Source organism: Marmota monax, unplaced genomic scaffold (genome assembly GCF_021218885.2).
Source record: "Marmota monax isolate L192 unplaced genomic scaffold, Marmota_monax_Labrador192_F-V1.1 WCK01_AAM20220418_F8-fsc00073, whole genome shotgun sequence".
NCBI classification, from domain to species: domain Eukaryota; kingdom Metazoa; phylum Chordata; class Mammalia; order Rodentia; family Sciuridae; genus Marmota; species Marmota monax.
The window spans coordinates 8353015-8425103 of record NW_026692846.1 but is presented as its reverse complement, the minus strand read 5'-3'; the positions used below and the strand labels follow the sequence as shown (position 1 = coordinate 8425103).

The 72089-nt window shown below is 44.9% G+C and overlaps 1 long non-coding RNA gene across 1 annotated transcript; it reads left to right on the top strand.

Annotated features, from left to right (window-relative positions):
* The first annotated feature begins 13831 nt into the window (after positions 1-13831).
* Positions 13832-16202, top strand: LOC124095708 (uncharacterized). The gene is made up of 4 exons (XR_006852583.2): positions 13832-14012; positions 14826-14947; positions 15296-15392; positions 15495-16202. It is a non-coding gene; the product is annotated as an uncharacterized LOC124095708 (long non-coding RNA).
* The last annotated feature ends 55887 nt before the right edge of the window (positions 16203-72089 follow it).

Below are 72089 nucleotides of genomic sequence, written 5' to 3'. Positions count from 1 at the left end.
GGTTGCTGGAAGGGTAATAAAGTCAACTGGGGATCTCGGGCAGAAAATGCCAACAATGTTATTTGACTGTGTGAACCTGGGTATGCCACGAGCCGGGGTCTACTGTAAAACAGATGGAATTGAACTGCAGGGCTTTGGAACTCTACATCATGTTCAACCTCAAGAATGGGACCCTAATTAGAATAAGTTACACTCCATATGTGTATAATATGTTAAAGTATATTCTACTGTCATGTGTATTTAAAAAGAACAAATTTTTTTAAAAAATTGTGTCTTTCACTTGAAGGAGTTCCCCAAGTTGCATCAGCTGTAGGCCTTACCAGGGACGATCAGCTCTTGTATATCACATTAACTTCGTAAAATTTAAATTCCAAAGCACATCTCACCTTGGTGGTTATGGATTTGTGCAATTCAGCAAAGAAGAGGAAGGTAGCAAGACGTGGAAGGGAAGACAAGAAGGAGAGAGGTTAATCGGGTAGATAAATCACACTGATAGAAAACACTGTCATGAACGGACTTTCAAATCCAGGGGCTGAAAACACAACCCTGAGGAGCTTAGATTTCGCTCAGTCACCTGCCCAAGGTGAAGGGTCAAGTCGGGGCTGCTCTGCTCCACTAGGTCATGGAGGGCCTCAGTCTGCAGCTGTTAGCCTGTGGCCTCAGGGGTGCTCCCCCAGCACCCTTCCAGGCACGGGAAAGAGGAAAGGCAAGAGGTGTGATGGCCGAGCAGTGTCTTTTCTGTGTGTGTCTGTGTTTTAATTTTCCCCAAGGGTCAGTTTACAAGGGCTGCCATCCATTGTCACCATGTTCCCCTGGCTGCTCTAACTCAATGTCATGCTCGCCTTCTGTGAGGGACGGGGAGCGCGGCTCTGCCTTGGGGAGAAGAGACCTTGTGGAACAGTCTGTGTCACATCAATCCCTTCTCTAACTGGAGCATCATAGATAATGCGTGACCTACTGCTTCCCACAGGGTGACAACCCAAGCAAGCACTTGGCTTTCTCTCATCCTAGGCCCCCGTTCATCAGCCCAAATCACCAGATCACATAAAAACAGAACTAGACGACAAGAATTCGAATATGTCACGCTCAGAATGTCCTTTGAGTCTGTGCTGGCCTGTGAGGATGGTTTCTTTCCTTATTCAATCCCTTCCCAATCTTAAATCTTTAATTAAATAAATGAGTGGATGAAATAGATGAGGCCCGCCTCTCCTACTAGCCCAGGTGTGCAGCATGGGAGAAGGTGGAGTCTGAGTCCAGCCACGACACAACAGGAACACAGTATCACACCTTTGAGGGACCCGTCAGTTGAGCAGCGCAGCGTGAGGTCATCTTGGGTAGGCACATAATCCACTTGGTAGATGAAGAACCAGGGGCTCACAAGGGTGGCATGGCCAGCCTGGAATTATGCAGTAAGTACCCAGAGTACTTCCCAGGCCTTCTGACTCCACGGACGGCATCCTTGGTGTATCATCACATGCCCGTGTTTGGGGCCCAACCAAAAAAGAAAAACAACGACAACAAAAAAAACCATAGCATCAAGATTCAGGAGCCCTTCACACTGTTGTTGGTTCACCAGGGACAGAACCCACACACCTAGAAGGAAAAGAACATTCAGGTAGGCTTGAGCCCAGAATTGAGCCAAATCCACCTTTTGGACGTGTGTGAGGCTGAGTTCCATACCAGGTGAATGGAAGAGAGCAGATGTTGGAATCTGTGGCCCTCAGTCCAAGTCTGCCTGTGTGTATAGATAAAGCCACAGCGGTTCCTTTACCTGTTTCCTCTAACTGCTTTTGATGAGCAGCTGCAGCAGGGTCTGCATGGCCCACGAAGCCATCATGTCCAGCACACACACAAAAACTTGCTGACCCCCAGGATAGAACATGGACTAGCACAGGAGACCGAGGACCAGGAAGCAACAACTCAGGAAAGAGCCTCATGATAGAAACATGGCCGGCACAGAATGGAGCACAGGAGGGAAAGCCGGTCAGCGTCATTTGTCTCCGTAGAAGAAGGGGCGACATCCGCCCACCTAACGGGGAGAAAGGACTTCTGAGTTGTAGAGCGAAGGGTGCCTTACAGCTGGAAAAGTGGCGGGCAGACGTTCTGGGCACATGGAGCAGCTCACAACAGAAGTGCCCAGCAGGACCCACGTTCTTCCCCTGGGAAGAGGGAAGAGGGGAGAATCAGGGAGATTGAGGTCTGTTGGGCGCTGGGAGACAGCACTGGGTGGTACAGGGTCAGTCCTGGAGAGAAGCCTGCCAGGCAAGCCTGGTTTCCATTTTACAGATGAGGAGACTAAAACTGAAAGGGGGTATGATCACCTTGATTTTCAGAATTAGAGGTGGGCTAGGTTCCATCCCAAGCTCCTGAAGTTTCTGTCTGCCCCCCCACACACACACACTCTGCCAGGAAGAGCACCTCCGTCCTGGACTCGCCTTGTCTAGGCCCTGAAGATTTGCCACCATGCCTGCTCCCCTATGTGGCTGGGGGCATGTGACAGAGGGGATGTGGCAGCAGGTGGTGGGTCTGCAGGCGGTGAGTGCCAGCCTCTGCAGCGGCTGCTGTGGACAGATACGACCCCCAGCATGCTGCTGCTGCTCTCTTCTAGGTGGGAAGAAGCCCAGATTGCTCCCAGCGTGCACCATGGTGAAGCAGCAGGAGTCATGAGTTCAAGGTGAGCTCTCCTTCAGCTCCTGGGCTCCCCTCTCACCCTCTCTCAGCTAGTGGTGCTGCATTGGAAGGCGGCAGCCAGCCCAGGCCTTGGGCAGCAGTGGTGGGAACCGAGCATCAGGCCTGATTACATCCACTTCACCTTCCCTGTCTGGAAGCAGCCGTGAGAGCCAGTGTGGGCTCCAAGCCTCGTTTTCATACTGATGCCCATTTAGAGGGCCAGAGAGGGAGACAGCATCTGAAGCACTGGACAAAGTCCAGGAAACTATTTTTGAAAACCTTAACTCATTGAAGCTTTGAAGGGAGATACACTGATGGTCTGGTTGACACAGCAAGTCATCGCTTCTTTTCCTAGAAAAAGAAAAAGAAAAAAAGGATTCACTAGGCAATCCCTGCGCTCCTCTCTGTTTTCATGAATTTGACTGACATAGGCAACTCGGATGAATGGGATTTGTCTTTTTGTGTCTGGTTTATTTCATGTCCCCAGGGTTCACCCATGTTGGAGCAGATGTTAGAATCTCCTTCCTTTTTAAAACCACATAATATTCCATGGTATGCATACATCAGTGTCTTCATCCACTCATCTGTTGACAGATGCTTGGTTTGCTTCCAATTTTTGGTCATTGCAAATAATGTGACTGTGCAACCACCAGCAGCTCCGTCCCCTGCTTCAGTTCATTGGAGTCCACACCGGAAGTGGAGATGCTGGAGCCTGTGTGATCTCCATTCTGATTCTGTGCGGAGCCACTCACCTGTTCCAGATGGGCTGCCCCAGTTTACTCTCCCCCTGGCACTAGGTGAGGCTCTGATTCCTCCACATTCTCCCAGAACTTGTTATTTTCTGTTTTTGTTTTGTTTTGTTTTTGGTCAATAACCACATTAATGGGTATGAAGTGGATTTTCATTTTTCTAAAGACTGATCATGCTGAATACAATTTCGTTTGATTTTTCACCATTTGTACATCTTATTCAGAGAAATGTCCAAGTCTTTGCCTATTTTTAAATAAGAGTGTGTGTCAGTGTGTGTGTGTGTGTGTGTGTGAGAGAGAGAGAGAGAGAGAGAGAGGGAGAGAGAGAGAGAGATTCTGGGTTTTCTGAAGATAAGATCATGCCTTCTGCAAGTAAAAATATTAGTATGTCTTCCTTTCTACTTAGGAGCCCTTTATGTCATTTTCTTACCTGATTTTGCTGTGTTAAGGCTTCCAGTGCTCTTTTGAATACATGGTAAGAGAGGGCATCCTTGTCTTGCTCCTGATCTTACAGGAAAAGTGTTTTGCATTGTGTGGCTTTTGCTATGTTGGGGTAGTTTCCTTCAGTCCTGTACTGTCGGCTATTTTTATTGTGACAGGGTGTTGACTGTTGAGAAATGCTTCCACATCCATTGAAATGATCTTTCCTTCTCCTTCATTCTGTTAAAGTAGGACATATTATATTGACAGACTTATACATGTTAAACGGGTTCTTTTTCACCAATGCAAATTTCTTTAGGTAAACCACAGGCTACTGCCACAATTGTCTTTTAACAACATTAGATGCAATTTTTGACAACCCAATATGGCCTTTAAGATTTGAAATAAGTGATTGCTGAAGTGATTTTGCAAAATGACTGTTACAGTGGTTTATGTGATAGAGAATGAAGTAATGAAATCAAAATCCAATACAGAAGCAAGACATGTCCAAACTAGAGCATTACAGAATGCAAATAATGTATAGGATTCTTAATGCATCATCTCCATTTTAGAATACAGCCTCAAGAACCATAATACCGTTCAGGTTTCCTATGAATAATTATACAATATCTTGAACATCAGTAGTTATAACTAACAGGAAGATAATATGAAATGACTAGAATATTGCTTTGGAGTCACCCTGGATGGGGGACTAAGCCCTGTAGGAGACTCACCTCTTCTCTCAGGACTTGGTGGTAGGAAAATGCAGGGTTTGGACAAGAATGACAAGGAAACCCCTTTATGGCAGAGTTTCCTTGGTGTTCCTGGAAGATGTGGCAGTTCAGGGAAAGCCTTCGGTTGGCTGAAATCTTGGGAGGACTGAATGGTGTCTCCTCACCCCAAAACTCAAATGTTGAAGCTCTAACCTCCATGTGACTGCATTTGGAGACAGGGCCATTTGGAAGGGAAGAATAAGTATCACAGGTCCTAAGAGGCGGAGATGTGAGACTCTCTCCCTCTCTCCTCCCCCACAAAGAGAAGGCAGCTCTCTGAGCCAGGAAGAAAGTCCTCACCAGAAACCAACCCTGATGGCATTCAGGTCGATCTTCCAGCTTCCAGAACTATAAGAAACTTACCCTCTGATGTTTTCATGGCCCTATGCTATTTGTTAGGGCAGCCCAAGCACACTAACATAGAGGCCCCATGTGAGCTTCCTGGAAAGAGAGAGAACAGGGGGCACAAGGGGTCCTCTCCTGGGAACCTCTGACTTCCCCCGAGGCTGGAGGAATAACTCCAGGGCCAGGTGCATCCCTTTCAAGTGGGCGACACACACTTGAGGAGTCAGGAGACCTAGAATAGCAGAGGTGTCCAAAATATCATTTTCGAGGCTTTTGGGATATTTTTTTTCCATTAAGAGAAGGCTCCCTGAAGCCCACGCATCCTGCTCTGGAGGGAGAATGAAACTTGGGAACAGGTCAAGGAATCCCACTTTTCCCTGGGGGAGGAGGAGCTAGTGCAGGGTGTGGTGGCCATGTGGGAGGTCTCCATCTGGGGTCTGAGCTCTCTAGAAGTGTCATCCGGTCCCAGGACACTTTGGTACACCCTACTGAGATCTCTCAGCCATCCCAGCACAACCTGCTTCCAGCCCCAGAGGGTTCCCCTGTTTTATGAAGCCCTTGCCAGATTCTGGCTTTGAATGACTAAGGTCTTGAAGATATTTTATTAAAGCTCAAATTTAATACCTGCCTCAGGGAATTTGGGTCTGCTGTGTGTAAAGGACCAAGGGATCTTTCCCCTTCTTCTCTTAGAGCGCTGGCTTGTTTTTTTTTTACAGTCGTCTAGCTCTTCAGGGGCAAGACTCATGCTTTCATTGGCTTGGGCTATTTTTCTGCTGTCTCTAAGCCGTCTCACCACTAGAATTAATTTCCTGTGAGAGTCCTTCATTTTCTTGAGAGTTCATTCATTCGTTTAAGTTTCTGATGAAACATTTAAGCCTCACTTTTAATCTTGCATTGGGTGATTTCCAAAGATATATTTTTTCTCTGAAATATTTTTCTATAATACTTTATGATACTGACCTTAAGCACCTTAAAAATTTTATATTGAGTGGCTAACTTAATATTTGTTTAGCAGCTTTCTTCTTAGAGACTTTGTAAAGAAGCATTTATAATAATCTTGTTGTGTTACATTAAATAAATTATTATAAATTGCATTACTTAATTTAAAGCTGGATTTTATCAATAAAAAGTCAACTATAGTGGTCTATACTGACAGATTCCCGCAAAGCCCCAGAGACCTAGGCTTGAATGTCACATAGTGCCACCTCATAGTCTTGTGTGGCAGGCATTTCAAGACTGTCTCAAAGCCAGTGGTAAGCCATCACAGGCTCTCCTTGAGCCTGCTACTTGCCCCCAACTAGAGCTTCCTTAAGATGAGGGATTTTCAGTTAAGACAAGTGAGGAAAAATGGGTTACTCTCCCTAAAATCTAAACCATCCCCTGGCCATTAGGATGGATCAGCAGGGAGGGGTCCAGTGGGGTCGGGGATGACAAAGCACAGCCTTCACACAGTTTTCTAGAAACTGGTAATATCTTGATGCTCTGTGGGCAACACGTTACCAAGGGATGTGTAAGGCTCAGGGGACAGGAACATGGCCTTCACATGAACCTCCCGGGGCACCAGCTCTTCACTTGCTCACCATAGGATGTTCAGAGAGATGCTGTTCTTCTGGATGCACTTGATACCCCCCATCCAGAGGACAAACTCTTTGAGGCAGAGCAGGGATGGTGGAGGGCCCCGCGGTGCCATTGTGAGCCTGCCATCACTCCACCCATTGCCCTTCTCTTCCCATGAGCCCATATCCCTCTGCCCCCACACAGACAGCTTATGGGGTTTGGAATCCCAAACAAACCCCAAAGAGGGGATTTCATGGATGAAAAAATTAAAAATCAACAGCAACAAACAGGGCGAGAGTCTTCAAGATTGTGCCCACTGCTGAATAAATGCAGAGAAACTCACTAAATAACATAATGTGCGCATTTTACTTAAACTTTCATAAAAACGAACGTTGAATAACATATTTCCATTTACTATCCCTTGATCATTTGTTTCAATAAACTGCTTATGAATAATTTGTGGATTTTTAAAAATATGCATATAAAGCACCATTTTAGACCATATTCTTGATCGTCAGCATTTGTGATTACTGGCAACAAGAGTTGTGTTGAAGAACAATTAGGCAGAAGTAACTCAATGTGTTTGCAGCCAAATGTCCCTGCATCATTTATAACTTGTGGTATTCCTTAAATACTCCCCAAGTAGTGTGAGCGTCCTTTATATTTCTTGAAATTGAAAGACCTGAGGGTGTGTATGTGGGGTTTCTGTAGAAAGAGAGACAGCTATAGTCAATAGAAACATGTATACATGTATGTACATTCATGTGTATATACATGTTTTAGGGTATGCATGCATGTGTTTGCATGTGTGTATATAGAGAGAAAATTACATATACCCATGCACCTGTATTTATGTATGTGTGTGCATGTTTCCTGTTTGTCTGTGTGCATTATACATATGGGAGTATGTTTCTGTGCGTGGAAGAGGCTCACCATCTCCCAAGTCAGTGTGAGCTTCCACTCTTGCTTCTTGCTGTCACTAAGATTTCCATTTGCTTTGTTCCTGGTCAGTTTCTAAACTAATGTTCTTATTTCTTCCTTTGTATCCTTGAAGAACCTACCCCCAAAAGAGTTGTAGTTTGTAGCATACTTTCACTAAAGCTTATAATAATGGGTGATATATTATTTAAAACTGGATTGCATTCAGTCACAAGTAAGAGAAAAATCTGTCTTGAAGTAGTTTATTTAGACAGGTTTCTTTTTTTATACAGCAAGTACTCAGAGGTTCCAAGGAACAGAAAGTTCATGTTCTAGGACAACTTGCACCACTGAAGCCTGATTCTGTCTAGCTCACCTCGAATGGCTAAATGAGCTCAGTAAGCTGTTTCCCTCAGCAAAGGAGCAACCATTTCACAAATTACAAATGATGTTCAATCAGTTCAAACTTCAGTCACCTTTTATCTTCCAATTATACACATTTACCAGAATTCATTGCTGGAGTGGCAGGGCTGTACCAAGGATAACCATGATCCATAGCAACGCGTTACCAAGGAGATCCACGCTGCTGGCTGACTCCTCTCAGCTGGTTCTGACTGGAGAAAGCCCCTAGCTGTGGGCTGTGAACACTTTGAGTGAGGGGAGGAAGGAGGGGAAGAACAGGGAGGGGTGGAGGGAGAAAGGAAGGAAGGGAGGGAAAGAGGGAGAAGGGAGAATGGCAGAGGGGAGAGAGGAGGGAGGCCAACTATTAGCAGCTGTTGTCCTGCACACGCATATTCACACATCAAAAGAGTAACATTTGGCCATTGTACTGACTCTTTAATTTCTGAAGCTAAAACATTTGTAATTTTAATGAATTTATAATGTGTGTGTGTTTAGCAGCTTATAGCTTGATAAAATTGTTCTAGCTTGACTTAGATATTGGTTCAAGTTCAGCCACAGGCAAAAAGACACTCCTTGGTAAGTGACCAAAACTCACTGTGAATCTAGTACAAAACAAAACAAAACAAAAAAGGAACTTTCACTGCATTCAAAATCAAAGAGGTTTTTGATTGGGATTGCACTGAGTCTGTACAGTGCTCTTGGTAGTATGGTCATTTTGACAATATTAATTCTGTTCTATCCAAAAACAAGGTAGATCTTTCCATCATCTAAGGTCTTCTTTAATTTCTTTCTTTAGCATGCTGTAGTTTTCATTGTAGAGGTCTTTCACTTCTTTTGTTAGGCTTATTCCCAAGTTTTTTTTTTTGAAGCTATTGTAAATGGGGTGGTTTTCCTAGTTTCTCTTTCAGAGAACTTATCACTGATGTACAGAAATGTCTTTAATTTATGGGTGTTGATTTTATATCCACCTACTTCGTTGAATTCATTTATTAGTTCTAGGAAATTTCTGGTGGGAGGCTTTGGGTCTTATAGATATAGAATCATATTGTCTGCAAATAGTGATAATTTGAGTTTTTCTTTTCCTATCCCTATCCCGTTTTCTTTCCTCTGTATGATTGCTCTGGCTAAAGTTTTAAGAACTCTGTTAAATAGAAGTGGCGAAAGAGAGCATCCCTCATATTCCTCATAAAATTAGAAAAAGAAATCATGAAATTAATCTGGAAAAATAAGAGACCCAGAATAGCCAAAGCAATACTTAGCAAGAAGAGTGAAGCAGGTGGCATCACTATTCCAGACCTTAAACTATACTACAGAGCAATAATAACAAAAGCAGCATGGTATTGGTACCAAAGTAGACTTGTAGACCAATGGTACAGAATAGAGGACACAGAGACTAACCCACATAACTACAAGTATATTAGACAAAGGTGTCAAAAATGTACACTGGAGAAAAGATAGCCTCTTCAACAAATGGTGCTGGGAAAACTGGAAATCCACATGTAACAAATGTAATTAAACCTCTATCTCTCACCATGCACAAATTCAACTCAAAGCGAATCAAGGAGCTAGGAATTAAACCAGAGACTTTGCTCTTAATGAAAGAAAAAATAGGCCCAAATCTCCATCATGTGGCATTAGGCCCCAACTTCCTTAATAAGATTCCTATAGCACAAGAATTAAAACCAAGAATCAATAAATGGGATGAATTCAAACTAAAATCTTCTTCTCAGCAAAAGAAACAATCTGTGAGGTGAATAGAGAGCCTACAGAAAGGGAGCAAATTTTTACCACACACACATCAAATAGAGCACTAATCTCTAGGATATATAAAGCACTCAAAAACCTTAACACTAAGAAAACAAATAACCCAATCAATAAATGGGCCAAGGAACTGAACAGAAACTTCTCAGAAGAGGATATACAATCAATTAACAAACATACAAAAAAATGTTCAATATCTCTAGCAATTAGAGAAATGCAAATCAAAACTACTCTAATATTTCAACTTACTCCAGTCAGAATGGCAACTATTAAGAATACAAACAGCAATAAGTGTTGGCGAGGACGTGGGGAAAGGCACATTCATACATTGCTGGGGAGGCTATAAAATGGTGCGGCTAATATGAAAAAAAGTATGGAGATTTCTTGGAAAACTGGGAATGGAGCCACCATTTTACCTGTCTATCCCACTCCTTGATCTATACTCAAATGACTTAAAAACAGCTTACTACAGGGACACAGCCATATCAATGTTTATAGCAGCTCAATTCACAATAGCTAAATTGTAGAACCAACATAGATGCCCTTCAGTAGATGAATGGATAGGGAAACTTTTGTATATATACACAATGGAAAATTACTCAGCATTAAAAGAGAATAAAACATGATATTTTCAGGTAAATAGATGGAGTTGGAGAATATAATGCTAAGTAAAGTAAGCCAATCCCCCAAAAAATCAAAGGCCAAATACTTTCTTTGATATGAGGATGATGACTCATAATGGAGATGAGGGGTGACAGGGGGCATGGGAGGAATGGAGGAACTTTAGATAGGGCAAAGGGGAGGGAGGAGAAGGGAGGGGGCAAAGGGGTAGGAAAGATGGTGGAATGGGGTAGACATCATTACCCCAAGTACATGTATGAAGACACAAATGGTGTGAAAATACTTTGTGACTTGAAAAATTGTTCTCTGTTTGTGTAATATGAAATGAATTGCATTCTGCCATCATGTATAATAAATTAGAATAAATAAATAATTTAGAAAAACAGACAAAATCAATGAGGTTAATGTAAGTCATAATGATTTTTTCTTTTGATTTCATGGAGTCTCTTTTACCTCCCATACTGAACAGCTATATTAGAGTTCTCCAGAGAAATATCATCAACAAGATTCGGAAATATACAGATAAATGAGATTTAGTGTGGGTATTGGTCCATGTGATTATCAAAGGCCAAAACCCTTTATATGCCATCTGCAAACTGTTGAACCAAGAGAACCAGTGGTGTCCTTCAGTCCAGGGCCAAAGTTTAAGTCCCAGAGCATGGAGTCCAGAGCCCCAGGAGCCCCAGGGCCAAGAGCAAGAGAAGATGATAACCCAGCTCAGGAAAAGAAGAAGCAAATCAGCCTTTTCTTCACCATTTCTTTCCTGGGACCCCCAAAATGTTGGACATTGCCACAACATTGGTGAGGCAATCTTTACTCCCTGACTCAAATGCAAATATCTTCCAGAAACACTCTCACAGACTCACCCACAAATAATGTATTATCAACTAGTGACCTCCTAGTCCACTGAAGTTGATGCATAAAATTAAATTAACAACTCTGCTGGCCCTGGTACCTGGCTTCTCTTCTCTCTGCCTCCTTCTCTGTCTCTACCTGTATGTCTTTTTCTCTGTGTATCAGTTTCTCTCTGTATGTTTATTTTCAGGGCAATTTTAGGTTCACTGAAACATGGAGCAGAAAGTATGGAAGTTTTCCTCATGATCCACCTCCTCTTCTACTGACAGTGTCCCCTGTCCTGTAACATTGTGCATTAGGGTGGCAGGCACATTTGTTACAACTGATGAGCCAGGATTGATCATAACCTTATTAACAAAGAAAAAATTTTCTAAGAGCTCACTCTTTCTGTTGTGCCATTTTATGGGTCTTGACATTATATATTAATGACTTATTAATAATGTCATGTATTCCCCATTACAATATAATACATGCCCTAAACATCCCCTGTGGTCCATCCCATTTCCCCTCACACCCTCCTCCCCTCATGCCTGGCAACTGAGGATCTCCCTCCTGACTCTGCCATCTTGACTTTCCTGGAACATGGTGCAGCTGAACCACGTGGTCTGTGGGCTCATCAGATCGGCTCCTTTCACTTAGTGCCATGCCTTCAAGGTTCCTCGTGTCTTTTTGTGGCTTAATAAGTTCATTTTCTCTTAATCACTGAATAGTAGTCTGCTGTCTGGCTATCCGTCTGTTTGTCTAACTTTTCATCTATTGAAGGGCATTGGTTGCTTCCCATTTGGGACAATTATGAATAGGCTCAAATTCCCCAGTTGATGATTCTGAAATCCCTGCTACGTCTCAGTCTGATTCTGGCACCGGATCTCTCTTCAGACTGAGTTTGTGCCTTCCAGTGTGCCTTGTGATTTTGCTGTGGAAAGTGGTGTGAGATGCACCAGGTGGAAGGATCTGGGGTGGGGAACCTGTGGTGGAAGGTTGTGGAATTGTGAGGCCGGGGGTCAGGCTACCTTCTTGACCACAGCTCGGGTGCCAAGGCTAAAGTTTCCTCCACTGTATCCACTGGTTTAGTCCCCACTATTGTCATTGGATTTCCTTACAGAATTCTCCTAAAACTAGGTGTGAGGCTCGCAGGTCTTTTAGCTATAATATCTGCAGCCACACAGGTCCCTGCTGGTGTGTAAGGGCCACCAAGGTGCCCTTCAATAGGCTCTGTAGTCCTATGATTGGGTCCTGTGTCCTTGCACTGTGACCTCTGCAAGTGCTTCTCAGCTTCCCTCTAGTCCCTGCCCAGGTGAGCGGGGAAGGCTAGCAGGAGTAGCCTATTACCCTTTTCCCAGGGCAGTCAGCTCTGTAAAGGAGATTCCCTTGAGGACAGGTTTTAATGAGGAGAACAGAGAGCTCTGGGCATATTTCTAAATGTCTGCTTTTCTCCTTCTCTTATTGGAAGCATGAAAGGATTTTTTCCCCAAAATCCACCCTGAGAAGCTGAGTGCCTAAAAATAAAGCTCATGATCTACGGCCCCTCACAGCCTGCCCCCATCCCAGAGTATTCAGCTCTCACAGTAGTCCATGCTGAGCGTCCACCAGTCCATCAGATATCATCCAAGTCATCCCTTCGGATGCTGGTCCTACCTGTGGACTTCTGCACACAGTGAGCTGGGGGTCCCTGCATCCACCTGCATTTCTTCAGTGTGGGGACAGCAGTTTGCCCTGTGGCCTTGATTGTCTGACAGATCTAAGAAGACTTGCTGGTTTCAGGGACTTGGGGGGGGGATTTTATTTGGCTACGAAGACAGCAGCAATGACTTCCAAACTCTTCACATGTTGGGGAAGAAGCTGAAGGGCAGTGAGTTTCAACTTCCTGGGTTACAAAAAGGAGGCTTGCTTAGGAGGTGATAAAACTGGGTCTGTCAAGGACATGATGTTTCAATAAATGAATCAAAGTTTCCTTTCCCTTTTTTTTTCTTTCTTTCTTCAGTGCAGGGGATCACGCCAGCCCTCACCCATGCCCACGAGGAGCCCAGCCAGCTTTCTCTCTGCACCTGAAGTGTGAAGTGGAGCTTACTGACAGGTGGGTCATCTCCACACACCTGGAGTCGCTCAGGCCTTCTGGATGCTAGTAACAGCAGGGAGGAAAGGAGACTCCGAGCTGGGGAGCATGGAGTTCAAGTTGTAGCTCTGTCACTTTTCTTAAAGTGACGACTCGACCTCCATCCAGGAGCCTCACTTTTTAACTTTGTGAAATAGAGAGAAAAGGGTCAGTGGTTTGAAGAAGAACTAACACATCACCATATCCTTTCTCCATCGTAGATTTTTAACCAGTAGAGAAAACACGAGTCTCGTGGTAAAGTCTGGTGGCTCCCTTCCCACTAGTTGAGCAGCAGCGTGGGCCAGGATTCCTGCAGGCTCATAAGAATATGTCTCAATGTGCTTTGGAAATGGGCAACAGGAATAGAATTGTTCTTCCAGAAGTACTCAGCAGAAAATCCCTTCCCTCAACTTCCACAGAAAAGTATCTAATGAAGAAGGGGCTCCCTATCCTCAAAACCTGCATGTAAACATGTGTGAACATGCATAGAACAAAACAGTGTGGCGCTGCTGCAGGTGCTGGAGCTTGGCTAAGCACTGACACTTGGCTAAGCACTGATGTTTGGCTAAGCACTGATGTTTGGCTAAGCACTTCAGAGGCCATGATCTAACAACCCTGTTAAAATTGCGTCCTCGCTATTTCCATTTCATAGAGAACAGAAGCCAGGAAGGATCAAGCCCTTTAGGCAGGTCACTTGGCCATCATGCTGTCTAGCTTGAGGGTCAGTGTGCAGGTGCTGTCTGGGCAAGAGGAATCTTCAGAGTCCTGAGCAGAAGCTGGACACCCTCAGGGAGGACAGGAGGCCGGCAGACCCAAGAAAGACCCCCATCGATGCTGGTGGAAGTTCAGGTATGCATTCAGAAACCGCCAGCTCTTTCGCTCATGATGTTTAATGTGTGCTGTTGTAATGAGATCCGTTGATTAAATTCCTTCAAACACCTCGTAATCAAAGGCTCCGAAGAGGTGCAAAGGATGAAATTAATCAAGTCAAGTGTGTAATAGCCAAGACAGGGACTTAGCCCAAGTGCCCACTGGTGGCTGAATGGATAAGAAAATGTAGAATAGCATTCAGCTTTAAAGAGAAGGAAGTCCTGCCCTTGCCACAGACTGGACCTAAGATGATCCTAGAAGTCATTGTGCTAAGTGACATAAGTCCGAAGCAGAAAGCCAGGTGGCCCAGGGTTTCTCTCACATTGGAATCTTAAAAAAAAAAGCTAAACGCACGAATAGAGTAGAAAGGGAGGTGCTAGGGGCTAGGTGAGGGTGGACAGAAATCGAGACTTTTGTTAAGTGGTGTAAACTTTCAGTTATGAGATGTTTGAGATAAACGTACAGCATGGATACTTAAAAATACTGCATTGTATACTTGAAATTTCCTGTAAGTAGATTTGGTGTTCTCACCCTTCCTTCCCAAAAATGTGAGGTGAGGGGTATGTTAATTAGCTCAGTTGTGGTCAGCACTTCACAGTGCATGTGTAAATCAAAGAATTGCAATGTAGCACTCGAATGTGGAGTTTATTTGCTGTGGGGGAGCAGTGTGTGCACACAGGTACTCTCCTTATGGAGTCAGGATGGACGAATGGGAGAAGGAGATGGGAAGAAATCAGCATTCATTAGGAAACTTCCAGGTGCTGCATGCGTTTTTCTCACGTGGCCTTTTAGGGAGTGACAAATGAGACAATGACTAGATGCTGTTTGTCGCCAGCGATCCACAAGAACCAACTGAGCACTTTCTACGTGATGGGAACTGTGCTGTGAAAGCCAGTGCGGACACGCTAAGGAAGGTGCGTTCCCACAGGACACCTGCAGATTAAGTCTGTGGGACACAGTGCTGTGTCACTATGAGGGAAGCCCAGTGGGCTTTGGTGGCACAGAGGAGGGTGTGGCTTAGGGACTAACAGGAAATATCCCAGAAAGGGAGCGGTCAAGTGAGGGGAGGAGGTGAGGGGAGGAGGTGAGGGGAGGAGGGGAGGGGAGGAGGGGAGGGGAGGAGGGGAGGGTCCGCATCCAGGTGGGGGCAGCAGACTGCTCCGCGGCCAAGCCCCAGGTGTTAATTATTAGTGCCACTATTAGGCTTTCACTTGCTGTGGTTTGTAGGATCCACGTTCCAGTCCTCTTTTTGTCACCTGCAGATGTGTGGCTGGGGTTAAGTGACCCGATCTTCCTCAGTCTTGTTCTCCACTTCAGAGGGACACTCATACTCACCTTGGAGAAATGACAGGGCAAGAGGTGAGTTGAGAGGTGCAGGGACCCAGCACTGACGTTCTCTGACACAGTTCTCTTTGTGGTCTCTTCAGAGAGTCTGGCATGTGTCATTTTTCTGGATTCCAGGTCTTCTTGGACAACCGATAGCTTCTATCAACTAACATTTGCACTGGGCTATGAGAAGTGGGTGGGTATTCCAGACAATCCCTCAAGAACAGCTAAGCAGCAGGCCACACGGGGAAGTCCCCCGAGCCACTAGAGGAGGAGCACACTGTGCGTTCCAGGAGGATCCTGTGAAGCAAACATCAATGTGCAGAGCCCTGCCCTGGATTCCCAGGCTTTTAACTCAAATCTGCACCATACTTTCACCTCAGCTGACTTCTGGACTTTTGTTTAAAATTCATACTCTGTACTTGAAACAGAAAAAAGATGTGATTTTTTTTTTTGGCTTAATACTTCTGAAGGTGGTTGGGGGTAGCTGGACTCCATCTGACTCAAGTTTGAGTCTAGACTTCCCCTCCAACTCCCTTTAGGTTGCTGAGTAAATTGTAGTATGTTTGACACAAAATCAGTATCTGTCATGCACTCTTAGGCAAATGATAATTTTCTACTGAAAACTATTTCCTTAGTGAAGGTAAATCTTCAACCCCTGTTGACAGATCCAATTTTTGCAAAACGCCAGAAAAGTCTGTAACATGTGGGGAAGCATAATTCAGCTTAGCAGATATTATTGAGCAGTTACTACCTGTCATTTGCTCCTTTGCTCTGAGAGTTGCCTGCTCCCTCCCTCCGCTTCCCTCAGTGTTTAACCCCAAGAGTCATGTCCAGCCAACTGGAAGCCTATCAGGAGACCCGAGAGTGGGAAGTACGGACAGCCACTGGTGGGGGCCGCTTAGGTCCCTGTGTCCCCTTTAGTTTGGGGTACTGAGTGTCTGCTGCTGCAGGTTCACACCTATGGTCTTCTCTGTGGGACTGTGCTGGTGTCATCTTGCCTGGAGGTGCCCCTTGGTGACACAGCCACCTGGGAACCTTTCCTAATCACTGACTTGTCTGGGGTGTACAGACCCATCTCTGTGACCTCAAGCCAGGACACACTGTAATGCAATTGCTACTCTGAGGCTCCCTGCAGGACCTGGTTGATATTAGAGGTTCCCTGAACCCCACCCTTGTTTGAATCCCTGTCTTTGCCACTCCTGCTTCCCGGGACATACTAATTCCTCTTGTAACAGACTCGCACACAGCTCCCTGCTGTTGCTCTGCTTGGAGGACACCCAGCCTAGCAGCAGGGGAAGGCAAGGTACTTGTTCGCTTCTTGTTCTGCATCAGGTGGAGTCTGATGCAGTCGTATGGCTCCTTTGCCATTGGGGCTCTTGTCCTGGTAGCTCAAGCCGGGTCTAGCTCCCCTGGTTGTTCTAGTTACTCTGTTCTCCATGGCTTCAGTTCCCTGAAATAGGTCTATCGCCCCTCCTCCGGGCAGCCTGTGTGTGCAGACATTTGGCCAGACCCATGAGCAGACCCTCCACAGAATTTCTGGCTCCTGGGGTAGTGCCAGCCCCTAGCTTGGGAAGGGCAGCCCTGGGGGCGGCAGCTCTCTGTAGTCACTGAGCTCTGAGTTGCCTCACATTCGGCCTCTGCTTTTCTGACACCTCTGCAATGAATTCCTTGTGTTCAATGCCCCCTGCTGTGCTCTGCACTATACATTCTATGGGCTCAGCTGGATATTGGCTGGAACACAGTGGAACCCCAGGCTTGATCTGGGTGCAGAAGACACAATGCGTTGCCCTCAGGCCGTTGGTAGGTGTTCATCTGGCACTTACTGCTGGAGAAAACCCTGCTCTGATAGGAGGTCCTATGGCAGGAGCCCAGGGAAGCAGCATACAGGCCATCTTGGGTGGCAAGGTAGTGAGGTAAGGAGGGGAACAGTGCCCGGGGAAGTGGCTGGAGCCGAGTGGTGGAGGACAGAGCTGACTTAGGACGGCTCATGTACAGATTTTCCTGCTCCGAGCCAACTCTGCTCCTGAATGGTAGTGGAAAGGTGCTGATCCCCATTATCTCTCCCTCTGTACTCCCTGGTCTTGGCCAGTGAATGGCCAAGGGAGCTTTCAGTCATCCTGTGCAGGGAGGTGGGGGACACTGAATCCTGGTACTCAACAGCAGCTGGAGACATACGCAGTGACTTTAGACCAACTGAGCCGTCTTCCTTGCATGCTGGGGCATCCCAGCAGGCATTGCTGCACTGGGAGGGAAAAGGGGCTGCTCCTGCTGAGTACTCTCTGGCCACGGCCTCTCTCCCTCTCCTGTCTCTGCTTTCTCACTGTTGAAGGAGCCTGTGGCTGCACTCTCCTGTGCTCAAGCATCCTCTGTGGCTGGGCAGGGTCAGCATCCCCTCGGAGCTTGTTAGAAATGCAAATTCCCAAATGCTGGCTCAAACCTACTGAATCAGAAAGTCAGGGCTGGTCCCCAGCTTTCCACAGCTGTGCCTCCAGGTGACTCTGATGTGCAAGGAAGGCTTAGAAAAACTGGTCTGGATGACCTCCAATGCTTTCCTGTTCTAAGGGTCTCCCGTAGAGCCATACTTGGCAATGGAAATAGAAAAGGTGGAGAGTCACTTCACAGCAAAGTGGGGTCTCACGGAAGGGCCTGGGTGGCAGGTCCTGGGGAGCTCCTGCTTTATTTGGGCTTAATGATTGATCCTGTCCTTTTTGAACCACCTATGACACTCACCTTTCCTCCCTGTTCCTTCCTTCTTGCTTCATGGACCTTTTCAAAGACTTGTCTTTTGGCTTGGTCACTGTGCACGTTTGGGTCTTTCATCTTTTCTGGGGATTTGCTTCTTCCCAGTCCACTCCCTGCGTTCCCTGTCAGGCTCTGAGCTTCCTGGAGCATCATCGCAGGGTCTTCCTCCACCTCTGCCCACCTTCTCCATGAGAACTTTCCTGATTGCAGATCCAATCAGCCTACGGGCGGCTATGATGCCTCCAGGGCTCCCTAACACCTGGAAGACATTGGTCTGCTCAGCTGAAGCCATAAATCACCACGTCCTCTGTGATCTGATCCCATTTCTGCTCTTGCCTCCTGTACTGCTTCCTGCTAAAGTCATTGTACCCTGCCTTCACTGATAGCTACTCTTTCATGTTCTTTCTCCTCGTGTTCCTCTGTCCCTGTTTTGCCATGATTAGGAACATGTTTCTCCATCCTATTTCCCCAGGCAAGAGACTGGCTAATTATTCATTTTTTTCTGTTACACCTGGAAATGAAGCTAGACCATTTGGTGCAGGGAATGTCCATAGAATAACAGAATCTCTGAGTGGCCCTTTCTCTTCACCTTCACCCACCTGCTGACACATGCATACGTTCTGGAGGAAGAGTCTAAGACCATGGGGCACAGCAGACACGAGATAAAAGGCCTGAATCTGTGAATGACTGTGTGGAGCTGAGCCCTACCTCACACGCCTCTCCCTACCATCTTCCTTGAACTGTGTTTGCATTAAAAATGCATTTAACTTGCGATTCACATAGGAAACAAATCAAAGCGGAATTAAGAAGCTTGGTGTCTTGGTGAACTAGTCGTGCAGCATAAAAACTACAAAACTTGGAGGCTTGTAAGCACATTTATTCCTGTGCGTTCAGGATGATCTTCAGTGGCAGAATTGCTTCAGGCTGCAGTGTTGGCAGCAGGCTGCCTCTGGGTCTGCTCCACCTGTCTTCATCATGGGGTCCAGGTTGAGGATGCAGTAGCCTTTCTGGGCACGAGTTTCTCAAGGCAAATCACTGGTGCCCAGGAGCCAGCCTGCATGCAAACACAATTAAACAGCGCCTGTATTGTGTGCTTTTGTTAAATATGCTCACCTTCTGTTGTCCATGCAAGAGTCTATGAAACAAGAACGTCCAATCTGTTCCAAAGGGAGGGAGAGGAGAGGGGATATTTGCTGAAAAATAATTGATAAAGATATGGAACTGCATGTAATTATCATTGTCCAACTCCTGGTCTTAGAGTCACCTTAAGAATACCACTGGCTGCCCCCTCCCTGTATCCTGAGGAAGCACTTCAGGGGATTCACCTGCTACCCAGACTCTGCATTTCTTTAGTTTCTCTGTAATGCCCGACTTCCTCTAACCCCACTGTGACATCAATCATGGAGGCCTTACTAAGCATAGCAAGCAAGCTCTCATACTCTGTAACAGACAAAGCCTACTGCGATCTCTATGTCACTGACTCCTAAATCTTGCAGAAATAATTAAAACATACACATCACTCTCCCACACTATAAAGCTTGTTTTTAATACAATGAAGGAATTCAAGTTTATAAAGGAATTGTGCATTGTAGGCTTTGTATTTTAATAGTAGCAAATAACTCCTGTCACTTCTCCTAATAGAATGTGCATGTCAGAGTATTTTCATGCATTGGCAGGTGTCCTTCAAAAAAATCTCCTTCTAACTGAACCAAGTTTGTCTGTACATACAGGGAATGTTGAGATTGAACCAGAGTTCTCTCGGGAGCTCAGTTCTCCCAAGCTTTATGTTTGTGGACTTCAATCTCAATACCCCCAATCTCTGCAAGCTCCTGACCATGCACAGAAGCCACTGAAGCCAAGGTGTCAAAGTGTCATCCTAATATTCGCTTTTGCTCCCTCTGTAGTAATGAAAATCTTGGCAGGATGCATGGTTACCAGCTCAAGATTATGTCCCAGCTTCTCTTGGAGGTAGCTACCAGTGGGAGACAAGTTCTTCCCCATCCACTGGCTTAGGGGGATGGCACGGTGTGAGCTAGGGGAGCCATCCAGGTCCCAGGGATGAAAGCTGTGTTGAGATGGCAGAGCGAGAAGAGAGAAAAGCCCAGTCCCTAGTCCATGCGGCCACCATCCCCACCCTCCCCTCTTAACGTTCACACTGCTTGTGAGAGAAAGACAAATGTTTAATTTAAACCATTCTTCCATTTAGTTTCTATCACCACAGTCAGAACCTATATCTTAAATAATACCAACCCTTGTGCCTATTATTCACAGCCAGATACCTTGTATTCTCCTTGGGGATGAGCACTGGCCCTTTGATTCAATGTTCTGTGGAAAATATTCTTTAAGTATCAACCAGGTGCAAAGCATCGAACACAGTGCCCATGGGAGACACTGCCCCCTGATGCTCCTGCCATCAAGCCCCCTGATGCTCCTGCCAAGCAGCACCCCACACACTTCCCCTCCTTACCTTGGTGTGCACTCTTCCTTGCCTGGTGCCCCACTCCCCCTAGCCTGAGGAACTGTTAGTCATCCTTCATGGCCCTGCACCAGGAAGATGTCCTCGAGTCTCAGGTGGAGTCAGCTCTTCACCATTAGAGTTTCTATAGTACTTTTTAAATACAGCTTTGTTGTAGAATTTACAACAATTGACAAGGGACAGGACTGTATCCCCATTTGACATTCAACAAATATTGATTGAGCTCTTGGCAGGTGCTGGGCCTTGCACTAAACATTGGCAATGGCACAGTTTCTGTGCTCAGGGTTTTGTGGTTGAGTGACACTTACATAAGCACATGCAGAGTAGACCTGTGACAGTCACAGGTGCTGAGATGAGCAGGCCATGTCTTATGAGAACTCATGCCAGAGGATTAGATTAGCCAGAGACTGAAGTGCAGGAAAGGTCCCCCCTAAATGTGATGCTCCAGCTGACTTTGAAGGCTCTCCTTCACCAGGAGGCCATGCCAAGTACCTAGAAGAGCACTCGGCTTGTAGTGGATGCTCAACAGATATTGGCTTATTGATGTTTTAGATGATAATTGTGTTTATCACAATTTTAGCTCTTAGTGCATTTCATCTCACAATAATAAAATGTTTTCTATGATTATCATTCTCATTTTATACATGAGAAATCTGAAACAAAGAGTGCCAAGGCCATATATCCAGGAAGTGGTAGGGTTGGAATCTGAACCCAAACCTTCTGGCTCCTGAGTGACAGCTCTCAGTGCACTATGAGATAAGAGCATCTCTGTGCACTGGCTTTCAGCTGCTGCAGAATGCTCACATTATTTCAGAATCTACCTGTAAGAGGTAAGCACTCATCACCCCCTACTTTTTTCTAAATGGATGATGGAATTGGGAGTGAGGCATGGAAGTACTGCCACCCCAAATCACACAGGGCATAAGTGAGAGTCAGGAGCAGAATCAACTGTGGTTCACAGACTGGACCCAGTTACTTTCCACAGCCCCAGAATACCAGCTGGTGATGGCGATGGTGACACCCAGGGTCAGGAGATGACATGACGGCAGGGAGGTAAAGGTGTGTGTGTGTGTGTGTGTGTGTGTGTGTGTGGTGGAACTTCCTCCCTCTCCATCTCCTCTGTGTCCTTTTGCATGTGTCAAATGTCATTTGTGGTACTGATTGGAAGCTGGATCCATTTTTCTAAGCAAAACTGAAGCTGCTCAGAGAATGAAACTTACAGAAATTCCCCATACTGAGTAGAATATTTAAAAAAAATATATTATAAGCTGCATCTGCAGTTTTATATTCAGAGCCCCCCTCTCAAAAAATAAATAAATGGAAATAATATTGAGCCATTGTTAAATGCTCTGAAAGGTGTGTGAGAAATGATGAAGGGGGGCGGCACTGCTGGCCTTGGTGCTGACTCAGCTCTGAGCTGCAAGACGAAGGTAACAAGACCTTAGCTGTCTCTGTGGATTCCACACCAATCATGTTAATTGGAAGCTGGAAAGAGGAAATGGTCACAATCAACAGATTTATCACCCAAAGGGCTGCGCAGTTCATAAATTTAATCCAGCAAAGGAATTGGGAAATAGAATTGATGCTTATAAGAATCAGGGGTGGCTGGCAGGGGAAGTAGTTGTCTCTCCAAACAGACTTTTGCAGATGGCTGGGAGTGCTTGAACATATTTTATTTGAAGATACTAGAAATACAAAAAGACAGCTTCTTCCCAGCTCCTGGCTGAAGTAATGTAGTTTCTTCTTCTTCTTCTTCTTCTTTAAAAGTCTTTTCTTTAAAAAAATAGAGCGATAAAGAAACACAAACAGGGCAGTTAAGTTTAATGGTGGCAAAACCCAGACACCTGAATATGTGTAATTTATTTTTATAGAAATCTCACCCTATGGAGGCCACTATTAATTAGCAAGGGCTTGTATTGCATGGCCAATGCTGAAGAGGATTGTTATCTTGGCTACTTTTGGAAAAGGAAAAACAAAACAACCAGAAAAATCTTTGATGCTTCATTACAAAAGGACATGGAAGAAAGTCATGAAAAACAGCTCAGGGGCTTCATGTGCATAAAGACCGAGGAATCCCAACTCTCCCCAGTTCAGTTATCCCTGAACCTCCTCCACCATGGAGAAGAAAAACCCGACAGGTAAGGAATGGGGATGGCCAGAACAGGGCCGCATGCTGTCCCCATACCTGACACCCCTGCCCATCTTATATTTAAGATGAGGAAACTGAGGCTCAGATATGCCCAGAGCCCAGGTGAGAGAGCTCATTGATTGAAAGCCATGGAACCAGTTCTGAGCCCATGTTTGAGCAGTGATTGGTTGTTTCCCAATACACAGTCCTAATGCCAGCAACCACCGTGTCCCATTTGCTTCCAAGCTGCGAAACAGACCACTTATCCCGTTACTGGGACATCAAAGAGGCAGACCTGAAAATGGGAGATTCCTGCAACTCGTCTGAGGCCTGCCTGTGGAGCAAGGCGAGCTCTGCACTCATTGCTCATCACCAAAGGACAGGTGGAGATGCCTGAGCCAAGAAACCGGTAACAACTGCATTTCTACATAAGAGCTGCTCAATAAACATTTAGCAGAAAGTGTGGCCAGTGCCACTGATGCCTACAGCTGATCTGATCAAACACGTTGTGCATCCTTTTGGCAAAGATTTCCTTTACTAAGTTGCTAGACTTTGTTCTCCATAGAAGGGGAGAAGCATGCTTGGCTTTTCAAGTAGCTATAGCATAAAAGACTGAGCTTTGTCACAGTGAAGAGAGGTTCAGGCCTGTGTTCATTGGTAGCTTGCTGGGCACCATCCAGTAGGGTGCTGTACCTCTTCACCCTTAGGTTCTTCATATACAAAATAAGAAGAATTACAACTTGTCATTTTTCTGAGGTTCAAATGAGAGAACACATGCAAAAGTGTATGGAACTCTGCCAAATCATAGTAAATGCTCAATAAATGTCAGCTTGTCCACCAGGTGCCATCTTGGTTTTTGGAAGACAGTAACAAAAAAGTTACTAAAGTTCTCACTGTTTTATACATACAAATGGCCTCATGTCTTGTTGTTTCACCTGGTCTTTAACCCAAATCTGTACACTTGGAAGGACAGGATGAGCACACAGGGTCCTAAGGAGATGAAATGCCCATCTGAGGCCACACAGCAAAGAAAGGGTGCCACAGCTGTTCCTAGAATCCAAGCCCTGGGTTCCAAGTCCACTCACATTTGCTGCAAAAAGAGCATGCTCTCCAACTTCCCCCATTTGGGTGGACTCCTCCTCCACCCTTCAGCTGCATATTGACAAACATTTTTCCACCTGCAGAAGTCATGTGCAGAGCCAGCTGGATCTGCAAGGAGTCCAGCACTGTGTCAGGTGCAGGCTCAGGAGCAGGCAGGATGAAACTCAGCGTAACTTAGCGTGGTAGCGATTGATTGTCCTGTGGCTAAAAGGTGTCGATCCTTGCATTTGGACAGGGCATGAAGATCCTGTGCAGAGAACTGGAAGAAGAAAACAAAACAAAACAAAAACCCAAGCCCTTTAGGCATACAAATGGAAAAATCCCTCTGAAAAACATCTGTGCTTCCTGACACGGAGGAAATGTTAACAAACGGTCCTGTAAATTGAAGGAAAACAAAATGCCTATACGGGAGGGCATCTAAGGAGCTGACCGTCACCCTCACTTGGTATCAAACTTATTTGCTGAGTGGCATATTCCTTTAGAAAGCCGAATTCCTCACCAAAATAGGCAATAGAAACAGCCCATGATTAATAAGATGCCAACACGTTGGCTGATGATTCAGAGAGTCAGCAAACAGCTGTCCAGAAACACAGGGCAAACAATTTATGAGCCTTTGCTCAATTTAGGAGGGGGCGGACGAGAGTCCTAGCATAATAACCATATTTCTTACTTGTTTTGTCCAGAGAAAATCTTACCCTAGATTAAGAGGTGGTTTCCTCGGTGCTCTTACTTCCTGATTAGAGAAACATAAACCCTTTTGCGATTATCTCTGGGATCCGTTGGCTGCTGTAGAGGACGTAAGATAACACTGAGTTGACGCCGCAAATGCCAATGTTATAAACCAGCTCTGTGCTGATGTATGCTGGTTCAAAGGGCCCTGGGGCTGACTGTGCTTCTCAGATAAATGAGAAGGTGTCTCTGATCAAGCTAATCTTTAGATAATCACCAGAGCTGAATTACAAAAGAGAAAATAAAGAAGAAAGAAAGGGAGGAAAGATTCATGTTCTAGAAATAAGCAAGAGAGCAGTAGGAACAAGAGAGCAGTAGGAAGAGGAGAAAGAGAAGGACGGAGAGAGGGTGAGAACCCAGGAATTAGAATAGCAGCTCTCAGTGACGAGGCCAGCAGAATGTACAGAGCAGCTTGTCGAGGACCCCCAGTGTTTTCTTATTTAATATTGGAAACAGAACTGTAAGTGAGGTTCTGTTATCTTACAGAGGAGGAAATGAACCAAAGCAGGTTAAGTAACTTAACCAAGGTCACCCAAGAAGAAATCGGAGCAACGAGGAATAGAAGCCGGGAGGGAGGAAAGGAAAAGAATGGAGAGGTAAAGGGAAAAAAAAAAGGAAGGAGGAAAATTAGTTTCAGAGAAGGACCAGTGGAGGCCACCAGCTTCTTTGTTGGGAAATTAGTGGCTTTTCTATCACAGGCAAGTGGGCATAAACAAAGAAGCACTTTAACTGTGCCAAGCTTGACTTTCCGCCTCAGAAAGTAAAACTCCAATTAGAAGAGAGACAGGCTGGATCCCGCGCGCTAACAAGGACAGAGAACATCAGCCTGATGGGCCAATTTGTTAGCTGGGGCCCCATCTGCAAATTCAAAAGACTGGGAGGGTTTTATGCACTGCCACAGTCCTGTGCTTCTTTTGCCTGCTAGCGAGGGAAACTCCAAAATGGCCTTCCAACATCTTCCCCGTCAGGGAGCTAGGAAAGGGTGAGCGTTCTAAGTCATCACCCCGTCTCAGGCTGGGAGGGAGGACCCTAAATAACAGTCACACTGGAAGTACAGTAGAGGCTTTCCCCCAAAATAAATAGAAATGCGAAGAACAAAGGCAAAGTGGTTTTAGTAGAAGAAAAATCAAAAGAGACCAGACACTATGTATTCTTGGAGGACTCAGGGATGGTCACTGTGTGGGCACTGGAACATGTGCCTGTCCTCAAGAGTTCATGTTCAAGTCACTGCACAGCCAGGAGTCCCACCTGGGAATTCCCACTCAAATCCCAGGGGCTGTGCTGTAACCAGGCATCTGATGTAAGTGGTCTTAGTGTCTTTGACTGATGCTTCTTATAAAAGAGAGGGAATATTTAAAAGTGTATCAGGCATACATGTGCACATTGATTCAGTTAGTACATGCTCAGCGAGCCCTGGACACAGGGCCTCAGCATCTGACAGCCAGAAAAATGTCCTTTTCTTCATGGTAAGGAGCAGACAAACCCCAGGGGCAGAGGAGAGTGACAGCAATCCCAGGCTTGCTCTGAAGGACACAGGCCAGTTCTGACCTGGAGACTGAACAGACAGGTGAGCTGCTTTAGCAGGTGGCTCAGATGGTCTGTCTGAGGTGGGGACTGTCATGACATCATCAGGATGAGAACAAAGACTGTGGAGAAGCCCATGTCCCAGCTACAGTGTGGACAGGGCCCAAAGGTGGAAAGGTGGGAGCCGGAGAGAGAGACAGTGGCCCATGCTGTACCCAGGCCATCTCCTCCAACCTCACATTGATGTCATCAATGGGGCTTCTTCAGAAATGACACAAAGCCAGGGGCTGGTTGGAGCCCACAAGCTTTCTGTGAATTCCCTGAGGATCAGGAGCCAGCACACACTGACAGGAGGGAGACAGCTGAGTACCTGCTGCTCTGTCTGGATTCCTCTGTTGCCTCCGGACACTAACATTGGGCTGGATCACATTAAGCAGTTCTGCTCCAAAGTGCCTTGGTCATGATGACATCTCAGTTTGGAATGTGGAGGCCATGGACTGACTCTGTCCTCTGCTCTGGTTCAGCCGTCCCCTCTCTGGCCACCTCAGCTGGTGTCCAGCCCTTTACTCTCAGTCTTCCATTGTGGTCACCTGTCACCCCCATGGGGCACTGGGCACCTCATCTGCCTGTTCCTGAGCTTCAACTTCAGGGCTGGCCTGTGGCCAATTCCCAGCACATCTCTGGACGTGAAGGTGTATGTAACCCACACCTGCCTGGTCCCATGGCCCCCAAGTCAGGACACATGTGCTCATCAGATTTCTGTCACTATAACAGACACCTGAGATAACTGAGGTCAAAAGAGGAGAGGTTCATTTTAGCTCATGGCTTCAGAGGTTTCAGAGATCACAGCCTGTTGCTTTGGACCTGTGGCAGCATAGCAAACATGGTGGGAGCGTAGGCTGCAGGTCTTCGTGGACCAGGAAGGAAGAGACAAAGGGGAGTCTGGGGTCCCCATATTCCCTTCAAGGGCATGATTTCAATGACCTAACTTCCTTCCACAGGGTCCCACCTTCTAAAGGTCCCACCACCTCTCAGTAGCACCAAGGGCTGGTGACCAACCTTCAATCCATGGGCCTCTGGGGCCTCCAGATCCAATCCATCCATATCATCATCCTTTCTTGGGAGACTGCTTTCTGCACCAGGCAGAGAATGAGCACCAGGAAAACAAGCAAGTGGAGAACTCAAGCACCATCTGGGCCTCCCCGGGCCCCTCTGCACACTCGCTCTCCCTCAACCTCAGGAGCACACTCACCCTCGTCAAATCATCTTCCAAGTGGAAGCTGCCTTCACACATTTCCCTCTTACCTGAAGAGCTATTTTGAGCTGGCAACTCATTTATGTGCACATTTGGTGAGCAGGGTAATGGCGTCCCTGGGGACTCATTCATCTGTGCAGTTAAGGAAGCTGAGAAGGAGGTCTTTACACAGGCAGGAAAGGGATGGGTCTCTGAAGTGGAGCCTGCATGACAACTGTGCAGCTTCATGAATGGGAAGGAGACTGGCCACCTTCCTGTCATTGGCTGGGGTGGGGGGGGATCAGGAGGGCACCTGGGGCTAGAGGAGTTGTGGTAGGGAGCATGAGGCCCCTAGAGATATCCTCCTCTTGATCCCTGGAACCTACAATAATCTTTTTATATGGAAAAAGGAATTGGCTGGTATGATTAAGCAAATTTTCCTGTATTATCCAGGTAGGCCCAAGGTCATCCCAAGGGTCTTGATAAATAGAAGAGGCAGGCAGCAGTCAGAGAGAGATTGAAGAGGCTGTGCTGCTGGCTTTGAAGACGGAGGAAGGGGCCCTGGGTCGAGGAATGTGAGCACTTTTAGAATCCAGAAAATAGCAGAGGGGTCTTCCCACAGCCTCTAGAAAGAATGCAACCGTGCTGAGTTCCTGGCTTTAGCCAGCAGTGTTTCAGGCATTTCACCCCCAAAACTGTACAAGAATATATCCCTTGCTGCCTGCAGCCACTGAGCTGTTGCAATGCCTTGTGGCAGTGGGAGGAGGCCTGCGGGGGTGCCTTGGTGGAGGTGACAGGGTACCCCGGCTGAGGTCTCATTCCTGCACTGACCCACTCAGGGCTTCCTCCTTGGTGCTTACGCATGTGTTGAGAATAACCCCTCGCAAGACCATCTGCAGGACGTCCAGAAATGATGGTGTGCTGAGTGCCTCGCGTGGCCTCAGTCTTTAAGAGAAAGTGACAGGATAATAGCAAGAGGCAACATGTGCTGGGACCCTGGGGTGCCTGGAGCCACAGGCAAGGATGGGGGACAGTGGAGGAAACCTAACCTAAACTCAAGGAAATGAGGAAGGTTCCTGGCCAAGGGGAGTCCTGAGGAAGGCCTGAGAGGGGCCAAGTGTCAGTGAGGTGGGACAGGAGCAAAGGCCACCAGGCAGCAGGGGCAGTGAGTAGAGCACACGGCCACGTAGAAGGCTACTGGCTGGTGTAGCCTGCTGAGGGGGCAGGAAATGGGAGACTCAAGGTTAGGAGCATAGCAGGGCCACCTCGAGATGGTCTTGTCCCAGAGACTAAGGCTCTGAGCCTTCTCCTTCCTCCCTGCTCACACCTGCGCCCCCCAAGGCAGAGGAGTGTAAACCCACATGGAAAATCCCAGAAGTAGAGGTGGATTTGAGTCTGTGGTGCTTATTCTTCAAAAGCCACAGATATTGGACACTTCTTTCTTTATCTGAACTGTGCTTCTTTTAATTAAAATCATGTTTTCACCAAGATCTTCCAGAAAAAAAATTTACAATCCAAGAAGATTTTCCTTCCCTCCCTTTAACTTGATGTACCCAGCCCACTACCTCCATCCTCCCAGTTGTTGGTGGTTGGTGAGGGTGTGGCGACCCCTGCTGGCATGGGGACCCTGAGGGTTTTGAGAAGAAGACCACCCCATAGGAGAAAGTGGGGGATTCAGAGTTGAAGACCTGCCCTGTCGAAGTCACATCATAACCATTGAATAGAGAAAGGAAAACAGAGCAAGAGCCACAGGATCCCACCGTGGGAGCTGTCAATTAGCTCTGGGAGGGAAGGGAGATGTGACCAAGAGAAGGAGGAGATGTTCTTGCTGACTTTCTTAAACTATATGGGACAGGTCAGTTATTCTCCTCTTGAGGGCAGGGCAATGAATTGTGTCCTCTCTCCTCCAATCCACACCCGCCCAAAACCTCAGAACAGGATCTTATCTGGAAATGGGGTCTTTGCAGATGCAGTTGGTTAAGGTGAGGTCACACTGGATGAAGAAGGACCCCACCTCCAGTGACTGTTGTGTTCCTACATCAAGAGGGGCGAGACACAGACGCCCAGGAAGAACACTGTGTGAAGACAGCTGCATCTGGGAGTGCTGCAGCTCCACGTCCAGGAACATGGAGGTCTGCAAAGGAGGCCAGGCAGGATCCTCCCCGTGACCTTCACCTGGAGCTGCCCACAGATACCTCCATCTCAAACTTCTCATCTGCGGGCTGTGAGAGAAGACACTGCTGCTATTTCAAGACACTAGTTTATAGTTATTTGTTATGGCAAGAAATTTAACCCAGAAATCATAGACTGGGCATAGAACTAGGTGCCAGGTTCTGGATATATACAGGTGTTTCACATTCCTGATATACAGGTATACAGGGTAAGTTTCCACGGCTGGAAAGTAACAGAAACATCACAGAACTGGCAGGGCTTTGTTCATTCCACAAATGTTTCCAGAGCACCTGGGCGTGGTCGAGGGGTGGAGGTAGAGAAGCTGTGGCCTGCACTGAGCAGTTTCGAGTCCTGTGCATAGCTCCTGCAAGTGTGGTCCCCAGGCCACCCAACAGTAGTGCTCTATATGGCCCAGGGGCCAGCAGTGTGCATATCTGAGCCCCATTTCTGACTACTCTGCAGAGCCCCAGGGTGGGCTTCAGGGACCTACTTTGCAGAAGCTCTCCTGCTAACCCATGAGCACTGAGGTGGCAGCACCATGGGTTTAGCTGTGGCAGCTCAAGGTAAGGCAAATTGGTGAGAGCAGTTAGAACCTCCCCTCTGCCATAGAGGGAGGTGGTCTGGACCCAGGATCAGAACCTACTGAGACCATATGTGAGGGCATCAGTGTCCATCTCTAAGAGGGCAGAGATGAAGAAGGAGGCTCCTATTGGACAGAAGCCTTTGCAATTCATGCACCAGCTCTGCTTCTCCTCTTTCCACCAATTTACCAGGATCCCTTGCAGCTGAACCATGAAGAGAGCGCTGCCTCTGGCTGCAGTGTGGAGCAGTGGAGATTCCCAGAACTTGAATCTCCGGGATTCCTCTGCCATCTCCATAGGTGCCTATCAGTTGTCAACGTTAATAATCTTCACACACATGATGTAGATGTTATCATATTCATTTTACAGATAAAAAGATCACGACTGATACAGGGATTGATTGCTAAGGTTACACACTCAGTGAATGTTGGAGGTGAGCTGTGCTCTCTTCCTGCCCATGGATCTCCGTCTATGCCACCTGGCTGAAGAACACAGTGGCAGGATGAAGGACGCCATTCCTTCCAATCATGGAATGAACCAGGTCAGTGATTAAGTTAGGTTATGCACAGGAATCCCCTGGGCCAATGCAACATGCAGATTGCTGTTTTGTAGGTCAAAGTAGGGGTATTTCCTGACCAACTCACATGAGATGCCAATGGGCTGGTCCCTGGACCACAATTTGAGTAGCAAGGAATTAGGTCATTTCAAGTAGACCTCATTTCTAAACTACATAGATATGCAGTAGTGTGGCTGAGGTCACTGGATCCGTCATGCATACTACCAGGCTAACTTTGAAGTGAAGGTACTCTTGGGCTTGGAGAAAGCAAAACACATTGAACTTTTCAAGTGCAGACACTCAGAACAGCTAGCCATCCAGCTGTGGTCAGTTCCTCACTCCCCCATCCCCACCAGAGACAGCTAGTCAACGTCTTCCCCAGATGCTGCCCCAGCTGCTTCCTGAACCAGCACTGAACAAAATGTGAACAAGGATGAGCCCACCCTACCAGCAATGGGTGGAACAGAAATGGGGTCTGCCCTCAGACTGGGCTGCTGGCTTTTGCTTGACCATGACCTCTTATGTTTTGTTCCTGTGGTAGAGACTGACCAACTGAACACCTTCTGAGTCTTTGTGACTCAGTTTCCAACTTGAACCTCTGCTTTACTCACAGTTTGCCCTTCCGTTTCTGCACCACCTGACACAGGCATGTGTTTTCTCTCTTTTTTAAAACATTTCTATTATAATACTATCTATTTATTAATTTTAAAATTTGTTTTAATTAGCTATACATGACAGTAGAGTACGTTTATGCACTTTGCTATATTATACATAGATGGGATATAATTTCTCATTTTTCTGAGTGTACATGTTGCAGAATCATATTGGTCATGCAGTCACATATACGCATACAGTAATAATGTCTGTTTCATTCTACTGTCTTTCCTACCCCCACCTCCCCTCCCCTCCCTTCCCCTCCCCTCCTGCCGTAGTCTGGCTGGGTACAAATTACGAGCCAATGAAGCAGGAACAAACTTTATTTCCGAACTCCCACCAAACCCATGCATATGGCCTTCTCCCGGGACACACCACGCCAACCTGAAATCCCTCCTCCGGAAATACCTCCTCCCACACTTCCCCAACCAATGGGAACTCTCCGGGAATCCCTGAGAGAACTCCAAAGTAGCAGGCCCAGGCAGACATCAGGGGTCTAATATACAACTGAATACATGTTGAGAGCCATAGCCGAAGGGGCCCCAGCAAACTTCCAGCTGCCAGCAAACTTCCAGCTGCCACAAACTTCCAGCTGCCAGCTGATGATTGGCTCACAGTGGCCCCAGCAAACTTCTAGCTGCCAGCTGATTGGCTCCTCTGTGGTGATGCTCATTGGGCTGTTTTCCCGCCCTTTCAGACCACGGAGCTGCTCATTGGGGGACTTTTTTTGGCTCCGCCCATGCGACCCAGCCAATCCGCCTCAAGAGCAGGAGGAGTGGGAGAGGTACAGAGGCTTGTGGGAAGCTGATGGTGGCAGTTGGGCTCTGAGGGTTTTTCCTGAGGAGCTGTGTGGTGTGGTGTGTGTGGTTCTAAAAATAAAGTTCTAAAAATAAAGTGGCTCCTGAATTGTGCCCAGCCAGACTGCGGCATTTGGTGGGCCGCATGGGGAACGACTGAGGGTAAGTGATAAGGTAAACTGCTCGCCCCTGAGAGCACTGCGAGAGGATGGGTAGCCATTTTAAGATTCTTCTTTTGTTTCGCTTTTGTTTTAAGTTGCCTGTCCCTGGAGATGAGTGAGACGGAAGAAAAACCGCTCACATCTGAGGAAAAACTATTTGCGTCTGAGGAACAGATAGGGAGAAAGGACTGATGGACATTTCAGGAGGATAGAAAGGCTATTATAATGATTTTTTGATGTTCCATTTTGTTTCATTCTGTTTTGGTTTTGTTTGGTGTTATCTTGTTGGGTTGTATTATAGTAGAAATATGGAATCAGAAATTAGTAAAAAACAAACCGAAAGAGTGTTAAGTAAATTGATAGAGGAAGGAGGCATCTCAGTAAAATCAAGAACAGTCAGGGCATACGTTGATACAATACAAAAATGTAGCCCATGGCTTTTTAAGGAGGAGTTGTTGAATATATCACAATGGAACCATCATGGTGAAGATTTAAAAAGAATAGAAAAGAAAAGCCCAGGGACTCTGCCAGTTGGCACATTGCCACTGTGGACATTCGTATCTTGTTTTCTTAGTCCAAAGCCTTCAGTTCAGACAATGGTAGAGGAAGGAGAAGACATATTGATTCAAGTAAAAGAGAAGGTCTCTCAACTTAGTCAGACAGAGGAAAAGATTCAAGTAAAAGAGAAGGTCTCTCGAACTAGTCAAGCAGAGGAAGAAATATTAGAGCAGAAAAAGCCATCAGGGGAAAAGTTACAACAGGAGACTGCTACTAACACCTTTCTATCACCAGAGGGCATAAGTGTCCAACCAACAGCACCACCTCCATATGCTGGGAGGCTCCCAACCCCCGCCATTGATAGTTGGGATCCTGAGACAGGATCTCAAATATTAACATGCCCTGTATTTGAGCAGGCAGGAGGGCAGCGAATTCACCATGCTTTAAATTTCAAAAAAGTGAAGCAGCTAAAAGAGGCTGTAACAACCTATGGTCCTCAAGCACCCTTCACTGTAAGCATGGTCAAATCCATTACCAACTTGAACATGATGCCAGCAGATTGAGCTAATATGTGTAAAGCTGTGCTAAATGGAGGACAATACCTGTTATGGAAGGTTGCCAATGAGGAATTTTGCAAGGAGTCGGCTAGGCGAAATGCAGCAGATGCGGTGTAGATGCGGTTAGGGCATGGAAGACTTTACAAGGACATGGAGGTTTACAAGGTCAATTATCTAAGGTAATACAAGGAGCTAATGAACCTTATGCTGAATTTGTAGATAGGCTTATTATAACAGCTACCAGAGTTTTTGGGAATACAGAACAAGCAATGCCATTAATAAAACAACTGGCTTATAAGCAAGTGAATCGTTGGTGCAGAGAAGTCATTAGACCATGGAAACATGAAGATTTAAACACATATATTAAATTATGTAGAGACATTAATGAACAAGGGCAAGTCATGGCAGCTGCAGTACAACAGGCTTTAGATGCCAGAGACATTAATGAACAAGGGCAAATCGTGGCAGCTGCAGTAAAACAGGCTTTAGATGCCAGGCCAAGAACAAGCTACAATTGTGAACAAACAGGACATTTTAAAATGAATTGCCCCATAGGAGGAGGTTTTAACAAAACTAGGTATCAAAAGAGTAGAATACCGGGTATTTGCCCACAATGCCGTAGAGGGAGACATTGGGCTAATGAATGCCGTTCTCAAACCACCATAGAGGGTACTCCATTATCAAAAAATGAACAAGGACCAGATGTTTATCCACGATATCATGGAGAAAGGCATCGGGCTCCATTGCCAAAAAATGGACAGGGGGGCCCAATGCTCTGGGGCCCCAAACCACAAATATACGGAGCACTGGAGGAACCCAGCAATCCCATCAGGGTAGTGCCCAGGACACATTGTCCATTAGATCCTTCATCAGACAAACCAGAGGGAGCACAGGGTTGGACATCTGTGCCTCCGCCAGAACAGTACTAACTCCAGAGATGGGAGTTCAAATCATTCCCACAGGGGTAAAAGGACCTCTTCCCAAAGTAACAGTAGGCTTATTATTGGGATGCAGTTCTTCTACTCTAAAAATACTTATGATAAGTCCTGGGGTAATTGATCCCGATTATGAAGGTGAAATAAAAATTATAGCCAGTTCTCCAAAGGGTATATCAGTAATTTCACCAGGAGATAGAATAGCACAGTTACTTATAATACCCAGCCTACATGATAAATTTTCCAGTCGTACTGTAGAAAGAGGTTCCAAGGGATTAGGCTCCACAGGTATAGTTTGGGCTATGCTTTCTTTAAATTTAGATTCTCGCCCCATGCTAAAACTAAATATTCAAGGACATGAATTTAATGGGCTAATGGATATAGGTGCAGACCTTAGCATCATCTCTCATCAAGAATGGCCAAAACATTGGCCATTACAACAAGCCACTAAAATGCTTCGAGGCCTAGGAGTGGCGACTAATCCCCGTAGAAGTGCAATGGTATTAGATTGGAAGGATCCTGAAGGATGTGAAGGAACTATACAACCATATGTATTGGATCATCTCCCTGTAAATTTATGGGGACGAGATGTCCTAGATCAATTAGGTTTGACATTAACAAATAACATCAATCAAAATGCACCCACTATTATGGCTAGACAAGGTTTTAAGAAAGGAAAAAGATTAGAAAAACAAGAACAAGGTATAGCAGCACCAATACAAACAGATCAAGGAACGGACAGACATGGGTTGGATTTTCAGAAAGGGCCACTGAGACAATAAAAATTACTTGGAAATCAGAAAGACCAGTGTGGGTTCCTCAGTGGCCCCTGACTAAAGAAAAGATACAAGCAGCCTATGACCTGGTCAAACAACAATTAGCAGAAGGACATATACAACCTTCTGTATCTCCCCATAATACTCCCATTTTTGTCATCAAAAAGAAATCTGGTAAATGGAGATTATTGCAAGATTTAAGAGCCATTAATAATGAGATGGTTATTCTGGGACCTGCTCAATCGGGGATTCCTCAATTGTCTGCTTTGCCAAAAACCTGGTATGTTTTAGTTATGGATATTAAAGATTGTTTTTTTTTTTTCAATTCCAATTCATCCTGAGGATAGTCCACGTTTTGCATTTACTATCCCTGCACTGAATCATGAAGGTCCCGATCAGAGATATGAAAGGAAAGTACTCCCTCAAGGGATGGCTAACAGCCCAACTATGTGTCAAATTTATGTTAACAAAGTAATCCAGCCACTTAGAAATCAAAATCCTGAACTACAAATATTTCACTATATGGATGATGTATTATTAGCACACAAAGCTAAAAACATATTGCTAGAATGTTATGCCAAACTTACAAACTTATTAAAAAAATATAATCTAGAGATAGCAATAGATAAAGTACAATTAAATTTTCCAATTAATTATTTAGGAGTTCTATTATCCTCAACCATGGTCCGTCCACCAAAAATTCAAATACGAGTAGATCAACTCAAATCACTTAATGATTTTCAAAAGTTATTAGGAGACATAAATTGGATAAGGCCTTATCTAGGTATACCAACAGGAGAGTTGGGACCTTTATTTGATATCCTAAAAGGTCCATCAGATCCAAATTCACCCCGAATGTTAACGCCTGAAGCAAGAAAGGCATTAAAAATCATTGAAACATATATGGAAAATATGCATTTGGATAGAATTGATATGTTTGCCTTTATTATTTATTGTACTACCAACAAAAAATATTCCTATAGGAGTATTTTGGCAAGAAGGTCCATTATTATGGATACATTTATCTTATTCTCCTAACACTATTCTTACTAGGTATCCTGAGGCTGTAGGACAATTAATACTCAAAGGAATAAAAGCAGCAAAGGGAGTGTTTGGAATTCACCCAATAAAATTATTACTCCATATACTATGAATCAAATTGATGAGTTAGCTAATGAGTTAAATACTTGGGCAATAATCATGTGCAAATCTAATGTTTCATTTGATAACCACTTACCATCTAATCCTTTATTGTCTTTTTGGTCATTGCATCCTATAATTTTTCCAACAATGACAAGAAAAACACCTATCATGAATGCTCCCAATATATTCACTGATGGGTCAAATAATGGTACAGCAGCAATAGTTACACCTGATCAAACTTTTACATTTTTAGTACCCAAACAATCAGTTCAAAAGGTAGAGCTTAATGCAGTATTACAAGCTTTTGTGATGTTTAAAGATTCTGTATTTAATTTATTTTCCGATAGTCAGTTTATAGTTAATGCTATAGTACCCCTTGAAGATGCTGGTAGGATTTCCCCTTCCTCTACTGTTTTCTCTTTGCTTTCCACTATACAAAGTCTAATCTGGGACAGAAAAGATCCATTCTTTATAGGACATATCAGGGCATACACAGGATTGCCTGGAGCCCTCAGTTTGGGCAATGATTTAGCAGATAAAACTACACATGACATACATATTTTCTCTACACTAGAAGAAGCTACAGATTTTCATAAAAAGTTCCATATCAATGCTAATACTTTACAAAAGCATTTTAAAATAACTAAGGAACAAGCTAGACAAATAATAAAACAATGTCAAAATTGTGTGACCTTTTTACCACAAGTTAATCTTGGAATCAATCCTAGAGGACTGATACCTAACCATGACTGATACCTAACCACAGCTAAACATAACCATTATCATCTCAGTGGCTTGCTGGCGTCACCTCTCAACCACTCAGTTTTGGCAAAAATGCCATGCATCATTCCGACTTGGCTATGGCTCTCAGCACCCTCCCATCACTTCCTTCTACCTAGACTAAGGTAATGCTATTCTTCCCTAGTGCCCCTCGCCTTATTGTGAATTAGCATCTGCATATTAGAGAAACATTTAACCTTTGGTTTTGTGGGATTGGCTTATTTCACTTAGCATGATATTTTCTAACTCCAACCATTTACTAGCAAATGCCATAATTTCACTTTTCTTTAAAGCTGCGTAATACTCCATTGAGTATATAAACCACATATTCTTTATCCATTCATCTATTGAGGGACACCTAGGTTGGTTCCATAGTCTAGCTATTATGAATTGAGCTGCTATAAACATTGATGTGGCTATGTCACTATAGTATGCTGATTTGAAGTCCTTTGGGTATAAACAAAGGAGTAGGATAGCTGGATCGAATGGTGCTGTAGTCTGGCTGGGCACAAATCATGAGCCACTCAAGCAGGAACAAACTTTATTTCTGAACTCCACCAGCAAACTCCACCCATGCTCCCCCCCAGCAACTCTCCCCAACGCCACCCACGAGGCTCCTCCAGAAATACCACACACCAACTGGAACTCCCTCCCCTGGGCTGCGCGTGCACTCTCTCTCTGAACCCGCGAGAACTCAACTGGAACTCCAAAGTAGTGGGCGCCCGAGGCAGCAAGAGCCATCCTATTACCGGACAGTAAAGGTCTAATATACAATTGAATACACAACCTGTTTCAATCCAACATCATCTTAATGGCTTGCCTCTAAACTATACTTCTGGTAAAATGCCAGGGGCCGTTCCGACTGGCTGTGGCTCTCAGCAAAATGGTGGTTCCATTCCCAATTTTCTGAGGAATCTCCATACTGCTTTCCATAGTTGTTGTGCCACTTTGCAGTCCCTCCAGCAATATAGGAGTGTACCTTTTTCTCCACATCCTCACCAACATTTATTGTTGCCTGTATTCTTGATGATTGCCATTCTGACAGGAGTGAGATGAAATCTTAGAGTAGTTTTGATTTGCATTTCTCTAATTGTTAGAGATGTTGAGCACTTTTTCATATATTTGTTGATCAATTGTATTTCTTCTTCTATGAAGTGTCTCTTCAGTTCCTCAGTCCATTTATTGAGTGTGTTATTTGTTATTTTGGTGTTAAGTTTTTGGAGTTCTTTATATATTTTAGAGATTAATGCTTTATTGGAGGTTCATGTGGTTAAGATTTTCTCCCAATTTGTAGGCTCTGTCCTCACATTATTAATTGTTTCCTTTGCTGAGAAGAAGCTTTTAAATTTGAATCCATCCCATTTATTGATTATTGATTTTACTTCTTGTCCTTAATCCATATGAGTGATAAGTTTTCTCTCATCCTTTTACCTTCAGTCTGTGGATGTCTTTGCCCATGAGGTGAGTCTCTTGAAGACAGCATATTATTGGGTCTTGCTTTTTACTCCAATCTACCAGTCTATGTCTTTTGATTGATGAGTTTAGGCTGTTAACATTAAGGTTATTATTGAGATATGATTTGTATTCCTTTAATTTTGATTTATTTTTGGTTTTTGATTTGTTTTAGTTTCCCATTTGGTTGAATGTTCCTTTAGTGTAGATCCTCCCTTTGCTGGTTTTCACTTTTTTTCACTTCATCCTCATGGAATATTTTGTGGAGAATGGTCTGCAGTGTACTTTCTAGTTTTGAATTCTTTTAATTTTTGTTTATCATGGAATGTTTTAATTTCATCTTCAAATCTGAAACTTAATTTTGTTTGCTATAAATTGGGTATCCATTCTCATTTCAGAAAAAAGTAGACTCAAACCAAAGTTAATCAGAAGAGGCTTCTTAAGGGAAGTATATATAAGCAGGACATAACAATTATAAATATTTATGCCCCAAACAATGGGGCATCTATGTGCATCAAACAAACCCTCCTCAATTTCAAGAGTCAAATAGACCACAACACAACAATACTGGGTGACTTTAACACACCTCTGTCACTACTGGACAGATCTTCCAAACAAAAACTAAATAAGGAAACTATAGAACTAAATAGTATAATCAATAATTTAGACTTAACAGACATATGTAGAATAAATGGAATGAAATTAGCAATTAACAATAAAATAAAAAATAGAAGCTACTGTAACAAATGGAGACTAAATAAAATACAATTGAATAATGAATGGATAGTAGAAGAAACCAAATACGGAAAAAAAAATTTAGAGGTAAATAGGAATACTGATACAAAATATCAAAATCTCTGGGCCACTGTGAAGGTAGTACTAAGAGGAAAGATTATTGCATTGAGTGCATTCAGTAAAAAATAAAAAGTCAACAAATAAATTACCTACATCTCAAAGCCCTAGAAAAAGAAGAACAAATCAACACCCAAAACAGTAGAAGATAGGAAATAATTAAAATCAGAAATGAAATCAAAAGAAACAATTGAAAAAATTGACAAAACAAAAAGTTGGTTCTTTGAAAAAAATAAATAAAATAGGTAAACCTCTGGCCATGCTAATGAAAAGAAAAAAAGATAAAACTCAAATTACTTAAATACAAGATGAAGAAGGGAATATCACCATGGACATGTTTGAAATACAGAAGGTGATTAGGCCTGTGTTTCCCATCAGGAGTCAGAAGACAACTACCCACCTTCCTTAGAGCATGCTTCCCATTGCCCAGGATGTCCTGCTCCCAGGCCAGGTCCACCATACCCAGGTTCCTGCGCTAGTCCTCTGCCTCCCTGAGACACTGCTGTGGGCATCACCCATTCCTTGACCACACCCAAATCAGCCAAGTGTTCTAAACTCAAAATCAGTCTACCAGTCCTGGATTCTCCCTTCTTGCCAGCAACCTGCTATTAAGGTACAGAAATCTTTGCAGTTGAGGACCCAGCTCAAGGTACAATAAAGTAGTCTCTTTGTCACACCACAGTAGACAGAATGAAAAAATTTCTTACTGGTCAGAAATAGCCTCAAGTCATTCTTAAACCTTAAGTGATAGGGTATGATAACAGTTCAAGGAAGTTAAACTTTGTTCAGGTTCAGCTGCCCTGATAAGTTTGTACATATAGAGAGATTAATTTTGTTGTTTTATGATAAGAACAGCTAGAATCAACATCAAAACGTGACTGGCTACATTCCTTTGGATAAAATACCATTGTTGGAGCAGAAAAGGAAGGAAAGCCAGATTTTCAACTCTTTAGCTACTATAACTCATCATTAATTAATTCACATCTAACAGCAGATGCTTTAATGGGGTGAACAAATATTTAATGGAAAACCACACATCAGAGTTTACAAGTGCAGGTGGAACCCAGCTCATTCCGGCTCTCATTCAGGTTCAGTTGCTCTGTTCGTGCGTGTGTTGGCCTTGGCTCTGCAGCTTGGCCCAGTGCCAGAGTATAAGGATGTGGGCCTGGTGCCATGAGGACCTGGATTTGGGCCTCATCCATAGAGTTGTGTGTTCTCTACCAAATTGTGCAGCTCCTCTCAGTCTCTGTTTCTTCATCCCAATAATATCAATGACTCTCTCCTCAGCCTCAGAGGTTACTCTCTGGACCAAGTGAGGATTTTAGCCAGATCTTGCCTTGAGACCTGACTGAGCCCTGTTTAGTCTTCCTGTGTGGATAACCAACCTTTCTTCTCCACTGTTCAGGTGTTCATAAACCCAAAGAAAGCAAGATGGGCTCCCAACTTGCTGCTGGGGTGATGAGCAGAAAGGCTCAGTGACAGAGGCTCAGACTGGGTCAAACCCTGTGTGGGCCTGAAACACAGTCACTATGAAGTCCATGGTGAAGACCGTTTTCAACATGAGGAAGTCATACATAGAGCTTGGGGGCTGACATGTGAGAAGGCTCTTGCAGCACCCTTAAAAGCTGAGATCAAGGACTAGAGAAGTGGCTCGGTAGTAGAGTGCTTGCCTTGGGTGTGCAAGGCCCTGTGTGCAATCCCTGGCATTGCAAACGATCAAAAAAATGAAGTGCTCAGAGCATGTGTGGGAGTGAGCAGCAAGGAGGGGGATGAGGCGGCTCCTCCTGATCCGAGGGAATACTGCCTGTTCTGAAGGCATCATGAACATGCTTATCTCTTCTTGCTCACCTTTTAAGTCTCTCCCTTTCCTTTTAACTCATTCCTCGTGGCTCAGAACCACCCATTTCTCCACATCTCCATCAGTCAATACATTGAGTGAGGGTCCACTACTATGAAAGACAGCATAGGAAAATCGTCAAGACCACGGGCTCTGGCCCCAGAACGCCTGGGTTCAAATCCCAGCTCTGCCACTTAGTAACTGTGCGATCTTAAGCAGACTAATGACCTGCTTTAACCTCAGTATTCCCATTTGCAATGTGATCAAAATATCAATACCAGCCTTGTGGACGGTCAGGAGGCAAAGCAAGTAAGCCCCTGGTGCTTAGTTGACAATTTATTATCCTGTGGCGGGTACCGAGGTGCACACTGGGAAAGCCACGGGAGGTGCTGACGCTTGGCTTTGGAATCTGCCTCTTTATGTAAGCTGTCTATTTCCCAGTTTCTCCCCACTCTGCGGCCATACAATTTAGGTTTCTGCTTATGGCAAGACCAAGTTCAATCCTCGGTTTCCATCCTAAGCTAAGGCTTAGGTGAAATGAAGCCAAAAAGCCCCTAAAACAAGAGGCATGGAGGGAGTGGAAACTGTTTTCTTCCGGCCTCATATTTTCCAGCTGGCCCCACTGAACCTGGAGGTGGCTTCTCCGTGGAACCCCACTTCTTGTGCTCATCCAAACTCTGCTTCCGTCAGGCTCTCTGCCAGCCATTCTTGGGGTTGTGCTTGTCTGTGTGCTTGAAGGGGTCACAGCCTCGCCCAGGAAGGGAGGGAGGGAGTCTGAGGAACAGATGCCAATGTCTCAAAGGTCCAGACGGGAAAACAGATGCCAGTCACTTCTGCTCACTCACATGACCACATGGAGCTGCCAAGGAGGCTGGAAGGCCATCCTAGCAGCCATGTGCCCAGGGCGCTGCCACCAAGTGCCCAGCTGCAACTCCAAGGGGAGAATGGATCCATGGGCTGCCATCTGCTTTCCTCTCGCTGCTGCACTTGATGCCATCTTCTGAAGCCTGCTCAAGGGAGCATGTCAGAAAGACAACGCGCCAGGTGCGGTGGCCCACACCTGTAATCCCAGAGGCTCAGGAGGCGGAGGCAAGAAAACTGCAAGTTCAAAGTCAGCCTCAGCAACTTAGCAAGGCCCCAAGCGACTTGGCAAGACCCTGGCTCAAAATAAAATATAAAAAATGGCTGGGGATGTGGCTCAATGGTTAAGTGCCTCTGGGTTCAAAACAAAGAAAAGAAAAAAAAAAAAAAGACAAGTCAAGCTCAGGGAGGTGAAGGAGTTTGCCAAGTGGCCAGAGGCACAGACATGCCCTCATCACTGGCCTCTGTGGCGGTGTGACATTGGGCACCTCCTTTATTTACTCTCTTTTAAAAGTGAAATACTAGCACTAAATAACCAGGGTGTGATTGGAAGAGAAGGAAGTACATTTGCACACACGACCTGGCACACAGAACACGCTCCTGAGACTTCGCCTCCTTCCCCCGGCCGGCAGGTCGTCTGTGTGTTTGGCTCAAAACTCAGCTACAGAAATTCCTGTTTTACTTCCTTTCACTTGAACTTCTCTGGAAAGTCTCCACATTTGGTTTCTGATCCCAACACCCAGAATAGTTTCCCTCCAGCACACCGGGCCTGCACTGTCATGAGCACGTCCTGCAGGCTCATGCCCAGGTCCTCTCACTCGGGTGGCCTCTCCCTGTCTTTCTACCTTCAGGGAAACCCTTCACTGCTCTTCTGCGCCCCTCGTTGGCCCTCTTGGTTTCCAGTGGTTGTCCCCAGCAGATGAGTACCACACTTGTCCTTGAGGCCACGCAGCGTGCCTGGGGCGGCCATTCTCGGCTCCCCCCCGAGATGGCGCCCCAGACTCACAGCTGCTGGTTGCTCCTTTGGGCTCTCCTGGTGTTCTGTAGCGCTCACTCTGCCAAGAATGCCATTCCTCCTTCCTACACCATGGGGTCGGCAAGTCCCTGAACTGCCGATTAGAGAGAGCACCTTCTTTGTTTTCTTCATCTGCTCCCCGTTTCCTCTTGGCCCCTGTCCCCTGGGGAGAGGAAACAGAGACACACGCTCTTAAACTAGTCACCAACTGACAACTCATCCTCTAATTTCTGCAGAGATGCTGCTGTGAAGAAACCTCATCTTCCAGGGCCCGCCCCACAGTGGGGTCTTGCAGAGAGGAAGCTTCTGCGCATTCCTGGCCACCTGGCCAGGCCCCTAGGGCTGGGCTTGCCTTCCTCAGGCGCCTCAGTCTCTGCAGGTGCCCCCTTCCCCTGCTCATCACAGGCTGCCTGGGAGACACAGCCCAGAAGCACAGGGACACTGGGAAACTCCCTCCTGTCTAGTCCTCTCACCGGTCCCCCTGTTCAGCCCCCATCTTCTCTTGGTGTCTCAGTCTCTGGCTCAGGAGGTGACAGCTCCCATCAGAACAAAGGCCTCTTGCTGGGCCCCTGGCTCTTCTCATCAGCTACCCTGTGCCTTGCTCCCCTGCCCCTGGACCAACCAGAGATCTTGGGTCTCTTTTGTACTAGAGAAAGCCTCAGGGACTTGGGAGTCTCCCTCTGGCCCCCTGCCCTTCCTGAGTGGCGTTGTCACTGGGCATCCTTCCAACTGCTGAGAACACACGTGCTCCTGTGGAGAAGCCCTGTGGGGAGGCTTGCCTCAGCCCTAATGGAGAAGTGGCCCTCAGTGTCAACTCCCTGAGACCCTCCCCAAGCCTCTGCCCTCTTTTTTGCCCTGCCCAACACAGGAGGCTGCTCTCACTCCTGGGTTTGACAGATACATTTAACTGTGTGTGCACCTAAATCTAGTGACCCTGCTCAGCCTTCTCAGGGGTGCCTATTGGAGGGTAAGGGGGCTTCTTCTTAGTCATGTGCTTCTTTCCCACCTTGTCCTCTCTTGTGAGTCACTAAACTTCACAGCTGAGTAGTGGACAGGATGCAGAAGAAACCAACTTCCTGCGCAAGTAGAGCACTGCTGGAGGTGACCAGAAAAGCTACAAACAGCCCTGTGTCATGAGGTGCAAAGGCTGTAAGTGATAATATAAAGATAATTTGGGGGAGTCAGAGGCACCCATGGTCCACTCTTGGGCCATGTTTACCCTGCATGTCTGAGCCTCAGTTTTCTCATCAATAAAATGGAGATAATAATGCACTCATCTAGTAAAACTATTGCAAACACCAAATGTACATGAAGGCACCGTGACAGACAAGTCATTTTCCCTAATGACTTTGGCATCTGTCCTGCTGGTGCTAATGGGGAAACTGAGATAGTTGGGGCTGCTCTAGACTCTAGAAGACTCTCCTTCAGCTGTTTGCCCGTGTGAAACTTTATATGAGCTCCAGAAAGAAAGAGAACAGCCCTGGTGGCACACGAGACATTGGCACTTGGTGAGACTCACTATCTCGGCTGTCCTCTGAGGAAGGCAGTGCAGCCCACGATAATGGAAGGGAAGCTGAGGCTGGGGGACGGCCAACCTGCTGACTTCCAAACTTGCATCCTCCACTATGCACTGGAAGAGCACCCGCAGGCCTGTGCCGAAGCCCACAGAGACAAAGGGATGCAACCCAGGGCCCTGCGGAGGTAGTGACTCTGCCGGAAACACTGAGCAGTTGGCAAGTTGAGGCCCACGCTGGCCACAGAGCTGACACAGTGGAGAAGCACGAAGAGGCCAAAGCCAGTCCTTCTCCACCTGCTGGTCACTTGGGCCAGTGTCTGTCCTACGCTGTCCATCCCTTAAACAGATCCAGCCATCTTCTTGCACCGCAGCTTCCCTGGTAGGTCTTTCACTAGATCCTGTGCATTTTCTATATATAGAATGAGATCATGTCTCCTCACCTCCAAATTGAGGACAAAGATTCTGCTGTGTGTCTGCTTCCTCCAGAGGCCCTGAAAATCCAGCATAATCACATTAATACCAACAGCTGACAGTCCAGCTGCTCCTGCCATGCCTGAGGCTTTGTGCAGGATGACTCGTGCGCATCCACCGACAACGCGAGTGACCTTTGTCAGCATCAGGCCACAGATGAGGAAAGTGAGGCACAATGGACGAGTCACCTGCTCATGGTGGCACAGTTACTAAGGGGAAGAGCCAATACTGGAACTCAGGGAATCTGACCCCCCAGGCTTCATGCCCTACAGGGGTGGGGCTCTGGAAGCCTCTGGGGTTTATGGACACATCAGAGTCAGACTCAGCTTTGCTCAGGCTGACCCCTGCCCCATCCAGGAGGAGAAAATTCCAGGGTCATTACCTATCAGGACAGTCTGGCCAGCTCAGGACCTTGCAAACACCACTATTCTGTGCTATATTGCAACATTTATACGCCCATACTGCTCTAACACGTGAAGTGGCTCCCGCTGATGTTAGAGTAGACTTTCAACTGCTTCCCCTCGCCTTGGACAGTCCAGGTAGCCATCCACCGTGCTTTCCACCTCCCCTGCTGCAAAGCTCCTCTCGTTCAGCCTTAAAAAGGAAGCACATTTGGACACGCTCAGGTGGCCCCTGAAGACACTGTGGTAAGTGACAGGGAAGGATAGGTCCTATATGATCCCCTCATGGGAGGTGCCTGCAGCAGTCAAGTTCTGGGCACAGAAAATAGAGGGGGGCTGCGGAGAAGTCAAAGGGCCCTGTAGTTTTGTGAACATGGAGTTTCCGTGGAGTTCTGTCCTGCAAGGTGAAGACCTTCTGGAGACCCATTGCACAAGGATGAGAATGGGCCTAGCACTCCTTCCCTGCACCCCTAGAAAAGGCAAGATGGTCACTTATGTCACGTGAACTTTACCTCCAGCTTTATGCACACAGATTTCTATGATTCCGAAGGATGTAACCTGGGAACAGGTGGCAGCTCTAGCCGCAGATCCATAGACATGAGCCAGTCAGGTGCTGGACATGGTGAAAGAGAGGGCAGGAGCAGAGGGCTACTGGTGGTGTGGGGAGGGGGAGGCACTCTGGGGCCCTTGTACTCCTGGGGTTGAGATGAGCCACTCTGTGGACAGCCAGCGAAGAACACTGCAGCAGGGGAAGTGGAAAGCACCATGGATGGCTACCTGGAGTGTCCAAGGCGAGGGGAAGCAGTTGAAAGTCTATTCTAACATCATCGGGAGCCACTTCACGTGTTAGAGCAGTATGGGCATATAAATATTGCAATATAGCACAGAATATCAGTGTTTGCAAGGTCCTGAGCTGGCCAGACTGTCCTGGCTAGGTAATAACCCTGGCAGTTTCTCCTCCTGGATGAGGCATTTTGCTTCTCCACCTGTTCTGGACATGGGCCCCTGTGCTGCCCCCACCTTTGGCTTCTGTGAACAGTGCCACAGGGAGCATGTGTGTACGCGTGAGCCCTGCACTGTAAGCTGCTCTCTTCATGATCTGGGCTGTGGATCTGCAGGGCTCAGCTCCACACACCGCACTGTTCTAGGTCCCTGACATCACCAGGCCCCTCCCCTCTTCCTGTAATAATTTATAGCTGTGACTTCTCCAAGCCTCAGAGGTTGCTCATGAGGACATTTTCTAGTGATAGTTTTAGGATATTTGTTCAGGTTTGAATCACTACTTATGTAAGTAGGGTGAATGGCTGAGTCTATGATGTGGTTTCTGGGGGCTGGATGGGGGGCACATTAAAGCCCTCATCTAACCCCTCCAAAAAGTCTCCCACCAGACCATATTTCCATAGTCCTTGCTGTGAATGGATTTCTCACTGTAGCAGGCACTTGCTCAGGAATTGAGACCTGAAACAGGGACACCGTGGCCCTAATGGCACTGAGTTAGTAATGCTCAGTGAGCAGATCAGTTTCTGAGAGAAGCTTCTAGATGGTAGTAACTGGGAGCAGAGGATGAGGAGGAGGAGCAAGAGGAGGTTCCTGAGAGGAGGACAGGAGATGCCAGACTCCAGGTCCAGACCCGGTCAGAACTTGGGATGTCATTTCCTGGAGGAGAAACCACAAGTGGCCTAATTGTCCTCATGAGGAGCAAGAAATTAGGGCAGACTTTGGGGACAGCCAGCTGGGCACAAGAGAATTAGTGGGGCCAGGGAGGATTCCTGCCTTTCTATTTAACTGCTTAACGGATAACAGGACATGGAAAAGTTATGGAATAGTCCCCAGACTCTATTTTCTCTTAAGGAGGACAAACCAGAATAATGACATGTACATTACGGTGTTTTGTTGGTTAAAATGTCTCTGCGGGGGGCTGAGGAGCAAGTCTGCCACATTGCAGACGCTCAGTAGGAACTGTCCCGCCTCACTGCTCCTCGGCATGTACTTCACAGCCAGCATGGTGCTGTCATTGGGATTGTCCCTGGAAAGGAAGGAGAGATGGTGTTTTTCCACCCTCAGGCCTGTTCTCGGGGAGTTCAGATCTCCAGATTGGGAGGGTCCAGAATGAGACTCCATGCCCCAGAAGAAGGTTCCAGAATGAGGGGAAGGTAAGCACGGCTGCCCACGGCTGAGGCAATGTCTGATGTCTGAACCGTAGGCACACAGTTCTCACTGGAAAGAAAACCAGAGAGGTCCCTCGCGGGCAGCCTTCGTGCGGTGAATGGCTGCCCACAAAGCTCGGGAACGACCCTCAGGCCTGCAGTGAAGAGGGTCTCTGCACCAGGCTTGTCTTTCCTCCCTCATCTCCCTGGAAGGGATGTCAAGATTTGATTGCAAAACTCCCCTAGGAGCCGGGGGTCCAGGGTGAGACTGTGAGTGCTGGCCCCGAGCCATCTGGGGGTGGGGGGTCCCCAGGTACATCAGCGCGGCTGTTTCCAGATGAACTATGGCGAGACCCAGTTGTGTATTCTGAAAGGCGCGCCACGAGGGCAGCCTGGGGATGGGTGGAGTCCACCCTCAGGAAGGGTCAGTCTTCCTGGATCTCCTACAGAGTCACTGCTTAAAGGAACCTGCCATTTCTACAAAACTCCAGGGGGGAGCTCATGTTCTGTCTGTCCATGCCTGACCTCTCCTATCTGCCTTAGAAGGAAAAACAGAAGATAATTGGTCTAGGTGATTAATTACTACATCATATATTGTCCACATCATCTTCATCATTACAAAGAACTGAAAGATCACAGTGCCACATCCAGGCTGAGACTTAGTAATTGAGGAAGAAGCTGCTGAGAGAGGAAGGAGGCCCTGCTGGGGAGACTGGGAGCTGGAAGTAGCCCGGGCAGCTCGTCCACCCACCTCTCTGGCTTCCTTCACTCTCCTCCTTTTCATCTGCTTTCCCACGTCTCCAGCCTCTGCTTCAGTTATTCACCCAACTTCCTTTAATCTTTCATCCTTAACCCTGGATTCCAATCTATTTCCTGTTAGCAGACACTTGTAATTCATTGCTTTCACCCATTTGCTCGTTCACTGAGTCCTTAATGCCTGCCTACCTGTCACGTCAGATGACTGTTGCCTGTGACGTGCCACGACAGGTACCAAAGGTATTGCAAGGAAGCAGACCTGCTCTGCATACTCATGAAATCCACAACCTGGGAGAGGAGCGGCCAGCGGATTTATATCAGCAGGTCCTTCACTCTTGCATTCATTCATGTGATCAACAAGTAAGCATTGAGCTCCTACTGTGTGCCAGGAACTGAGCTATCCCCATGCACACCAATTTACCTTCTGCCAATACTTACCCTCTCCGTATGTGCCTTTGAAAGGAAAACAAAAGGTAATTTGGCCCAGATAATGAATTATCATCATCGTAACTGTCAGCATCACCAAACGGGAGTTCATGATTGAACATGAGTGGCACAGCCCTTCCCTGGTGGGATTCATGGTCTCCTTGGGGAGCCACTCAAGGGATGATTGGGACCTTAGGAGACTCCCAGAGGAGGGATCATGGGAAAATATTTTGCGGGGGGGGGAATCTTCAGAAAATATTTTTCTTCTCCTTCTATTGCCGGTCTTTCTGTAAGTGCTTACTGCCAATTTCTGGAACAGATTTTGGTTACCCATGGCAACATCTAAAGCAAGTAATAGGAGCCAAGGAGAAGCACACGTTCACACCCTAACATTAAATTATCCACACAGCCCTCTGAGTGTGTTGATCAGGACACAAAACAAGTTCCTTGCTAATTAGAAATGCTCTAGACTTCGTCGTTAAGAGTGGGTGTGTTGATTTTGGAAGGGGTCTTTTAAATTTTTTTTTGATTTTACCTTAAAATTTGCAAAATGTGTTATTTGCATAAACTAAGTTATTTTTAATTTTGGAAGAGGAAGATGCATGGATTCTTTCAAGTTTAATAAGACAATTCCCTGCCCTCTTATTCCCTCAGAATGAATTTAAAACATCTTCAAAAGACCTGCAAACATGTATATGAGCTGGACTCAGTCAGCTCGCCAATCTCACCCTTCACCACTTCTCAGGTTTTTGAAAAGTGCTCCTGTCCTCAATGGTCCTTGTTCCTCTATCCCCCTGATGTGACCTCCCCCCCTTCCACTCTCACTCTCTCCTTCCCATGTCCTCCAATCCTGGTCTTTCACTTTACTCTATCTTCAAATAAGACTCTACGTCTTCCAGAGAGCTTCCCTGGACCTTAGACCCACAGCACCACGGTTTCTCTATCTTCCTATGTTCTCCATTCGAGCAGTAGAAAAATGTTACAATACTTCATTTAAATAACCTCTTTCCCCACTAGGCTGGGAACTCCATGACAACAGGCTCCCTGTGTCTATAGTGTTCACAAGTTATTCCTGAGCCAAGGACCTTAGCTGCCAAATAAATAGTAGTTGAACTAATTAATGACTCAGAGTCATCAGTAAACATAATCTACATGAAGGATAATTCCGTCAGTCAGCTACTGTAGCGTAACTACCCAGAACACAGTAGCATTAATGGTAAGTTTTCATCCTCAAACTTACTGCTCGACAGGCAGCTCTGGTGCCTTTGCTTCAACCTGCAGGTCAGAGGTCAGTTGGAACAGCCCTGTTCCACATGTCTGTCATTCATTTGGGACCTGCAGGTCACCTGGGGCAAGCATTTCTCATGGTAATTGAAGAAGTGCCAGAGGCAGAGTGTAATCACGTGAGGCTATGCCAAGCTTTTGCCTGTTTCATGTCCATTAGCCTCTCATTATCAAAACCAGTCATATGGGCAAGCCCAGCTTCCACAGGAAGCAGGTGAGGGGGCAGAACAGCTGATTGACAGTGATCCAAAATATCACGATCATGAAGGCTCCGTCTCTGAAATAGCCCACACTGGTTTCAAAGAAATTCTCTTTTGCTTGAAGGCAATTATTAAATAATTTCCACTCACAATGCAGAATGGCGGGATGCTTGTGAGATTCATAATTAGAAAAATGAGTCACAGAACCTTCCACTAGACACATGCAAAGAGGGTAAAACATTTATACAGGTTGTTATCCCTTAAGAAGTTGGATCTTTATTAAAGACTGTGTCCCAGTGGGGACAACAAAGGGTTTTGCAGATAGACCTGGGTTCTGCCCTGTGCCAGCTATGTGATTCTGGTTCTCCTGGCCTCCTGGCTCAGGGGTACGGGGACAGAGCTGGCCTTGGGGTGGCCGCGGGATAATATGGCATGTGGCCCATGTGCCCCCCTCAGCTCTGCTCTCTCCTCACATCCTTATACTCCTTGGGCCCTTGTTAAGGCCAAACTGTAGAGTGTGTGGCCCCATCATTTGCTAGGAATTGTGTGCCATTAGCTGCTCTGTTTTCTCTCTCTTCTGGGGGCTATTTTGACATGTGGTTCACTGAATGAAATCTTCAAGGAATGAAGTTTGACTTAGATCTCATTTCTTAGAGCTGATTATCTTATCCATCTAATTTGCATTACTTTCCCCCTCGTCCTGTCCCCTCAACATTTAACAACTCCAAAGGGCTTCCGAACCATCTCTGTATTAAATACTTGGCTTAGTCTCCATTCCCCAAGCCTAAACCTCTTCCTGTGTTCCTTAACTCAATGATTGGCATCGTAAGCCACCCAACCACAAAGGCCGGAATTGCAGGATTGCCTGATTTGTCCTGTTCCCTCATTGTCTAATCCACCCAGGATTATGTATAGTAGTCAAGATGGTTTTGACTATGGTGTAGCATAAAACCCCACCACAAACCAGCTTAAACAGGAAGAGAACGTCATTATTGCATATGATGATTAGTCTGGAGGAGGGCAGACCAGGCAGGCACTGGGTGTCCAGCTGCAGAACACTTCACTTCAATTCTCTTGGCTTCTGTCTCCACGCTGTCTGTGTGAGCTTCGTTGCCACACTGACCACAGATTGCCCACAACAACTGGGGGCATCGTTGTCTATAAAGACACCCAGCACTTCCCTTGGCAGAATGGGCTTTCCTAGGAGTGGGAGACCCTCCACAGACATCGCCTGGCCTTTGTGGTCTCCACGGTCCACCCCTGGACCAATCACCAGCAACACAATAGGTCCATCCAGCTTGGTGCAGGCCACCACGCTGACGGCTCTCCTTCCCACGTCTTTGACAATAGCATCTAACGAGTGAGTCCCACACACATCGCCTCCTCAACCCTTTGGGCTTTTTGTTGCTGGAGTCACTGCCTCAGTGAGGACATTCAACACCTCTCACATAATTGTTAATTTTGGTCCTACTTATTTTCTCACTCTGAGCTCACTACACCTCCCCATCCCAACCTTTCTTCAAATGTTAGGCAAATAGCCTAAGAGAGCTCACATCACGCCACTCACGTCTTAGAAAACACTTGCCTCTTCTCCTGGGATGACGTCTAGACTGAAGAACTGGCACTCAGACTCCTCAGACCTCAGCTCCCTGCCCTTCCTGTGGTGTGTCCTTGAATCCTGGGGGTGTGTGCCAGGCCTGCCTTCATTGGCATTAGCCAGGCGCTGTGCCACGTCCGCCCCTTGTGTTGCTCAGCGGCTCTGCATGGCTCTCTGTGAGGCAGACACTGTTGTCACTGTGCTTTAGAGAAAGGGAAGCTGAGATTCAGGCAGGTCAAGTAATTTTCCAAGGCTACCTCCAGAGTTCTATGAATGCCCAGTGTGAGAGGAAGTTTAGAATCGGGGAGGGCTGATTGCAAAGCTGGTTCTCCCAACCCTCCGGCAGTCACCCACCTCCTGCCTGCATCTGGAATCTACTCCTCATGCCACACTTCTTAAATCTTTCTTGAGGAAGCCCAGTGAAGTTCTGTATATTCCCAGGTTCACTAAAGTTATCACTGAGAGGAACGTCTGCCTCTCCACTGTACCCTCCAAGCCCTATTTCTCCACCTCTCTTGCACCAACATCAGAGTGTGCAAGGATCCCTAGTTGGTTGTCAATAAGTGCATCGTTCTCACTTCCTCCTGACAAAGACCAGCTCTTCTCTTAATTGCTTCTTTCTTCACAGGGTTGTAGAGCAACAATCCACACTCTCAAAATTGTCTACTTATTTTTTTGAGAACACACTCAGGAGAGGACCCCACCCACAGTCACCATGTGATGAAGGTATTGAATGTACAGTTGCTACCTGCAAGGAATTCACACTCCAGTACAAGAGGTAGACATGCAAGCTAATGATTTCAGTTCTGAGGTTCTACGTGAGCATCTTTGATTGCACTGGTTTCAGTACTACACTCTGCAGGTTTGTACTTTGACCATGCATTGACCCCTAACTAGTGGCTTAAAAGTCTTGCATGCACATTTTCAAAAGAATTAGGATATTATTCCTCCACTGAAGCTTCTTCTTTTGCTAGAGGAAGACTTACTAGTGAAATAAACCTGGCTTCTCTCCAATCCTACACCCACTGCTCCCTGGGACAACATGGGTTTGGGTATCATGGGAAGTCAGGTATGTAAATAGACTTGCTCACACTCTCTGCTCTCTCCTGTGAACAGGCTTGCAGAGCCTGTGTGCTCTCTGCTGCTCTCACCCTGGGGGAGCTTGCCTCAGGGCTCACTGAAGCATCCCACACACGGTGCCTATCACGATTCTCTGCTTTTTGACACAGAGCCTTCAGTGTTGCAGGAGCCATACGGGTCTAAACTCAAGTGTAGCACTAAAATGTCGGGGAATTGCCATCAATGGAAAAACACAGCCTGTGCAAGTCAAGATGTCTGGATGGATGCCCCTGGCCTCCAGTTCTTCAGTGGACAGGTCTTGAGGGTGTGGCACAATCTGGCTGAATCAATTCTTGTTGGTTATTTTGCTGAAACATGAAAACCCATCCTGACATTGGATTTTCCTTTTTTCTCTTTCTTACTTTCCCCACTTCCTCGTTCCTTCTACTGGATGATTTCCCAAATAAACTTACCAGAACCCAGTACTGTAATCCCAGTATTGGTTCCAATCCAAGAGGTCTCTTCCCATGAGCATCTGATAAACAGTGTGACTCACTCTGTGAGGACCTTGCCCATCTCAGAGTGAATCTCGTGGCTGGATGGTTGGTAGCTGAGACTGAGTCCTATGGTCAATCCAGGGATAAAAGTTGTAGTCAGCCCCTCCAATGTCACATTTGCAGACAGTCAGGGTATGTTCCTATAGAAAAATCATAGATTTCCTGAAGAAATGACCACAAGTGCTAGGTACACTCAACAACTGATGTGCATTAAGTGATTCACTAAGAGTCCCTTCATCCATGGGAGCACAGGTGACCCTGTAGGAAAAGGAGACCACAGCATCTTTACCATGGACAGGATATCATTGCCTGTTAGAGTTCAAAGTGACCTGGGAAATGACCTCAAACTTCTCAAGTTCTTGCAGAAGTGCAGAGAGATTAAACTCATTTGCCTCTAATTGTGCAGCCAACAACTGCGAGATCTAGGTGGGGGACCCAAGAGTCCAACTTTCCAGTGCTGAGTTAATCATATTGTAAAACTCAAGGTGGTTCTGCCTGCCTATGCCTCCTGCAGGGGCTGCTTCCTCAGGGAGCCCAGAAGCTCCCCCAGGAGGACTGCAGAATTAGCCTTAGAAGCATCCCTTTGTTACAAAAATGATGGTCTTGGCTCCAAGTCAGGCCCATTTCTGGATTTACTAATTCACTCCATTAAGTCTAATCTGTGTCTACAAAGAAAAATGTTGCCTCTTGATTTACTTAGCTTACAAGAACATATTTCTTTTTATACACAGAGTGCTTGGGACAGTCCCTGAGTCAGCTCCCGGCTGCCCTTCCTTCATGATGATTTAGGACACAGTACAGAAAACGGGCTTGAAGAGAAGGAGGCGCAGACTTGTCTGGAAGCCTTCCCGACGGAGCGCGAGGGGCTCTTGGGTCTTGAAGGGCATGGGTAGGCGTGCGGTGGGATGGCGAGGTGGAGATCACAGTGTTGGGGAAGGGGCGTCTTATTTTGAGATAAGGACCACGAAATTCATTTGAATGACTTGATATAACTATGAACATGAACAGCAGGGAAAGTCGCCTCCAACATGACCTGATGGCAGCTGCAGGGGAGGACAAATTCAAGAAAGGGAAGGCAAATTTAATAAGCCATCAAAAGGAATAGAGAAAAGAGTCTAAGCTTCTTATTAGAGTGGGTAAAGACAGCCGATGGAACTATCAAATGCTGGGGAGAGGACAGCGGAGCAGGGGAAGCCATCCATCAGGAAATGGAGTTTAAGCACAGCACCTGGAGCCGCGGAGACGGACAATAGAATACGTAAGAGCAGAGGTGGAATGAAAAGAGCCTGTTTCTGAATAGTGGCATTAAGACTGGGGAGGGGACAGCATTCAGTTCCGCCATGAGCTCTCTGTACTATTGGAATCATTACTGTGTGCACGCATTGCTTTGAAATTTGAAAAAACAAATTCCACAATTCAGCAGTTAACCCCAGGGCATCCGTGTGGGTCCCTTTTCTGCATTAAGCCCTGTACCATGCATGGCCTGAGAGTCAGACGAAGGAGACAGCAAGGGGTGAAGTGTTGGAATGGAGGGGTCTTTCTGCTTGGGAGGAAAACAAGGACATGGGAGGGATTTCCCAATGAAATAAAACAGCAGGCAGATATTGAAAAATGAAGAAGAATCCACCAAATTCAAAAGGCAGCAAGGACACTCGAGGCAGAGATCAAAATACCGGAGGCAAGAAATGCAATGAAATCTTGGAGCACCTGCGGGCTGTACAATACTGCCGGTATATTTGGTACTGGATTTTAAGTCTGCAGGGACAAATCAGGAAGGGCACTTAGGACATATTAGAGGGGCTAAATTGTCTTCCGCAGGCCAGAGATCAAAAACTCAAATACACCCATCAGTCGGGCAGTTGACAGAACTAAGAGGGAAAGGAAAGACTATGGGTAAAGGAGACAGCACATATCCTGACCGGCAGCAGACATTTAGATTTTCTAGTTTCTCAAATAAACCTCACACCAAACTTTCTATGCGAACTTTTTAAATTTCAATGTGTTGGCAACTTTATGAGTTAGGCTGTGCTCTGCTCTGCTGTGATAACAAAGAAGCGCTCGATGCTCATAGTGCAACATGATACAGGTTTGTTTCCAACTCAGAGAAAGTCTAATGTGGGTGAAACAGCTCTCTTCCATGTTCATAGAAGAAGGAACCCAGGGTCATCAAGGTCATTGAAGCTGCAGCAGAGGTGCACCTTGCCTCTTGAGACCATTGGCCCAGGTCACTTGCCCTCAATCTAATTTAAAGGGAGACTAGGAAACATGGGTATTCTGTGAACAGTTGCTTGTTTCTGCCACAGCAACTAATATGCAAAATGTATTTGTATATACTACATGATCCTATGAATAATGATCAGTTTGGTAGAGGGTGGAAGTTTACGAAGGTCTCTGCCATATTCAAAGAGTATTTTTTAATAATCTCACATTTTTATTTTGTGAAAAATGATTCCAGAAACAGTGTGACAGAATGACCTGGAGGGGCATTACTAGAAGTAGGAGAGCTGCTGACATTGCCTTCAGGAGCAATACTTAGGGCAGAAACAGGACAGGCATGTGGGGATAGAGGAGAAGAGGATCTCACAGTGATATGGACCCTCTGGGTTTACAAATAAAGAGGAGGATGCTCATCAGGTGTGTGGGACTCGCCCAAGGTTGCCCAGTGTACAGCGGCTGGGCAGAGCCTCCCATGGTCCAGCACACCCTTGTGTTGCATCGGTGGAATGGTAGGAAGGAAAACAGAAGGAAATGTGAGATGTCCCCTTTGGGAAAGAGGCTTTGGGGAGCTTATCTAATGCAAACACTCAGCGCCATTGGATTTTGTTCATAACTGATTTTAAATGCGAGCCTCCTCAAAGATATCACTTTCTTCTTAACTTATAAGACCTGCCAATGGGTAAACATCAAACAGATAATGTATTCATTTTTTAACCTTGATTTAGACTTGTTTCCTATTATCTTCTGGGAAATCCTCAGCTTAAGAAAGAAATATTTTTATCTTCCTCACCTCTAAACGTGTCCTGCGCTGGCACAGCATAAGCATTCTAATCAGCGCGGCTCCCAACCATCTGTGATGAGATTTCCACGGGAGAATTCATCTCAGTCTCTAATGCTCAGAAGTAGTTAATCCACTTGAGCCTAAAGCAGAAATAAAATGCAGAAAGGAAAATGTGGGAAGGAAGGAAAGCAGAAGTGGGGAATGAGTGTGTGTGAGTGTGTGTATGTGTGTGTATGCATGTGTGTACATGTATGTGAATGGATTAAGAATAACAGTGATTTTTTTTTGCCTTAAAGCCTCAGAGAACATAATATATCCATATAAGAACACAAAAGATTAGTGTTAAGCAAAAAATTTTGAAATTAATTATATGGAGGTTTTGTAGCAAGCCCAGGCTGGTCTTTTTACGTCATCGTTTTAGTTAATCTGCTTTGCTCCCCCACATGATAGTCAGTATCACTCCCATTTTACAAATAAAGAAACAGAGATTCACAAACCTACCAGCTTTCAAGCTCACAGAGAATCTTTGCTATTTCAACTCAAAACTCGGCTTTTGCTCCTTCCTTCATCCTTTGTACAGTCTTATATTTGGGATCAACAAATATTTATCAAATCTTTACTTTGAACCTCCAATTCTGGCACAATCCATCTCCTTTCGTCTAACCCAGTCCTGTGAGGTAACTGTTGTTATGATAGCTGATGACAACAGAGGAACAGAGGAGCTCAGAAGGAGAGGGCACTGCCTGGGGGCTCATCCTAGGGGCCAGTGGAGGTGAGGGAGCTCAAGTTCCGAGGTCCTGGACCTCTTTATTGTGGTACTTTTCTGCTCTTTGGAAGAAGCTTCCTGATAAGGAAGACTCTCCAGGTCTCCTGGTCTTTCTGTTTGTCTAGAGGACCTGCTGAAAGAGAAAAGTGGGAGCTGGGAGCACCTGACCACCACAATTACCTGGGGACATACAGGTTATCAGTGTCTATCCTTCCAAAAGCAGAAAGCATGTTTTAACGGAATGGCTGGTCATAATGACATGCTTAGGGGCCATTTTTTTTTGGTGAAAAGACAAAAATATGGCAGTGTGAGGCTGGTCTCTAAGGCATCTTTGTTAGCAATGTTTCAGCCAATATTGGAAACTTTAATTTTCTCATATGCAAAATGCCACTGTTGAGCATAATCACATGGATTATGAATCTGGATCATAGATCCATGAGGCCCAGCATACAATAAAAAATATATGCTACAAAGGCAAAGAAGCAGGAAAATGTGACCTAGATACACATATGAATTGTTGTGCTTTACATATGAGGGATCTCCCCAAAAGCTCATGTGTGAACTACTGCAGGAATAAATAATTAGATTACAAGAGGTGAAATAATTAGATTACAACAGTTGTGACCTAATTAGTGGATTAATTCATTTTATGGGTCAATCATTTGAATAGACTTCGGGGTAGTAACTCCAGGCAGGTGAGTTATGGCTGGAGAAAGTAGGTCACGAGGGGCTTCTTGAAGATTATATTTTGTTCCTTTGTCCCTGAATACTCCCATATATTCTCCCTCTTTCTCTCTCTCTCTTCCCCAGTCCTCTGCTATAATACCCCTCCCCCCATAATGTTCTGCCTCACCTTAAGCCCAGCGCAATGCAGTCAGCTGACTATGGACTGACATCCCTGAAATCATGAGCTCAGATAAACTTTTCTTCCTCTTAGTTGCTCTGATCAGGTATTTCTGTCACAGCCACAAGAAGCTGACTAGCACTGTAATCCACAGCAACTGTCTCTGAGATGCCTCAGATGATGGAATGAGTTGACAAGAACTTTCAAAGAGCTATCAAAATTGTGTTCAAGAAAGGATGCACATTTAAAGGAATAGATTAGAAATCTCAGCAGAGAAATGAAAACTACAGGAAAAAAAATACAGGCAGAATCTAGAACTTAAAAGGAGGATATCAGAATTGAAAATTCACTGAATGATTGTGCCAAGATTTGGCTCTACTTATTGCACAAATTAATAAGAAAACGCAGGCAATATAGGCAACTGTGAATATAGATTTATATTTTTAATTTTAGTATTATCACATATTATTTTGTAAAGATGAACTCTGTTTTTAGATGCATAATTGTGTTGCCCAATTTTATGTGACAACATGACTTGGTCATGAGATACCTGGATAATTGGTCCAACATTTTCCTGGTGTGGGGGGGTGGTTTGTGGATCTGTGATGATATTTGTGGATAAGATTTACACTTCTCTGTGTGATACACTACATCCTACAGTAAAATTGTTTTTTCTTTAAAGAGTCAATTGCCAGAATTGGAAAAAAAAATCAATTATATGCTTGCCCTCTTATTTAACATTTCTGTTGGGCTTCATCCCTTCTGTTAAATACACATTTCCTTGTGTTATTATTTCCCTGCAACTTAAGAAGTCCTTTAGGCTTTATAGATTGCAGGTCTATTGACTTTGCACTCACTGAACTTGACTTTTACCTAACATTGTGCAGGCTCCATCCCAGTCCTTGTGGGGTGTATATTTGCAGATAGGGATATTTTTATTCTACCTTCAGGCTTGCTCCATTGGCTCTTGGTCCCCAAGACTGGGTGAAAATTCAGCTATACCCTTATTCTTATCATTACTTTCCTGTATTAAATGTGTTTTTTTATTCTCTAGTTAATATCCAGGTTTTCACTTTATCTTTGCTTTCAACTGATTGTTGGAATTCTTTAAATTGTTTTTGTTTTAAGCTTTCCTATTTGGAATTTGCTGCAAAATTTGGGTCTTCAGTTTGATGTTTCCATCAACTCTGGGGACACTTTTGCCCTTATTGATTTACATGTTTTTGCTTCACTGGCTTCATTCTCTTTTCTTTCTACAAATTCAATTACCAATTGTTGGGCCATTTTGTTTATTCTATCAAAAGTTCCCATGGCTCTATTTCCTTTTCTTGTACTTTTATAAGATTGGAATTGGGTGGAAGTAATCTGATTTGAGTTTTGTTTTTCATTTAAATATTGGACATTCTAGCTGCCTTGAAACTCCATGTAAATTTTAGAATTAATTTTTCCATGCTACAAAAGTAATCTGGTTGACGTTGCATTGAATCAATTGATAAATCAATATTATAATCCTATTGCAAATGCCAAGATACTAAAAAGATGAGAGATGATTTTCGATGCAAGAATTTTTAAAATAGATTATCAACTTCATGAAATAAGCACAAATAGAACAGTTATCAAAAAAAACAAATTTCATAGATATATATCTGAATATACATGTGATCACAATAAATAAAAGCCAAATTAATCAACATTTTAATGGAGATTATCAAAACAACAATTAAAAACTATTTTCACCTCTCATTGACCCAAGACATACCAAAAATAACTATAAAGAAACACTTAGATATATAGGTAGGAAAAAATGCATACAATACACGTTCTAAGCAATACATTTTTTCTCAGGGGACGTAAAAATAAGTATTTTTTTTTTTAAAAAAAAAGAATTTAAAGCAAACAGCTGCTATTGTTTGGATATGAGGTGACCCCTGAGAGCTCATATGTGAGACAATGAAGGAATGTTCAGAGGCGGAATGGTTTGATTACAAAAGCTGTTAACAGTGGATTAATCCATTTCATGGATTAATCATTTGAATGGATTCAGAGGAGATAATTGGGAGCAGGCAGAGTGTGCCTGCAGGAGGTGCCCTTGGAAGTAAGAGGACCCCAGCTCCTGCACCCAGGTGCTGTCTGTGCTCCCTACCTGCCGTGTCCTGAGCTGCTTTCCTCCACCTCGATCTTCTCCATGACGTCTGCCTCACTTTGTGTCCACAGCAATGGAGTCATCCTGCCACGGACTGAACCTCTGAAACCATGAGCTGAAATTACTTTTTCCTTCTCTAAGTCGTTCTCTTTGGATATTTTGGTCACAGCAACAGAAAACTGACAAACACAATAGCATTAATAGAAGAGAAGTTGCTCACTACTTACTATTAAACAAGAATAGTATTTGGTACCTAATGGATATCAATGAATAGTTCTTGAATAAGTAAATATAAAGACACATATACAAAGAAGAAAAGTCATGATTTCAATATTTTCCCAACAGAAACTTGTAAGAAACACTGAATAACTAGAAAGTACATAAATTTTTGAATAAGTAAATTAACAATGCACCCAACAAATAGATGCATGAACTTTACAGAAATGACCATTCATTAAGTGTTGAAAGCAGTCAATGGTCCATGTTACTGAAGCCACCACTCCTCACACTTGTTGCGCATGAGAATCACCTAATGAGCTTATTAGGTCACATGGTACCTGGGGTGAATCCCTAGAGGCTCCACTGAGAACATTTTGTGGGGAGCTTGAGAATCGACTTTTCTAACAAGCTCCCAGGGGATGACAAGGGTGCCGGCCCCAGAGCCATTCTGTGACAGCATATTCTCTGAGAGTGACTTCAATCACTTCAAAACCAGAAATGAACAAATGTCTTTTTTAAGTTAACATATAAGCATATGACTGAAACTTTTAAAAAATATTCTCCCTTAATTACTTGGAGGTTAACATATAAGCATATGACTGAAACTTTTAAAAAATATTCTCCCTTAATTACTTGGAGGTTAAGAAAAATATCACAATGAAAAATTGCAAAATAGTTTGAAATGAACCGTGAAAGCACTGAGTGAAAACCTGAAAGATGGAGTGCGTGTGATATGGAGAAGGAAAGGGCCTGATATGTTTTTATTTATAAAAACAAGCCATGTGGGAATTAAATGAGTTATGGGTTCAATTCAGGAAGCCAGGAACAAACAAACAAAAACATAGCTCAACTTGTGGTAATGAAGAGCCGGCTTGTCACAGGCCGGAAGCCCTGTGGAGAGCACAGAGAACGAGTGGATTCATTATAAAAATAACTAAGATGAATATATCTGAGAGCCACCGAGGGAGCAGCACTTGAGCCCCTGAGAGGAGGCAAACGAGTGAGCCTTTCTATGCCACTTTGTGTCCCATTGTCCTGCAAAGCACTGACAGACTTTTTACCCATACTCCAGGTAAACAGGCCACGCAATAGAATACAAGGAAGTCCTAATGAATGCAGAAAACGCCAATTTCAGCACTCTCCCAGGGTGGGAGAAAGCAAATGAACCCCATGGTTTCTGGGAGAGCTAATACTTGAGGATCAAAGATGCCACTGATGGAAAAATACAGAGCCTGGCAGCCTCCGCCACCTCACCCAAGATATTCCTAAGTGGGGAAGCCAAGGAGCTAGACAGGTGTCGTGCTGAGATTTATAATTTACATTTCTTGGTGGCCAAGAAAGATGGATTCCAATGAGTAATCCAGATGTTATCTAGAGACCCCCGAAAAAAATGTTAGGAATATGAATGAAGAAAAGAAAAGCAAATTAAGTATTACAAAGAGGACAACCCAATTTCAAAACAGTTTAATTACTTATTTGGTTATGGAGGATTCATAAACGGAACTAATCAACATATATAGGATGCCATATGCAGCCATTATGACAAACACAATCTTTTGAAATGTGCATTTATGTAACATTTACTACATTATGGGCAATAAAGCAGTCTCTGAAAATTTCAAAGATTAAAATAATTTATAGTCTCACTGAATTGGGAATAAGCTAGACAGCAATTATATAAAGACAAAATAGGTTCAAATGCAGACCCACTGGCATACCTATGGCCTTAGCAACTCAGTAGGCTGAGACAGGAAGATCACAAGTTAGAGGCCAGCCTCAGCAACCTAGGGAGAGCCTCTTCCCGTTTGTTCTATGTGTATATAGCACCAAATGAATTTAGAAAGTAAGGCATACACTCAAGAGTTGGGAAGGTAATTCAGAAATAGAGCACTTGCCTAAAGTGTGGAGTCCTGTGTTCAATTCCCAGCACCACCAACAACAAAAAGAAAAGGCATGTTCTTATAAATAATGCACAGATCAACAAAATAATCCTAAAACTGAAATGAGAAAATAGTTTGAAGTAAATGGTAATGATGTTATGGGCCTGGCTATATGGGAAATGACCAGACTCCATTTTGCCCTGAGACTGCACATCAGGTAAGAAATGCTTCTCCCAGGGAAAGCCCCACCTCTGTACCCATCAACAGTTGCTTCATAGCATGTTTGGCAACACAAAATGTCGATTCTTATACAATGTAAAAGTGTTCTGTCTTTGGTTCCTATTTTTCTTGGACAACGTACCCTGTCAGAGATTGTTTTTCTAGATGTTAGTAACCATTCTTTACCTTGTACACAACTACAGACGTTTTGGCTCACCTTCTTTTCTGTTTATGATTTTAGATCCCATGACGTTTGTTTATGGTTTTGAATCATAGCAACAACCACTTAGGCTTTAGTATTTTGGACTATAAAAGGTTACTCAAACCCTGGGAGGGGGTCGAAGGTGTAGACTTGCAGCCTATCCATTGGCCCACCAGCTGGTGAATAAAGTTTCCATCTCCTGCTTCAAGATCATCTTGGGTGATTTGTTGAAATCTCGCCTTAACAATGAAAGTAAGATTATCAAAACATATCATAAAATTTTAATTAAATTTGTAATCCTGACCACATGCCTTAGGAAGAAAAAAGTTGGAAATTCAAGAATCTTATGTGTTCATCTCAACAAGTTTGAAGAAGAATGGAAAATTTTACTTTCTCAAAAAAGGAACAAAATTGGAACAAGTGTAGAAACTAACAAAAATAGGGGACATTGGAGGTAAAATTAACACAATCAAAAGCTAATCATTTGAAATGAAGAATGCAATCAATAGGTAGTTTGAAAAACTTATCAAGAAAAGAATGATGAAGCTATGAATTATAAATATGGGGAATGGAAACGGGATTTTGCTACAAATAGGACAAACATTATTTTGAAAAGCATAAATGACAGTTTGCCCATAGGTTTGAAAATTTACTATTTTCTGAAACTGACCTAAAAAAAATAGAAAATGTGCACAAACTTAAATCAATCCTATCAATGCTATAAGACATCTCTAATCTTCCTAAATAAAAATTATCTCAGTTTAATGAATTCTTCCAAATGCTTAAGGAAGAAAAAGATTATAACAATTCTTCTAGATAGTATTAAAATAAGAAATTCTTTTCACCTCATTTTATCATACCTATTTAGACTTGACATACATGGCAAGAAGAGTGCCAGAAAGGTAACAGCAAGTTAATCTGTCTAGAAATCATGAAAATTTCATATTTTATATCAATAAAACCATTGGTGAAATAATAACCATGTCACCAAATTAGGAAGAAAATAAAATTTTCCTTAAGGTAACAGATGAAATCTACATTGAAATGTGGGGGCATACACACACACATACACACACACAAAATACCTTTATTAAACAGTGTTATTGATGACAAGATATTGAAAGTTGTTTTCCTTCATGAAATTGGGAAAAAGTCAATAATGCACAAAACCAGTTTTATTAAATATAGTACATGAAGTCCTACAAGCCTGCAACTTCACGTGCAAGTTCAAAATTACAAATAGGCAGGTGAAAAGACGTTCAAAGCAATCTGTCATTAACAATCATAAATTAAGACAGCCAGGAGATGTCACCACACACCCACAAGGACAGGGCAAATCCAAGGGGCTGATAACAGCAAAAGCAGGTGGAGGGACCGTGGGAGGTGGGACATGGGTGAAAGGAACAAGCCCTTGGAGTCCTGCTTTTGGATATTATAGCTTGTCCCCACCCTCCTACCCTTCTCTCCCCCTCTCTCTCTCCCTCTCTCTCTCTCTCTCTCTCTGCTCTTGGCCACCAGGAGGTGAGCCACTCTGCTCCCATCCTTCTGCCAGGATGTTCTGCCTTGCCTCAGGCCCACCTTGGAGCCCCCGACCATGGACCCAAACCTCGTAAACCATGAGCCAAAGGAAATCTTCCCTCCTTTTAAGTGGTTTATGCAATTGCAGTGAAACCCTGAAGGACACAACCAGGCTAAGACTGCATGGCCAGTGAGTACTCCTGGAAACAGTCAAGGCCACCCAAAATAAGAACGGTCTGGACAGCTTCCACCCCGGAAGAGCCTAAGGAGACACGTTAAGGCAGCTGGGGTCCAAGACGAGTGCCGGACAGAGAAGGCCTCCGGGGGAAACCCAGGGCACCTCATACGGGGAGAGCTGAGGAAAGTGAACCAGCTTTGGACTTCGGTAATAACTTCTTGTTGTTATTGTATCAATTGTAACAATGTCCCACACTGATGTACGGTGTTAATAAGAGGGGAGCTGGGTTAGTGGGGATTATGGGACCTCCATTGGGCCTTCTCAATTCTTCTATAAGTCTAAAATTTCCCCCAAAATAAAGTCCATTGAAATCTGTTAAAATAATCGATGATATCTGCATTTCTTGTTGTAGCTCATTAGAAATTAATTTTTAAATATGCCATTTAGGATATCATTTTACAGTTCTCGGGAAAAGATGTGCAATTAAATATACACCAGGCTCCTACATTAAAAACTTCAAAACATTTTAACAAACTGAATAATATCTTAATAAATATTGTGTCTACAGGAAACCTAAGTATCTAGCATTTTCTGCATCAGTGACTCAAGGTGGTAAAGGTGGTAACCCTCTCCAAAATAATCCATGTCATGAATGCAATTCAAATCAATATGAAAGTATGTATTTTACACAACCTTAAAAAGATTGTATAAAATAAATTAAATGTGAAGAACTACTTGATAGCAAAAATTTTATTATGCTGAAGTCATTCAGATAATACATGTTGGTGCAAGAATAAACCATGGGACATAATTGGCTCTAGATTCACAGCCACACACCCAAAGACAGTCTGCTTAGTTCCTGAATCAGTTCTCTGTCCACATGAAAACACAACCACACAATCAAAAAATAATAAGAACCTTGACTTCCACCTGTCAGTCTGAAAAATGATCACAAGTCTACATGTGAATTGCAAGGAAAGACAGCCACGCTCCTGTGAGCCAACAGGGGAGAATCATTTACGACCTTTGACCAAGGCAGAGTTCTTCATGTGAAAGTCACTGCTTCTGTAGGAGAAGACTAGAAAACTAAAATATAAACGGCACTAAAATCAAGAACATTTATCCAAAAACACTGTTAAGAGAATGAAAAGAAAAGCCATTATATAACAGAAAAGATAAAAACCTGACCCAAAATGTATAGACAATTTTCACAAATTGATGAATAAAAGACAAACAACTGAATTAAAAAGTCAATTTAAAAAAGTGGATATGTTTCAAAGAAAAGGCAACAAGCATTGAACAGATGCTCAATGAATGGTTTGTTAGTGAACTGCAAATTTAAATTAAAGGAGATGTCCCTACCCAGCCCCAGAGCTGACATGGCTAGAAAACCTCCGTTACAAGCTCTGTTACGGCTGTGAAACAATCACCAATCCCCTCCTCTGGAAAACCGCCTGGCAGTATTGACGTAGACAGAAACCACAGCTTGACATTTCCACCTCCAGACATATATCCAGCCGACCTGCTTCCCAATGAGCTCAAGGCAAGTGCAAGATTAGCCCCACTAACACTGTATCTATAATATTAAAAATATGAACTTCCATGTAGTATGAAATGGAAAAAAATCACAGCACAGTTACCTCCTAGTGTCTCTGGGGGATTGGTTGCAGAACTTCCTGTGGATACCAAAATCCATGAATGCTTGAGTTTCTTACATAAAATGAATACTATTTGCACACACAAATACCTAACCTACACACATTGTCCCATATACTTTACATTATCTCTAGATGACTTATAATACCTAATACAAGGTAAATGCTATTAAATAGCTATTATACTATATTATTTTAGGGAATAGTGACAAAAAGTCATAGATGTAATTTTTTGATATTTTAATCTACAGCTTATTGAATCTGTGAATAAGGATCCCAAGGATACAGAAAGCTGATGGTATGTTTATTATTTGTCACAAGAAATATTATATATCAATGAAAAATATAATGTACATATATGTTCAACAAAATGGGTTTAAATTACAACATACTATCGGATTGAAGAATCCAGATCCAAAGGAATGAATACTCTCTAACTGATCAACACTCTTTGCAAAAAGTCCATGTGACTAGAAGGTCAGTTGGTGATTATTTTCATAAAGGAGGTGAAAGTGAGCAGGGCACGTGCTAAGTCAGTTTTTCACCTCTGTGACCAAACTATCTGACAAGAACAACTTAGGGGGGAGAAGTTTATTTTGGTTCCCAATCTCCAAGGTTTAGTTCACATTGGTGAACAACAGTGGTAGAGGACTTGCCCAGCAAGCATGAGACCCCGGGTCCCTAAGGCAAGGTGGGGCATGGTGACATGAGGGTATGGTGGAAGAAAGCTGCTCAGCTCCTGAGAGCCAGGAGGTGGGGTACTGGGGAGGGGCCGAAGGGAAGATGCACCCTTCTGGGGCAGCCCTGGTCCCCACCTCCTCCAGCCCTGCCCACCTGCCTGCAGTCATCAGCTGAGCAGTCCATACAAACTATGGTGGGCTGGCCAGGTTACCTAACTGGGTTGCTTCTGAGTCTCCCTGCACCAACAGGACACTTGGGGGCATCCATAACCAAATCAGAGCAGGCACCAGGGGGTTTCCAGGCTGCTGATGCTCTCCTTGATCTCCTGATGGGTGCTGTGGTTACATGCATGTGTTCATTTTAAAAAATAATAACTAGGCTTATATTTATAATTTACACACATTTCTGTATGCATAAGACCTAAAAATAACAGAAACAGAAATGACAAAGACTGGAACAAAAATTCATGTGAGGAAAATTAAAAATATACAGGAGATCAATAAACCAAAATTTGTTGGAGGGGGGTAATAATACTTGAAAGGCAAATCTGGGGTATGGGGGAGAAGCTCAGTGGTAGAGCTCCCGATTAGCATACATGGGTCCCCAGCACATCTCCCCACCCCACACCCCAAAAGGAGGCAAACCTGTAACCAATCTGCTCAAAATATAAAGGGAAATAATGTTTTGAAATAATATTTTTTGTTCCAAAAATAAAGAGAAAAATTTTAAAGTACTTTCCTGGCCTTTCTGATCTTGTGTGATAGCTGTGTTTGAGACATCTGTTCTCAAGTGCTTTTAACTCATAGCTAAGGTTTATTTGTGTCTTTTCTTTCCATTAATCCAGAGGCCACGGTCTGTTGTCAGCGACTCCACATCCTGGATTTACATAATAGAAGATGTGCCGTTCACTCCAGAACCTCAGTAAAAATTTCTCAGCACATTTGTCTCTCTCGCATCATTACCAGTTATGACGGTGACATCATGAAAAACACTAATCCTAAACAGTCCCAGTATTGAATTTAACTTGAAGTGCATCTGCTTCTCCTGAACAATAGCTGTGTATTTAGCTCCTTGTTTTCATCTGCTGTGCATTAATCCCATCAGCTATTGAGTTTCCAGTAAGTGTTGGCCACAGGGCTGGACCTGTGATTAAACCAAACATAAATATGGCCCCTGTCTTGCAGGGCTTCTGCTTCTGTGGGACTAAGAGACAGATGTACACAGAGTACAGAGTGCCACAGGCCACAGTAAAAATATGTCTGGTGTCATCTGATGACTTAGAACAGAAGGTAAGTTTGTACAAAGGATGGAAGATGGTTGGAGGAAGCGTTCCCACCATCTGAGCCTAAGCCCATGTGGATTTGGCCTGATAACAACGGGGGATGAGCTGGAGATAGGACGGGGAGAAGCATGAGCCTGCAGCCCCCGGCCCTGTACCGTGTGCAGGAAGGCTCAGAGGTACTTGCAGGAATGTTCGAAGGACCAGGTGAGAAGGTCCTGTGGGATTTTGAAAGACAACATTCTGTTTGCTCTGCTCTCTGTGCCTGAGCTGTCTTACCATCACCAGATGACACCAAGAACATTCCTGCTTTTCCAGGGTAAAGGGCTATGCTTAATCTACTTTCAACCTGCTGCCTACGAGCATAAACGCCAGGAGTCCCGGCAACTCTTCCTGAGCTTCTAGGCAACATGGGTTTCTCCCTCCTTCCTATTTGCCTGTTGCCTTTCATGAAAGCTGAGGTGGGGTTATGTTCCATGAGGTCCCCTGCCCTAGTGTTTGGGATCTCTGACAACTGTGGACCCTGCCTTCTTATTTGTGGTGCTCTGAAGAGCTCTAAGCAGGCAGTGAGCATTTAATTAATATTTTTTTAATGTACCTCTCCGTCACAGGGTTAACTGTGTTGGGCAAATGACCTACCAAGTAGCCAAAATAAGGCAGAAGAATCTTTGCATCGGGAAATATCATTCCACAATATTTTTGAGTTTTTAAAACCAGAGTCTGCCTATGATAAAATAAATTCATAAATTCTTGGAAAAGAAAGCCAAGAAAAGATCCTGACATTTATTGGATGCGCACTGGAAGCCAACACTGTACTAAAAATATTGCAGGCATGAATCATGGTTAATTTTATGTCAATTTGGCCAGGCTATGATCCCCAGTAGTTTGGTTAAATACAAATCTCGGTGTTGCTGTGAAATTATTTTTAATATGATCAATATTTAAGTCTGAGTAAAACAGATTAGCCTCCATAGTGTGGGTGGGCCTCATCCAACCAGTTGAAGACCTCAAGAGAGAAGACTGAGGTTCCTCAAAGAGGAAGGGAGTCCACTTTCAGATCCACTTAGGCTCAAGTCTGCAACGTGAAAACATCAACTCTTACCAGAATTTCCAGTCTACTGACCTGTCCTGAAGTTTCAGCACTTGCAAGGCTTCGTAATCGCGTGAATCCATCAGCCTGTGTCAAGTACCGCAGATGAGGCCCTGCATGCGCCACAACCGACTTACCAGGTAGGTATTATTTCCTTCTTTCAAGAAAGTTGCTCAGGCTCAAAAACATTATGAATCTGGCAGAACAAATGTAGCAGATGCTCCATTCACCAGTATTCCTTTCTTCCAGTGAGACTAACTTCCTGTTTTCCTGAGACTGCCTTGTTCTGGGGATGAAGTACACCTGCTGTCCCAGGCAACCAGGATAGTTGATCTCTCTATCGCCCTCATCTGGTCTTCTGGGGAAGTTGCCTTTGCTGCTGGCTTTGGGAGGCTGCTTGATTTGCTTTGGTCAATGTGGGGCTGGGAGTAGCTTCCAGTGGAGGTGTTTGGTTTCTGGTGTTTGTGTTCTGGCTTTCTCTCGTGCTGCCCTGTCATGGTTGGTGGCTGGTTGGTGCCTGCATTGAGATGGAGGTGCAGCAAAGCCAAGCGGGCACAGAGGACATGCACTGGAATGTGGGGAAATCATGATCAGGAACTGAGGCTGGCAAGTCTTTGGCCACGTGCTTGGGAAATCATCCAGAGAGTCAGAGATGCTTTGAGGATGGGGAGAAATTCCTGTATTAAGCTCAGAACAGCGCTAATAGGAGTCCATGGATCAAAACATTGATTAACTCTTTTCCTTTCTCGAAGTCTCTGGTCCCCCTCCTATGAAGTACAAGCACCCGCCCCATGCCCACTGAGATGCCTTCAGCTCCAACCCTGTATGATGGCCAGGCCCTCCTCGGCAGCCACACAGACACATCCCTGGATTTCCTGTATCACCAGAAGGCAAAGGAGAAAGTCTCAGAGAAACCTGGTGAGCAGGAACAATCAAGAAGACACTAACAAGTCTGTGAGGGCTTTTTAATCAGCAGAATTCATTATGGGGACTCCGAATGGCTTTGGAGAGATCCTAATTTCCGGCTTATCTTGTTAACTGTACTTGTGCCCTAAATGACTTGACTTTTAGTTTGTCAACAAAAATAGACAAGGGTAATTAAGTAATTATAATCACTAAATGTTCTTGACTGCAAGTGAGCTAGACTCGAGGCCAAGCACTGTGAGGACAGCGAGCCCAGCCAAAGCTCCTCTGTGGTCATCTCGTCCATGTCAAAGGGTAGCCGGTCCATGCTCATGCACGTCTTCTCCACTTAACCTGACAGCCAGCACCTATGTGCAGTGGCCCTCTGCCTCCCCTAGCCGTCAGCATCCAGGTACACAGTGTTTCTCCTGTTGCAAAGTGTGCACATTTTAATAGCGTCTAGTTGAATGATCTTCTAAAAAGGCATTGAAGTTTTCGCATTATACAATTTAATGTTCATACGCAAAGGTTTACTGATGTTGAATCCCTGGGTGTCAGAATTGGTGCAGTTCTTTATAGATGAGTCAGCAGCCTCAGAGCTGAATTAATTGACCTAAAGTCAAATGATGATCCACGTGGGGGTCTCTGTGAGGGCCGGGAAGGGAAGAGGTGTGTAGTGTGTTCCCCTTCCTCCACAAACACTGTGTCTGGATCTTCAGACCAGGGAAGAGGAATCAAAGTCGGCCTGAAATGGACATCGAAAGTGTCAAGAAGGAGCTTAGGAGGACGGGAAAGGATTCTGCATTACAAGCAAAGAGGGAGCACACGCAGGTCTGCAGGGCAAAGACACGGTGCTCCTCTGAAGCAGAGGACTGCAGTGCCCTGGGGGACCTTGCCACAGGCACCCTCACCTGGGGAACCTCGAAGGCCTTTAGGCTGAGCCCTACCTGGACCTGCTGCCTTCACTGCAGGTAAGGGAGGCCCAAGCTTCCTCACACCTCCACCAGTGAGGACTGAGCACAGAAATGCCCCATAAAATAATCCCAAGGACGAAGGAAATCTTGATACCACTCCAGTGATTTTACAAAGATGTGAACTAAAGAGAATTCACCTGCTATTAACATACTAAAAACTTCAATCAAGGCTGGCATGCTCTCAAAACACACATTTGCTATTTGCTGATATTTATTTTAGACATGAGCATATGTAGCTCATGAGCACTCCTTAGACAGTGCAGGGGTCTGAGTACTGGTGTCCCTCTAGATCCATTCAGAAACTAATATCTAATCTGATGTTACAAAGAGGTGAGGCCTTTAGGAATTGAGCTTCCTCAAAAAACTAAAATGAGATCTACTAGATGCCCCAGCCATCCTGCTGTTTTGATTGTGTATTCGTCAGCTCAGGCTGCATAACAAAATATCACAGACAGAGTGTCTTAATAATAGCTAGTCCTTTTTTCAGTTGTGGAGGCTGGAAGCAGGGATGGTTTCCATTCCTGGTGAGGCACTCTTGCTGACTTGCAGAAGGCCACATTCTTGTTATGCTCTTATATGGCCTCTCCTTGGTACATGCAGAGGGAGAGGGAGAGGGAGAGAGGGAGGGAAGGAGAGCATGAGCTAGAGAAAGAGATTGATCTGTCTCTTCTTCTAAGGACACTAATCCAATAAGAACAGAATGCCACCCTTTTGACCTCATTTAAATTTAATTACTTCTGATTCTTTCCCCAGGCACCCAATTTCCAAATGCAGGCAAATACTTGGGAGTCGGGCCTCAACAGGAATTTGGGAGGACACAACCTTCAATCCCAGACAGTTGTATAAAACACGAATCCAACTTGGAGTTTTCAGTGTGTATGCCTCCAAAACTTTAAGCACAGAATTTTAAATGAAGGTGAAGGTTACCTCTGCTTGATTTCTGATTCTGAGATTTTCCATTTGTAAGTGAATGCCTTTTGTTTGATGAATTAGGGGGGTTTCCTCTGAACACTGTCCTTGAAAGTTTTATTTTTACCTGTGTCGCAGGTACTGAGATATGAGCTAGGGTCTATGTAAAGGTCCATCTGGGTTTTCTCCATTGCATTATGTGAATTTTTAAAATAAGATGAGTTATAAAATGCCCTGAATATTCAATAGTAGACTAATAAGATGTAGGAACTGCCCAGTGGGAATGGATGCTTC